This window comes from Diceros bicornis, chromosome 3 (genome assembly GCF_020826845.1).
Source record: "Diceros bicornis minor isolate mBicDic1 chromosome 3, mDicBic1.mat.cur, whole genome shotgun sequence".
NCBI lineage: Eukaryota > Metazoa > Chordata > Mammalia > Perissodactyla > Rhinocerotidae > Diceros > Diceros bicornis.
In genome coordinates, this window is record NC_080742.1 from 89,629,235 (window position 1) to 89,690,182 (window position 60,948).

The window sequence follows — 60,948 nt, forward strand, 5'->3', positions numbered from 1 at the left end:
CCAAGGAGTGACCCTCGTCCTGGTGAGGTCAGCAGCAGCCCTGTCATCACAGGCAGATCTACCTATCAAGGACCAGGGGCTCCCTGAACTCCCGCCTCTCAACCCAGAGTCTGGCACAGAGAGACGCCTCGTTCCTGTTGTGACTCTGCCATGGGTCTCAGGCTTCTCCACTGTGCGGCCCTTTGTCTCCTTGCAACAGGTGTGTCCTGATCAGAAAGGACATTTTTACCTAAAGCTATCACGTCCTCAGTTACGTGCCTTCATTTTACCCCTGTCTCCTGCTTGATTCTGTCTCTAAATTTTCCTTCTCTCTGTAGGTCACTTGAGTGCCATGGTCATCCAGAATCCGAGATACCAGGTTACGAGAAAGGGAAAACCAGTGACCCTGAGTTGTTCTCAGAATCTGAATCATGATACCATGTACTGGTACCGACAGAAGCTGAGCCAAGCACCAAAGCTGCTGTTCTACTATTATGATCAGGAATTTTACAATGAAACAGACACCTCTGACAACTTCCACCCCAGCCGGCCCAACACGTCCTTCTGTTCTCTTCACATCCGCTCACCAGGCTTGAGGGACTCAGCAGTGTATCTCTGTGCCAGCAGCATGGACACAGAGCTAAAGCGTTACCTCCCCTCTGCTCATAAACCTCTCTGTTTCCCAGATCCAAGAGCCTTCTTAGACCTCCGTCCCCTCCCTCAGCAGCATCAGGAAGTGGGTTTATGGCTCTCATTATCTCCTTTGTAGACAGAAGATGGGCATAAAACTACAAAAACCATTGACAGTTAAGCCAAGAGTAGAGAAGTGGTTACACTTACCCAACATTCAGTTTGTGGTATTTTCACAGAATCCTCTTAATCATCCGTTCTGTTCTCTTCAGTAGATAAATAGGATCTTTTTGGGGTTTTTTTGTGCTTTTTTTTTAATCTAAGTTGGAATCTTAGAAATACATTCAAGGGCAGGCCCAGGCAAGATATAGCCCCACTCTGATGAATCCTTGCCCTAAGGAGAAGAAACTGCCCTCATAGGCAAGTTGATGCGGTCTCCTAGTTTTCTCACCAAGTAGGAAGATTAGAACTGTTAAAAATTTGTGCCAAACTTGAAGACAAATGACTTGCCTGGGACATATATCATTCACAACATATTTAACTATTTTGACTGATATAAGTCTGTATGAACCTTTTAAGTGACACATTAATAGGATCCACATCAAAAGCTAGATATGGTGCTTTGGAAGATATATTAAAATTACTAGAATTTCCCCTACATTTTTAACATTAATAAAAAATATAAGCACTGTATCTTCTTTGAAACAAAATAGATTTCTATAATCTACTACAACAGTTTTCTAAAAACCAATATGCATCTTATGGTCTTTACTAGTTTGAAATATTTATGACGACTGATTGTGTAAGTGGATGCATGAGTGAATAAAAATCATCAGTGCAAGAAGCAATTGGCATCTGTGAACTATGAGAGGCCTGACTCAGAGATGAGAATGTGTCCTTCATTTAATTTCGAAGAACATGTAGATATTCCTACTCAGCAATCGTTTATTACGTCACTACATACAGTCAGCAATAAGATCACATGCTTCCAACTTTTTAATCAAGAGGCTGAGAAGTATTATCCAATATCCGACTCTGGAATTTTAAGCAAAAATCAGAGAAGTTTAAAACTGTCATCTGGGCCCCCTACCGTCTGACTACAATGTTCTCTCTTTTGCTCAGCACCCATCTACACCCCTTTCCTCAGGAATCATTACGGCTTTTGTCTTTTTATTCGTCTGCGTAGATTCCAACTTTTTTCTTTCGTAAAAGGAAGTGTTGGGGCTAGATGTCTCTGGGGCCTCTTCTCACATTTTATGGTTCCATGACACAGTCTAGAATATTGATGCATCTTGAGTGAAATGGCCAAAGAATTCAACCAGGGGGCTGATTAGACCCTCTTTAGATTATGTAAACACTCCACATCCCCCTGAATAAAGGGAGGAGGGAAATGAAGAGCATAGACTAGTCTCATTCCAGGCCCAGATAAAATGTGAGACCCAGGACTGAGTGAGTAGTTTCATTTTTTTTTATTGTGACAAGAACACTTAACATGAGATCTGCCCTCTTAAAATTTTAAGTGTAATGTTGTATACATACATGATAAAATGTTATCCAGCCAGAGAGAGAAAGAAATTCTGCAATATGCACAATATGGATGAACCTTGAGGACATTATGCTAAGCGACATAAGCCAGTCACAGAAGGACCAATGCTGCATGGTCCCACTTCTACAGGAGTGAGTGGATCCTTCCCAGGGTAGGGCTCATCCAAGCTGCAGCCTCCTCTCATCTCTCTCATTTTTGTTGAGGACTTTCATTTCCCAACAGCCAAACAGGACATCTTTTAAGAATCTCTGTGAAGATCCAGTGTCATCAGATGGATTGACATGAACCAGATATTTTCTGGAACTGACAGTTACTTTAGCAGAGCTTAATACTGATAGTGACCCCAAACGAGGGCCCCAAACCCACCTATGAGAGATGCATTATTTCAAGTCCTCCAAGAAGCAGATACCAAGCCTGGATTAGTCATGAAGGGATTTAGTAGAGAAAAAGCCTGTGAGAGAAAATGAGAAGGAGGCTGAGGAGGCCGGGCCATCAGACTGTGCTGCAGATCTGACTCCTGTAAGGAGAGAGGGAGGGAAGACAGAAGGAAAGGAAGTAACAGGGAGGAAGGAAGCAAGAAAGGAAGAAAAGTATGTCTTAGATTGTACTACAGTTCTAAGAAAATCTCAGCCATTCTGGGCGGATCCTTAAGCCAAAGTGGAGCTATGGAGCTTCTGTGCTTGTGGCCTGCCTCTCTCATGAGCAGAACCTCTGCACCTCGGCTCCAGAGCGGGGGGCAGGGACAGTGCCCACTTCTCTTAGAATGATCCGCCTGATCTCTGAGTGGGTCCCCGGGTGGAGTGGTATCCCTGGTCTTCTTGACTTGCTCCTCCCACCATGGAACATCTGCTGTATGAGCAAGCCAGAATGATGAAGATTGGGGCCTAGTATTCTTGGCCTGTTGTTTCTGGAATAGAGGGTCAACACTATGAGTGGGCATGGGCGCTGGGTGGAGGAAGGGAGCCCAGACCTCTGGGCCACACCAACAATAGCGTTTCTACAACATGGAGCTGGTGGGAATGAGAAGTGCTGGCAGTCTGCCCCTCCCCGGGGAAACTGGAGGATCCCTGTGTTCTCCACCACACCCACAAGGAGCGGAGCTTCTGTGCCCTGAGCTTGGGCTGGTGCAGGAGGGAGGGAGTCTGGCTCAAACGCCACAGACTCTCGCTGCTCTTAAGGAGATTTAGTAGATTTTCTTCAATAAGAGTTTCTCTACTTGCTGTAGGATCTTGCGAAAATTTTCGGAGGCTTTAAATGGTTGTTTCTAAATTTTCAGCAGTTATGTTTTTTCTCTGGAAAGAGGGTATTCAAAGCTCCTCATGCTGCCATTCTGGAAGTGCTTCTCATCCCAATAAAACTGTTTACGTAAACAGGTGGCCAGCCCCCAGCTGTAACTTGCCAACTCCTGCTCTAGCCTAATTTTGTCCCACCACTAAAGCATGGGCATTCTGGGGATGCTGGTGAATCTTTTCTGTGGTTCCTCTCTAGTATTTTTTGAAGTTTCATCCTCACGGATACAGATTTCTGTTGAGACAAAAATTCCTTCTTATCCCTATGAAGATTTCTGGAGTTCTTGGTATAGCTTCCTCCTCTCTGGTCATCTTCCTCACAATTTCTAGCCACCTTAGTCCCCTCTATCTTTCAACCTCTGTCTCCTCAGCTCAGGAAATTTTCCATGCTCTGTTGTTCGCTCCTCACTGTGTGTAGACATTGCCTCATTTTTTCTTGCTTTAGAAGAATCACAGTCCTGCGCTGCCTGTTTTCCAATGACTGAGTACAGTTCTTTCAGATATTCTATTTAGTTTTTTAATTGTACAGAGCAGAATTCTAAATTTAATGGATAGATTTAGCTTCTGGAAACTGCTTTAAAAAAAAGAATAGACAGGAAATAAGAAATATAATTGAAAACAATGTGAAGGAAGTTCAGGGAAGAAAATTTTCCTGGACTTTGTGTATAGTCAATTTTGTCAAATGCTTTGAAGAAATCAAGCAGCAGAGAAACAAAATAAGTCTTTGGTCTAGGAAGTATATAATTTTAATTTTTAGGAGAATATTTTCATAAGATTCTAAATATTCCCTGAAAAAGCTGAAGATGTCATCTAAAGGAGTGATTCCTCTGTGACGAAAGCAAAGGCGTCTTTGTATAAAGAGTATTGGATTCCTTGAAGTGATCACGTCACAGAGTAGCTGCTCACAGGGGATGAAAAAGCCTCAGAGAAAGCCATCTGCCTCTGTTCTTTCCCTAATTCTACCATGTGTCTGATAGTTGTCTGCTTCATGGTCCTTTGTCTCACGAATGCGGGTAAGTCCCTGTTCTGAACTTGTCAGCACCCTGCTTTAAGACTTTCATCCATGTCATCAGACTCCCTCATGGGCAAAGTCTCCAACTTTCGTCTGCTTTCTTCACAGGGGCCCTTGATGCAGAAGTCACCCAGACTCCAGGGCACCTGGTGAAAGAGAAAGGACAAACAGGAAAAATGTATTGTGTCCCCAAAGAAGGACACCGTTATGTTTTCTGGTATCAACATATCCAGGCAAAAGAGTTCAAGTTCTTGATTGCCTTCCAAAATGAAGATATTTATGGTGAAACACAGATGCCCAAGGAGAGATTTTCAGCTAAGTGTCCTCAAAACTCACCCTGTAGCCTGGAGATCCAACCTACAGAGCTGCAGGATTCAGCTGTGTATCTCTGTGCCAGCAGTGAATCCACAGTGGTCAATATTAGCTCATCTTCATGCACAAACTTCTCCTGGGCCCAGCTCAGGAAGCAGGTGGTTTAGTAGGTTGAAAGGAAATAACAGAAGCTAACTAGAGCTAGCTTGAGTTAGCCACAATCATGACATGGCTGATTTGCCAACTCATTTCTTTTTTCACCTTGTTGGTCCTATTATTCTCCCTTATTGAAAATTATCTCCTCCATTTCTTAGATCTCACAATGAGTAGAAGATTATGGATCCTGATGTCAGCCCTCTAGACACATTGAGAAGGACCAACTTGACTTTCTTTCATGTGAGATTACAAATCCAGAAAACAGAAAATATTGATCCTATTTTAGTCAAGAACATGCTCTTGTAAATCTCAACATTAGTCAAGGGTGTTGGACAACTCACCATTAGTCACTGATTTTGGAAAATTCAACATTAGCCAAAGGTGTTGTGTTATTTTGAACAACATGACAGCTGGGACCTGTCACTTTGACCTAGTGGATCAAAGATTTCAAATAGAGGAATTCTCTAATTAGGGGCCAGCACACCCAATAGGTGTCCATCACAAGTGAGGGGTGAAGAGTAATTAAAATATTTACTGGATACAAAGAACCTAAGAAAAGAGAAGGAATTAGAGAGGGGGTCAACTCCTTAGTTTTTAGAACAATGTCAGACCAAGTAAAGACTCTGGCTAATTTCTTTTTAAGGAGTAAATCCAGGTAACACAAAAAGCATGTTAAAGTATGACAACTTCAGACCCCACAAAGTCACTAATTAGTTTCTATTGAGCTGAGGGAAGAGGCAGATTAATATGTTCTCAGAGGAAAAATACTTAAAGTACAGACAATTCAAAATTGATGTGCTGACATTTGAAACACCCTCAGATATATGATCCAGATTGTAATGAGAGACAATAAATTCAACATAAATGGAAGTGAAGGTGACATTATGGCATTAACTCTGCCTTGGGCGGTCATTGCACCTACTTAGAGCAGACATAGCATTCAAAATACCTCTGCTAAAATTTGATGATCCATTCTGTTTACAAAATTGGTCATTTCTACACCACCCACTGCTCAGCTTTAGAGAAGTTTATATATTCTTTATAATCACATCTGCTCTTATTTAAATGTAAGTTGAACCCCGCTGTCTTACTCCCAGAAGTCCAAATATACTTCTTTTCTCAGGCAAAGTTTCATTCTGACCCCTTGAAAGAGAAGCTCTTGCTTTTCTCATCTATCTAAAGTCATGGATTTTTATTTCAAGTTCCTTTTCTAGCACTCAAAAATGAGTGCCCCTTAGCGTCCATTTTTGTTTCTCTTCAAGTCAAGTCTACAGTTAGTGACCCACACCTTTGCTTTCTTCACAGAGCAATCACTCTTTTGGATGCCATCTTCAGCTTTTTCATGGCGTATTTCCATTCTTATGAAATAAATCTCCTAAAGGTTAAAGTTATATACTTACTAGACCAAAGACTTATGTTTGTTTCTCTGCTGCTTGATCTCTGTGAAGCATTTGACAGTACTGACTGTACCCTAAGTCTTGAAAATTTCTCTTCCCTCAGTTTCATTCACGTGGCTTTCGATTAGGTTTCTTGTTTCCTATCTATTCTTTTTTTTGTTGAAGTTACCAGAACATATATCTATCCATTAAATATTCCTTTTCTCAGGAAAATTCCTCTTGTCTGTTTAAATTTTAACATTCTAATTTAATGCACTAAGTGCTCTTCTTTTTTGTTCATTTATCCTATTAAAAATCTCCACTCAAAAATAAATTTAAGGTCCGGCCCCGTGGCCTAATGGTTAAGTTCCACGGGCTCTACTTTGGTGGCCCATGTTTGGTTCTTGGGTGCAGACCTGCACCACTTGGTGGCAGCCATGCTGTGGTTGCAAACCATGTACAAAACAGAGGAAGATTTGCACAGATGTTACCTTAGGGCGGAACTTCCTCAAAAAAAAAAAAAAAAGAGGAAGATTAGCAACGGATGTTAGCTCAGGGTGCATCTTCCTCAGCATAAATAAATAAATAAGTGAATAAATGAATAAACAGATAAATGAATGAATGAATGAATAAATAAATAAATAAATAAATTTAAAGTGTGGCTTGAGACAACTTGCCTCAGCATCACCTGAGGTTTATGTTAAACAGGTATCTTCCTGGACAGGGTCAGAATTTCTGGAGGTGGGTTATAGGAATACATAGAATTTTTCCAAGCCCCTGGTGATTTCTGTTCATGCTAAAGTTTGAGAAGTTCTAGAGATCTTTATAACTTCAAGAGATCTTTATAAGGTTGATAAAATAGCAATTCCGGCGTAGTGCTCTACTATTTTCTTCTCACTTTTTCTTTTTCTTCTTACTCTCTCTTTTTCCTGTTTCCACTTCCTCTTACATTTTCCTTAAGAAAACTTTCCTGAGAAAGCCCATGTGGTTTTGGACATTGTTTACGTCATCCATGTGACAAAATGTACTTGAGACCAAACCTTTGGACTAAGGATCCCCCCACTTCTGTAGAAGGTGCCCCTGAGGTGGTGGGTGTTGCCAGGCACTGTGATGTCATGGCCATATCCTATCTTGTGGGCCTAAGGGAGCCCAGACCTTCCATTGCTCTTTGCTGCTGTGCATGGGAAACCATTGCCGGGAGACCCACATCCTGCATTGATCTTGCCATGGACACCGGGCTCCTCTGTTGGGGGACTCTCTGTCTCCCAAGAGCAGGTGAGATCAGTAGTGCATGAGAATTTGTGTAGAAGACGCTTTCCTGGGGCTCCCCTTCACTCTCTATAGCCTTATCTTCTCCCACAGGACACATAAACCCTATAGTCAGCCAGACCCCCAGCCACAGGATCACAGAGATGGGAAGGGGCTGATTCTGAGATGTGATCCAATTTCTGGTCGCATATTTGCTTACTGGTACCAATAGAATCTGAGGCAGGAAATGGAGTTTATGATTTCCTTCCAAAACCAAATCAGTGCAGCTGAGTCAGTGATGTCCAAGGAATGATTTTCAGCCAAAAGACCTAATGGAACGTATTCCACCCTAAGGATCCGTCTCGCAGAGCCGGAGGATGCAGCTCTGTGTCTCTGTGCCACAGAGATACGGGCACAGTGCTGCTGAGCCAGTTCCTCCTGTGCAAACTTGCTGGCTTCTCTCCTCTCTCCTGAACTCTAGGAAGACATTTGCAAAGGCTCCTTCCCTGTCTTCCTGCCTCAGAAGAAGGAAGCAGGCTGATTGTTGTGGCTCCAGCTGCAACCAGTAGAGAGCAAGACCAGAAACTCTCTCTTAAATTGTCATCATGGGCATGCTTTAGGACATAAGCTTCTAAAATTCCTAAAAAGTAATGCAGACTAGGCAGCCTGTGGATTCCGAGTTTAGAAATAAAGCCCCACTCCCCCTAAAATTTTCAAGTACGGAGACCAGATATCTGAGGTTCATGTTACTTTACCAAATGCTGAGAAATTCCTACTGATTTTACCTTGAACACAACATCCCTGCAAACTCTGTACCCCACAGAGGCAACGACTTCCTTCTTTGTGGAACAACGGAATGTTGACTACTATAGGTTTATTATCGTCCTTTTATCAGACGTCTTCATCCTCTTCAAATCTAAGGGTCCCTCCAGGGCAGAGATTAAGTAGGAATAACTGTGAGGGTATAGCAACCTCAACCTTCTTGAGAAGAAAGAAGCCAGAGAAACACTGACGAATAATCCCCATTCAGAGACTATTCCAGGAAATTGAAACCTCCAATCCAGGGGATCGTGGAGTATTACTCTATGATTTCAAACACTCAACTGCTCCCTTCTCTCTCTTGCAAGTCCCAACCCAAGGACAGTGGAATCGGAGTCAGGAAATCTGCTTCCTGATCCCAACTCTGGCTTTATTTTTTTTCTTTAGCTGTAAGATATTCACAAGTGCCTTCACCTCTCTGGGATTCAGTGTTCTTTGTTTAAAACTAGAGACTTGTACTATTTGGTCTCCAAGATTCAGCATGACTATGATTCTTCAATTCAGAATGTCTCCATTTTTCCCACACTTGTGACAACTAGGGATTGCTGTGGAAGACATGTCATGACTATCTGGCAATAACTGAGCATAACTGCATGTGTAGATAACACGGATCCAGAGGACATCTGGTTGGAAGGAACATGATAGATCATTTTTGTCTGCCTCAACATTGACACTTTCTTGAAATGTGCTCATGTCAAAGAAAATAGTATATATTTCCTGCAATCTCCCCCACTGCTGCCAGATGGCAGTAAAGGAGCATGGTAGACAGTCGACCATATAGGGCCTTCAAATGCCCTGATTCACCATGGCAGCCCTGGTTCGGGCCTGTTGTCCTGGCACAATTATTAATAGTACCCTATTTCACATATTAAAAGGTCCTTATTTGGACAATAAACTAACATGGCTGTTGCTGATCATGGCACAAACTAAAACATCTCTCTGTTAAAAGTAAATTGTTTATTAATATTGCAGTGAATTTTGTTAAAGAAAATTTATTCAGACACCTGTTAATATGATAAGACAGACTTTATTACAGGGAACTGTGCAAAGGAGTTTTGCAGTTAGGGGAGGCGGATTGGGCTCAACTTCTAATACAACAAGGAAAAGTGGGAATTTATTGCCAAGGAGCGGGGAGAAGAAGGAGGCCAGTGGATGGAGAATTACTAAGAGGGAACATCAGGGGAAAGGGGGATTCTGGCTAAACTGACCTCGCAGGATTCTTGCTGAAGGCAAGCCAGCATGGTCAGACATCACCTGGGGGATGGTGGAGGATGACAAATGTGGTCATATATCAACGGTCCTCAGATATTGAGGGTGGGGGTTTCTGGCTATCTGACTTAGCAGGATTCATGCTGAAACTGGGCTTTTGAGGACTTCCCAAGAATGAGGCCTTGATGAAAAAGATGAGAATGGATTCTTGAGGTACAGAATGGATAGAATTTGAACACTTATGTGTTGTAAGAGGTGAGGGAGATTAAAGAGATGAAGACAATCTTTAGATTTTGGGAATAACAAGATGGTCAACAAGTCCAGGGACCACAGATGAAAGAGACTATTCAACAAAGGAATTCACTTTGGGTCATTTTGAAATTGAGGTACATTTGAGGTATCCACGTGGATATCCTTGTAACTAAAAGAAACTCCCTTTCTCCTCCTTCCATGGCCAGTGTCCTCACCCCTTCCTGCCCCACACTCCAAGGCTTACACACACACAGGCACATCCACATGCCTGCACACACATGAGTGCACACACACATACATATACATACCTACTAAGACAACCACGTAAGGCACACATCAGCTTTTCTTCCCCCCACCCCGTCTGTCCTCAGCAGAGGGCAGTATCATATTTAAAAAGTAGTCTAGGGCCGGCCCCGTGGCTTAGCGGTTAAGTGTGCGCGCTCCGCTACTGGCGGCCCGGGTTCGGATCCCGGGCGCGCACCGACGCACTGCTTCTCCGGCCATGCTGAGGCCGCGTCCCACATATAGCAACTAGAAAGATGTGCAACTATGACATACAACTATCTACTGGGGCTTTGGGGGAAAAAAAAGGAGGAGGATTGGCAATAGATGTTAGCTCGCAGTCGGTCTTCCTCAGCAAAAAGAGGAGGATTAGCACGGATGTTAGCTCAGGGCTGATCTTCCTCACAAAAAAAAAAAAAGTAGTCTAATCTACTTTATTTTTATTAACAAATTTTGTTTTGTTACTGCCCCCACTTACCTAAATTTGTTATATATAATAAGAATACTGTTCTGGAGAAGTAAAAGCTAATCCATATTTCCAATTTTACTATTAAGAGGCATATAATTGCCAACTAGAGTTTCTCAGGAGCCCAGTGGATCAAAACAATAAAATGCCTAGGCATAAATTCAACAAGAGAAGTGAAAGAGTAGTACACTGAAAAGTGCAAAACATTGTTTGAAAGAAATTAAAGAAGACCTAAATAAATAGAAAGATACTACAAGATCATGGATTGAAAGTCTTAATATTGTTGAGATGGCCAAATTTCCCAAATTGATCTACAGATTCAACCAAAGCCTTATCAAAATTCCAAAATTCCAACTATGTGTCTTCTCCTAGAAATTGATGCTACAGTTCATATGGGTGTCTAAGGTACCAAAATTAGCCAAAACAATTTGAAAACGAAGAACCATGTTGGACAACTCACATTTCCTCATTTCAAAACTTACTACAAAACTACAGGAATCAGGGCGGTGTTGTACCGGAACAGGATAGACATAGAGATCAATGGACAGAACTGTGAGACCTCAAACAAACCCATACATTTATGGGGATTGATTTTAGAGAAGACTATCAACACCATTATATTGGGAAAGAACAGTCTTTTTTTGTTTTTTGTTTTTTTTTTGGTTTTTTTTGTGAGGAAGATCAGCCCTGAGCTAAAATCCATGCTAATCCTCCTCTTTTTTTTTTTGCTGAGGAAGACCAGCTCTGAGCTAACATCTATTGCTAATCCTCCTCCTTTTTTTTCCCCCAAAGCCCCAGTAGATAGTTGTCTGTCATAGTTGCACATCCTTCTAGTTGCTGTATATGGGACGCGGCCTCAGCATGGCCGGAGAAGCGGTGCGTCGGAGTGCACCCGCGATCCGAACCCGGGCCGCCAGTAGCAGAGCGCACACACTTAACCACTAAGTCACGGGGCCGGCCCCAGGAACAGTCTTTTTAACAAAACGTGCTGGAAAACCTGGACATCCATGCGCAAAAGAATGAAGCTTCATTCCTTCCTCATGTCATATACAAAAATTAACTCAAAATGGATCAAAGACCCAAATGTAAGAGCTAAAAGTATAAAATTCTTAGAAGAAAACGCAGATGTAAATCTTCATGACCATGGAATAGGCAATGATTTCTTAATATGACACCGAAAGCACAGGCAACTAAAGAAAAAACTAGATCAATTGGACTTCTTCAAATTTAAAAAATGTTTGTGCTTCAAAGGACACTTTCAAGGAGGGTAAAGAGAACCCCTAAATTGAGGCAAATATTTGCAAATCATGTATCTCACAAGAGACTTGTATCCAGATTTTATAAAAAAAAACAACTCTAGAACTTAACAATAAAAAGAAAAATAATCCAATTAAAAATGAGCAAATGATCTAAATACATATGTCTCCAAAGAAAATACACGAATGGCCAATAAATACATGAAAAGATGCTCAGCATCACTAGTCATTAGGGAAATCAAAATCAAAATCATGAGATACCATTTCACATTCACTAATAAGTAACAAAAATGACAGATGATAACAAATATTGGTGCAGACAGAAAGAAATTGAGACCCTCACGCATTGCTGGTGGGAATGGAAAATGGCACAGCCCTTAAGTAAGACAGTGGGCAGTTCTTCAAAAGCTAAACACAGCCAGTAAATTCCAATAGAGCAGAACAGTGCCATATTCTTCTTTGTATCTTCCTTTCACTATACCTGGGACAAAGTAGCCTTTCACAGAATTTTTCTTCAATGCCATAGGGTAGGAAAGAAGAACAGAAGAATGGAAGGAAGGAAGATCCTTCAAGCACAGGTATCCCATCTGTGATTAAGAGAACAATACAGATAAAATAATAGAATTAGGGGACACCAGATGAGAGGGAGAGTTCATAGTTTTTCTAATGGTTGTTCTTTGGATTACTTATATCAAGAATTCGAGTAGAATAACAAAAGATGAGAAACGTGAATTATAAGTGATAAAATAAGGTTCCCTCAAGATTCTTGAAGCTAATGCTTAGCTGAGGTGGTAGAAGAAAGAAGGAAAGTGAGTCAAATAATTTCCTGTCTCCAATCCCGGTCTCCACTTCCCTATCTCTCAATATGTGTACCCAGATATCACATCTGGTCACTACCTCCTCTCAGCGACAGGAGGAAAATGGAAAGGTGATATGAGCCAATGAAAGGAAAATAAAAGAACGAAAGAGAAGAAAAAGTGGAGATGGAAGTGGTAAAAATTAATGTTTTAGAAACTAAGGATCAATAGTGAAAACATTTCTCTCTCAACATCCCCTACGCAACACTGTGCTCAACACACGCTAAGCCAGGTTGCATGTGTGTACAACTGAGAAAAAAAAAGATGTCCCCTTCAACTGATGTCCAAGATCAGTTCTAGAGACAATCGGATCCACTGGGAATGGTGACCTCACAGGAAGACCCGCCACATGGGAGGCAGCTGTGAGGTCTGGCTCCCTGAGCTGATGCGGCAAGCACCCTTCCTGGGCCCTGCCTGTGGGCTTGCCTTCAAGCCTAACTCTGCCGTGGGCACCAGACTCCTCTGCTGGGTGATCATCTGGCTCCTGGGGGCAGTTGAGTTCTGGGCTAATGGATCAGCATCACTGGGCTTTGTCTGTGGTTCTATAGCTGTGTCTCAAATTTGCCCTGGACATCCATGTTGCCCAAAGATTTTCTGAAAGGTATTAATATTTATAGGAAAACAAAGAATTGCAAATAATTGCAAAAAAAGCAAAGTTTCTGAGAAATTTTAAGACCATTCAGGAGACTTCAAAGATATTTGAGTTCCCTTAGGTTGCGTCATTGTAAGACACTCACTTTGTCTATCATCACAACTCTGTCTCATGTGATATTTTCTTTTCTGAGGTCCCACAAATGCCAGGGTCATCCAGAACCCAAGACACCTGGTTGGGAGAGGCCAGGAGGCAACACTGAGATGCAGTCCAGTGACAGGACACAGTCCTGTTTATTGGTATCGCCAGTTCCTGGAGGAGGGTATGAAATTCATGATTTACTTCCAGAAAGAAGAAGTCATAGATGAGTCAGGAATGCCAGCGAAATGCTTTTCTACTGAATTTCCCAAAGATGCAGTCAGTGTCTTAAGGATCCAGCCGGCAGAACTGGGAGACTCAGCGGTGTTTCTTTGCCAGCTCTTGATCACCATCAATGCAGAGTCACATCCTCTCAATGCACAAACACCCTCCAGGCCCCGCCACAGAAACAGCTGTGAGCTGGGGGCGGGGACACGTTGTTTGATTAGGGAACAAATCAGCTATAAGGCATTCTTCGAGGTGAGGAGAGAAATAGGGGAGGACTGTAGAAATATCACAGAATATCCCAGCCCATGCTCAGGAACTAAGACACTGTCACCCGAAAAAGGTAAAGATTTTTAAAATTCATACTCTATTTCAAGTTCTCTATTGTGGGCTTTAAATATAGAATTTTATTTAATCAGCAAAACAATCAAGCAAAGGATATATTGCCCTCATTTTCAACATGAGAAAACATGATTCCAGGATCATTCTTCTTTCTGAAACTCAAAAAAAAAAAAAAAAGATACAGGATACAAACTCAGGTTTGGCTGGCTCAAAGGGTTGTGCTTTTTATACTATGCTGTGCTGCCTCTTTTATTCTTTCTGGAATAATCCAGGTTTTGTCCTTTGCCTAGTGCCTATGCAGGTATGTAGAGATACCGGGATTAAAAACTCCTGCTATAGGATATCCCAGAGATGGCGACAATAGAGTTAGGTAAATTAGTCTGGAATTTAGGAGACAGGTCTGCCCCCAAAAGACTATTCATTAGAAACACATCACCTGAACCTTTTGGGATCTCAGTGAATATTTTTTTTTCATTCTCATCACACAACAAATGTCAAGCATCTACAGAGATGTGTTTATCGTCATTTGCTTTGATGGAATAAACAATTTCAGAAAATCAAAAGGCAGATGAATGCAAAACATATACACTAAGGAAGTCCCTCCTCACCAGGATGGAGTATAAACCTGCACTGCTTTTTCTGCCTTTTGATTTTCTGAAATTATTTCATTGCCCTGGTCTCTCTCCTCCCTGACCTGGAGGAGGGGGTGGAGCAGAAAAACTGTGACGGGACTGAGGAGCGGAGTGAGTGGGCCTGAGGAGAAGTTGGAGAGAACATTAGAGAAAGGACGCCCAGTGACTCAGACCAGAGCAGGACCTGAGGAAGGAGGTTTAAAGGTGCACTCACTTGGCTTAAACCCCCAGGCATGTAATTGAAAGGGATCCCCTTCCAAACATACAGCTTCTGAGGGAGAAAAAATGGCAAAGAGGAAAGAAGAAGGGTCCTCTGGTAATTGGAAGGAAAACTTAAGAGTCCTGTAAAACAAAAGAGAATCACAATATAGGAGCCTCACAACCCACCACCCACCATGAAAACAACAAACAATACTTGCTAAGGTGTCTGAACTTCCTGATAATGATGTGACAGGATACTTTTAGCCTGGGTACATTGTAAAACACCTCAACAACACGAAAATGAACAAGAGGAAAGCAAAATCCGTAGAGTAGAGGGAAACCCACCAGTTTTCACTGTCTTCCCCCGAAAAACAATCACAAGTCAGAAGAATATGGAAATCTACACTCCAGACAGAATTAAATAGACTCAAGCAAGCAGCTGAAGATAGGACAACCCACTTATAACCAGAAGTTCAAACATTAACAACAGAAATGGCAAAACAGGAAGAGAAGAAAAAAAAGTGAGAGAAGGTGGTGGAATGAAAATGAGGCCTCGGCCTGAATGCAGAGGAGTATCTAGAGCCACTGAGCTCCTGGCAACAGATCTGAGTCTTGCCTTTCCATTGCTGCCACAGACAACTCTGCACAGACCCCAGGCGTCACTCTTTCCTCAGGGAGTCGAAGGGATAACAAAGGAATTCCACCTTCTGTGTGACTAGAGTGTCTGCAGTGCTCTCATAGCAATCACACATTACTATCACCAGGAAATCCAGAAGGCCAATCAGAGGAGACTCTGGCCTGTAGATGTGGTTGTGCGAGCAAACTCAGGCCAGACTAAAAGCAGAGTTTCAGGAGGGAAGCACAAGGAGGGAACAAGTGATTCAGGTCTCTGCTCTTAGTCTCCTCATCCACAAAATTAGGGAGCTGTCTCAAATATCGCCAGGATCCTTTCCAACTATCCAGTCTAGGCTTCTGACAAATTGGATGCATTAAGGCAGCGGGATATCCAGAGCTAAGATTCTTTCCTCTTTTGTCTTCCAGCAAGTGCTTGGAGCTACAAGGAGACCCCCTGCCCCCGATGGGCAACCAGGTGCTCTGCTGGGTGGTCCTTTGTCTCCTGGGAGCAGGTGAGTCCTGGGTTCAGGGAGCAAATTCCTGTCCCGAAGGTGCCAAGTTCCAGATCTAAGACTTCCCCCTGTGACAACAGCATTAGGCACACTTTTGGTCTCTTTCTCCAGAAGCTTTCTCTCTCTTCCATAGACACCATGGACGGTGGAATCACTCAGAGCCCAAAATACCTGCTCAGAGAAGAAAGACGAGATGTGACTCTGAAATGTGAACAGAATTTGGATTACGATGCCATGTACTGGTACCGACAAGACCCAGGACAAGGGTTGAGACTCATCTACTACTCACGGGTTGTGAATGATGCTCAGAAAGAAGACATATCTGAAGGCTACAGTGCCTCTCGAGAGAAGAAGGCATTCTTTCCTCTCACTGTGACATCGACCCAAAAGAATCAGACAGCCCTGTATCTCTGTGCCAGTAGTAGAGACACAGTGAAGCACAGCCACCTCCTCTCTGTGCATAAATGTGTCCCAAGCCCTGCTTCCCTCCAGGTGGCAGGGCTTTCTGAACTCAGTACCTTGATCTGCCAGCTTTCCTCCATCTCAACCAGGCCTCTAAAGCAGCTGCTGCCATCAGCACACTTTGCTGAATGGCCCGGCACTTCAGCGACCCACTGAGTTGGATTTAAACATGACATATACGCATATATCTATATCTATAACTATCTATCTAACTATATCATGGAGAGAGAGAGGGAGAGAGAAAGAAGAGGAAGGAGAAGGAGAAGAAGGAAGAAGAGAAGGAGGAGGAGGAGGAAGAGGAGGGGAGGATGGAGAGAAGAGAAGAGAGAAGAGGTTAATTTTACATCTCAGTTCTTTTTTCTATTTTACCAAATACTGTAAAACAAAAATGAACAGATAATGGTCCTTTCCTTCAGAAAAATAATAAAGTCTAGTGGGGAGAGAAATGTGTAGAAGTCAAATACTGTAATCAAATATCATATATGTGTGCCTTATCTGAGATATTAGTGGAGTACTAGGAATAACACGGCCAATTCTGTCTGGTGACATCAGGAAGGGCTTCAAAGAGAAGGCAAAATGGGTGATGAAACTCGAATGATGAGGAGGATTTCACCAGATGCACAAGAACCACCTGAGTGATACAGGCGTAGGGAGCTATGTCAGGAGAGAGTGATGAGATAATATCAGGAATAAAGGTGATCAACCCCCCTGGAATATGGCAATAAGAGAAAATTTGAAAGAATGAGTGGAGCAAAGCTGTTGAACAAAACTGAGTTTCTAGTTCTAGTGGACCTTCCTTGGACATCTGCATAGATATACCTAGTAGGCTCTGTAATTGCACTTGGCACTTAGAAGGCAGAGTCAGGCTTGAGAGAAATATTTGCTTGAATAATCAGCAGACAGGTGGTCTGTATTATTTTGCAAATGGTCTTGATGTTTTCTGTATATTATTTCTCTTTGTGGTCTGCCACCTATCAGTGGAATTAGAAGGCAAATGGTGCTAATTCTTGGGACTGTATTTGTTTACAAGTTTTTATTTGGTCACATAAGTCTGTTTCTAGAAATGAATGGCAGTCTATATTATTCAGACTAACATTCACACTGCATACAACTAAAAATACTGAATGAAATATGTTTTTAAATATTCTTGGAATCATTTAAGTACCCCACTTTGTTCTCTTGTGTGGCCCTGGGTCTCCTGGGACAAGCAAGTTCTAGAAAAATGTGGGAAATCCCTGATCATCACACACAAGCCTTGGCTACATGCATTTTATCTTCCTCATTCTGTGTTTGGCATTGGCTTTCTTCTCCCACATAATTTGTGGAAGCCTGACTCACACAGAGACCAATATACTGAGATACAGAGATGGGAAAGAGACACTAACCTCTGAATAGGATTTAAAACACTGAACTGTGCTATGATGAGCATTCCAACAGTCATCGCAACTAACACTGTCTGACAATAGTGAGGAAACAGTTGGGAATGGGATGGATCTAAGATACTTCACTTGGACTGCCCAGACCATGTTCACAGACACTTCAGGTCAATAATCTCCTGAGCCAGATGATGCAGTCATGGACTTTTGTGGCAGTCGGGGCCACAGCCCTAGAATTCTCTGCTCCCTGTGTGTAAGTCATATTCCAGAGGCAATAGGATGAGGAGAGGCTATCTGTCCAGTGAGAGAAAGGAAATTAAAGGGACAACCGGAAGAGATAGGCGGTCTTGTTCTTCTTTGTTATCTTGGGCATAACTAGAAGGAATATAGATTTCCTCTGTCTGCTGAGGAATTTATACAACAAAGCATATGGAATTTACTTAATTATAAAACATCCACTCTAAAAAATTGAACGATTTACTTTCTCAGAGTTACGAAACTATGATGTTTCATAACGGCTCCCCTTCCCAGGACCAAGCTGTAAGAAAGTTATTTTATGAAAAGAAAGTCAAAAAATTAAAATAGATAAAATATCACTAAATGTTTCCTAGGCAAGTTTTGAGGAGCCATTGTATCTATTAAGTAGGAAGAACAATTTATAGAAAAATATAATCAAAGAATGATAATATTTCTTGATACAAATCAAGATTGATTTAAAAATATACTAGAAGCGATCAATAGTAAATTAGCCAAGTCACAAAACCAATTTGCCAAATGTACACGAACTCAAGAAATATTTCAGAATTTTGAGGAAATAGACAAAATATTTGACAAAAACGCACCATCACAAACTGGAAACACTTAAATGTCCATCAACAATGCAATGGACACATAAACTGTGTTACATTTATATAATAGAATAAATTATAGTAAAAATTCAAATATTGTTTGCAAAATTATGGATGGATGAATATCATAAACGTTAACATTAAACAAAAGAAACCAGACATAAGAGTACATACTATATGAAGTTAAAATAGTGGTTACTTGGGGGCATTTTAAATTTACTTGGGAGGAAGCAAAAGGGAGGATTCTGGGGTTCTGAAAATGTCCTATATCTTGATCTTGGTGGTAGTTACATAAATGTATTCATGTGTGAATATTTGCCAAGCTGTCCACTTGAGATCTATGAAGTCTATTATGTAATTTATGTCTCACTGAAAAAGCTTAGAAAAACAACAATAGTAATAACAACAAACACCCCCAAATGTTGTGACTTAAAATAACAATGTGTTATCTCTCATGGTTCTATGGGTTGAATGGGCTTGGCTGAGTTCCCACTTAGGGTCTCTCATGTCGTCACACTCAAATAGTCACTGAGACTGGAGATATCTGAAGGCTCACCTGGACTGGACATCCAAGATGGCCTCTTTGTGCACATGCCTGATACCTCATCTGGGGTGGCTAGAACAGCTGTGGACCAGCCTGACATGTCTCTCTCTCCACACACAGCCCCTCAATGTGTTAGGTGGGTTTCTTCACAGCATGATGGCCTCAGGGTAGGTAAAATTATTACATAGTGGCTGACTTCCCCAAAAATGAATGTTCAAAAGACCCGAGTGGGATCTACAAAGCTGCCTATGACCCATCTTGGAAAATCATGCAGTGTTGTTTCTACCATACACAGACCAGTCCAGAGTCAAAAGGAAGGGACTTAACCAGAATGTGAATATTGGGAGGTGTGGTTCATTGGGGTGTCATCTTTGAAGAGTAGCTACTACAATATGATAAATTGGTACATCTGATCATATTCATCACTGCCTTGGACAAATGATAACTTCAGAGTGTAATGATAGCTGCTTTACCTGCAAAGATTTTTCTTGAGATAAACTCTAATCAACAGCTATACTAGGAAGAAGGTTCTGGGAAAGGTATTTCCTCTTTAGTTAAGTTGATACAGTAATATAAACCACAGGTATATACCTGATGGCTGGTGGTCTTCAGAAGGAGTAGAAAGGTTTTCTTCTGATCCTGGGGCTTCTAGCCATTTTATCCCATATATTACATAATATTACACCAGAAATAATGCATTGCAAGGTACATCCACTTACTCTTTGTAGGAACAGTACAGTTATAGTGAGAGGTGGTCCCAGTCTAATATGGTGTGTACCAACCATAAAAGAATATAGCCACAAGAACATGTCAGAGGGCCTTTAATCCATGTATCATTCTTATGTGTGTTGTAATATTTAATATGTAATAATTATACTTCGTATGATAAAAATCTATATCATATAGTACAAACATAATTTGATGGATCAAGTCTCAATTCCACCTTAGTTACCCACTCCTGATAAAAAGAACTAAATATTAAGTGAAAGCCCAACTGGGAGGTTGTTATAAAAGTGAAAGGAAAAATATCTTTGGAATTTTTTTTGCTTTGGAAAAAAATCTTCAGCCTCTTGAAATTGCTATGCATTTCCAAGCATGAGCCATTTAAAACAAATATTCCAGCATGTTCAAAGCAGAAATAATTCCTTAAATCTCCTAGAACCTATTTCCATTGACCAATACTTAGTTTATGACCTGTATTATGGTGAAATAATGATAAATAAATTATCCTGACAGCCTCTACTGTGCTTTACACAAAGATATATAGACTATAATAAATAGCCATATTTATTATTAAGTTCATCACTATGAGGGGAACTAGCATGAGACAGTTGTGAAATAAATTCCTCATTTAGAAGATGAGGAAGTGTCCTTTTCATCGATATGAAGAAACATGGAACTTCTAGCCTAGGATTTCTTATGTTCACCCATAGTTCTAGTGAACAACCACCATGAGTTGTCTTCATGTTGTGCCCTTGTCTCAGCCTATTGACAACCAGTGTCGTGGCTGGACCGGCCCTTGTGGTTCTTATTAGGGTTGCAAGATGCCCTCTGCAACAACCATCAGGAATCTTTGCGAAAGATAAGTTTATTACTTACAGGTTCTGGAAATTATATGGCACACCTGGGGCTACACAGCGTTGTTACAGACAGAGACAGAGCATGCACAGACCTGGTGTTCTGCTTTTATTGGGTCCCAGGATGGGAGTCTAGGGTTTCATGGGCTCACTCTCTATTGGTGAATTTAAAACTAAAAGCAAGATTTTAAGGCACTGGAAGAGAAAAAAACAAGTGACTCAAGTGGTCAATTATTGAAATCAACTAAGGTGTCTAAAACAAAGGAGCCTGGGGGTTGGTGGCATTGGGGAGGTGACCTGTCTCTTCATCTAGTTGTGTGGCTGGCAATGTATATATTGATGATAGCCATCTTTGAAGTGGATGCCTCTTTGAAGTGGACACCTCAGCAATCAAATCTTAAGTCAGGTACTTGCACGACAAAAAAGAAAAACCAACTGTCAGGGCTGCAGCCTCCTTGGTTACTTTGAGGCACAGAAGTAAAGAACTGACTACAACGCCATTTGCTACACAAACATGTACCCCTCTCCCTATATAAAGCTAAGAAACTCATCCTAGTCATTTCAATGTTGTAGGTATCAGTGTATCTTCTATAAAATTAGGAGTCAAATTATAACAATTTTGAGGCCCCTTTCAGTGATGTATGTATGGATCTTTGATAATCAGAAAGAGTAATAGAACCTGCATCATTGGAAAAGGTCACCACCAGGGGGCAGATTAGAGCTTCCTCAGGATTGTGTAAACCATCATCCCTCCCTCTGGGGTGGATAAAGGAAGAACAAAGAACATGGTCATACCTCTCTTGAGAGTGGTGTGGCGTGAGGCCAACCCCTGAAGATGCTGATGCTTCTGCTGCTTCTGGGGCCCAGTACGAGCCTTATTGTATCAGTAGCTTGGGCGAGTATGCATGGGCATTGGCATGAGTGATTTGGTAGCCAGAGATTGGGGATTTTTTATGCTGATCAAAATGAGAGGGGACATCCATGCCCTCTGGGAGTGTAAAGGGTAAGGTGAGAAGTCACCAGTCAGGGGAGATGGGGGATTATGATCCAGGGAGTCTGCTAGGGAGACTTCACAAAACAAACAGGACTCTCTGGGAGCTGGGAGGAAGGTGAGGGAGCCAGGCTGTGAGTTCTCTGCCTGTGGTCGTGTCTGACTGGTCCTGCTGGCCTCTTTCATCTCTTTGACCTCTATTTCAGCAGACTCTGGGCTTGGTACTCTCGTCTCTCAACATCCAAGCAGGGCTCTCTGTAAGAATGGAAGCTCCGTGGAGATCAAGTGCCAAGCAATGGACTTTCAGGCCCAAACTGTAGTTTGGTATCGTCAGTTGCTGAAACAGGGCCTCACACTGGTTGCAACTTCTGATCAGGGTTCCCGCCCCACATACGAACAAGGTTTTAGCAAGGACAAATTTCCCATCAGCCATCCCGACCGAACATTTTCGACTCTGACCGTGACGGGTACGCATCCCGCAGACAGCGGCCTGTACTTCTGCAGTGCTAGTGACACAGCGCTGGGCAGAGATCAGAGACCCAAACAAGAACCTTTGCAACGGCACCCTCTGCCCCACCCCACCAAACCCACAGAGCCCTGTGGAAGGAGGTTTGGAGAGAAGAAAACCACAGCTTCTCTGAGACGTCTGTGAGTGTGTGTGTAAGTGTGTTTGTGTGTGGGTGTGTGTTTGTATTCTAATTACTGTAGCTTTGTATGGCATTGGAGAAAATATTTGCAAACCACATATCTGATAAAGGGTTAATATCTAAAAATATATAAGAAATTTCTATGACCTAAGAGCAAAAAACACAAATAATCTGATTTAAAAATTGACAAAGGACATGAATAGACATTCTCCAAAGAAGACGTGCAAATGGACAACGGATCCATGAAAAGGTGCTCAACGTCACTAATCATCAGGGGAAAACAAATCAAAATGAGGTATCACCTCACACCAGTTAGGATGGCTATTATCAAAAATTGAAAAGATAAGTATTGATGAGGATGTGGAGAAATTGGAGCCTTCATACACTGTTGGTGGGAATGTAAAATGGGGCAGCTGCTATGGAAACCAGCATGGAGGTTCTTCAAACAATAAAAAATAGAACTACCATATGATCCGCAATCCCACTTCTGGGTATGTATCTGAAAGAAGTAAAATCATGATCTTGAAGACATATCTGCACTCTCGTGTTCATTGCAGCATTATTCGCAATAATCAAAAGATGGAAACAACTCCATCAACAGATAAGTGGATAAAAGAAATGTGGTATATATGTGATAGAATATTATTCAGCCTTAAAGAAGGAAATCTTGCTATTTGTGACAACTTGGATGAACCTGGAGGACACGCTAAGAGATAAGCCAGTCATAGAAAGACAAATTTTGCATGAATGCACTTATATGAAGTATCTAAAGTAGTCAGACTCATGGAAGCAAAAAGTAGAATGGTGGAGTGCCAGGGCCTATAGGGAAGAGGAAATGAGGAGTTGTTGAATTGATATAAAGTTTCAGTTATGTAAGGTGAATACTTTCTAGAGATCTGCTCTAAGACATAAGACATAGTGTCTTTGGTTAACAATACTATGTTGTGCACTTAAAAATTGGTTAAGAGGGTAGATCTCATGTTAAGTTGTCTTACCACAAAAAAACAAAAGCAAAACAAAACAAAGGGACACAAGGAAACTTTTGGAGGGGATGGATATGTCTATTACTTTGATTGTGGTGATAGTTTCACCAGTGTATGCACATCTCCAAATTCATCAAATTCTATACATTAAATATGTGAAGCTTTTTGTACATTACTTCTACCTTGCCATGAGTACCTTCTGTCTCTATGTCTCTGTTAAAGTGTCAAACCCATAGGAGAGAATATTTGTTGGATCCAGTGTCTCTGCCCTTGTATCAGTCAGGCACGGCCAGGGTGTTGCGTGAAACTGAACCCAGCAGCCACTGGTTATGACACAGAGAGACCTAATAGAGTCACAGAGCAGGTTTCTTAGAGGAAGTTGTGTTTAAGGCGACATCTTTATTGAGCTGGAGGTAACAAAATAAGTGGGCCCAGGAAAAATGAAGCAACATGCATTTAAGAAAGACGGAAGATCCAGTGCAGGCAGGAAAGAAATTGGTGAGCTTAATGAATGGAAAGATTTAGTGGTGTGGCAGAGCAAGGAGTGGGGAAGGGGACGAGTACAAGGTGAGACTGGAGAGAGGTAGGCAGATGTCAGACCATTTGTGACCTTATAAATCAAAGTATATGATATGGAATTTAACATAATATTTAATAGGAGTCATTGAGGTTTTTAAATAGAGTTTATTTTTAACACAGTTTTAGGTTCACAGCAAAATTAACTGGAAGGTACAAAGGGCTCTCATATACTCCCTGTCCTGCATTGAGGTTAAAGTATTTGACCTTTGTAGTAATCTGATTAGTGTTTGTTCTTTTACATGTGTGTGCGTGCACAAATGTGTGTTTTTTATGCCCTGGCTAGAGTGTGAAAAAATAATGGGCAATGTGGAAAGAGCTGATGCAGATACAAGAGTTAGCCAATGCAGGTACCCAGGCAGGCAATATAGTAGCTAGGATGTAATGGTGGTGAGAGAAACACAGGGAAATGAGAGAAATAAAAGATGTTTAGGAAGTAAAATCAAATGACCTGGAATTGATTAGACACAAGAGGAAATAGATAGGGAGGATTACGCTTTTTGCTAATATAACGTCCTTGCTCCTATTCCTTTTGCATGTAAAAGTCTTTCATTTTGTACAGCTCCTTGGAGCTCCTTTCTATCTGCTAGATTGGATGTTGCCCCATTTATGAATTATTGAATAAAGGCAAAACATCTTTAAAGTTTAGTCAGTTGAAGTTTTTTTTTTTTTTTAACATGTTGTCCTCTTTCAGCAACCTGTTTGCCCTCAGCCTGGCAAAGCTCTGTACCCTCAACTACAGGGGCCGAGGATGGGCTATCCCTTGTGTGGTCCCATCAGCACCCTTCCCAGTGTCTGGCTCCTGGCTGGCATCACAGTCTTGCATTTTTAATGCTGGGCACTGGTCAAGATTGGAACCACAGCCATCCAGTATTCCTCCCTCCATGTGGCAGGACAGAACGGCTCCACTGAGCTTAGACCCTGAGGGAAACAGTGTGTTGAGTGTTGTTGTCCTGTGTGACTGAGCAGAGGAAGAAGGAGATCCCTTGAAGGGGAAGTGGTCTGACACTGAGAAGGGGTCTTGGAAGGGAAGGGGATAGAGGGAGAACCTATATAATGAGGAGGGCAGCTAATAGCAAAAGAGCAGCTGTCAGAGGAATATCCCAGCCCAGTCATTCAAATCCACCTTCTATTAGAATCTGTGTAAGGCATGAAAAGGAGACAAAGAAATAGTCCCTGGAGCTGGGGGAAATATCAGGACAGTGACGGCACAGGCAAAACCACCAATCAAGGCCAAGGAGACCAGAGCCCAGTCCCCTCCCCAGGGCATCCTAGTCAGACAGGCCACCACAGACCTGACTCCACCATGGGCTGCAGGCTGCTCTGCTGTGTGGTCCTCTGTTTCCTGGGAGCAGGTGAGTCTTGACTTCAAATGGGCTGACCTTGGATTCAAGCCATTTTCCTGTGGCTGCATCAACACTCTCCTTCTGGGTTTTGTCTGAATTTTGTCCCTTTCCCCCAACAGTCCCCATGGACACTAGAATTACTCAGATACCAAAACACCCAGTCATGGGAATGAGAAATGAGAAGTCTTTGAAATGTGAACAACATCTATGTATTGGTACAGAGCTCTCAGAATCCACTGGAACTGATGTTTTTCTATGACTATAAGGAACTAGCTGAGAACAAGACTGTTCCAAGTCGCTTCTTTCCTGAATGTCCAGACAGCTCCCTCTTGTACCTTCATGTGCATACTCTGGAGCCAGAAGACTCAGCCATGTATTTCTGTGCCAGCAGCAAAGACACAGCCCTGCAAAGTCAACTTCTCCTTGTGCACAAACCTCCTGGGTCCAGCCAGGAAGCTGTGGGGCAATCAAGGCTCAGTTCAACATTTCCTGGAGGACCCTAGACAGAAATCGCAGACCATCACACTGCTGTCAGTTCACTGGGTATGGCAATGCTAGTTTCCATGCACAGATACCAACAGCCTGTGGCCTTACGTTTTCTTGAACAAGGCTGTGCTTGCACCTGAAAGTAGGATGCATATGTTCAAGTTGAAGTTGTTCCACGTATCTTCCAATCGTTTTATGCCCTTGAGAAATCTCCCCTGAGATACTTTATACTCTGGCCACAGCAGTCCTACAATCCTCCTTCCAGTAGGTACCTTTCTCTGACTTCTTCCATCCATGTTAGACCCTGGACCTTAGCCCTGATCCCAGCTCCAAATATACTCAGACCTTTTTCAAAACACCTCCTTCCCTCACCAAGTGCTATCTCTGTTCCCCTCACTGAGGACAACAGTCTCCTCACCTGGTTTGGATCACTGTTCTCTGGTTCACTCTCTCTGCTCATTCAGGGTCCCATCTCCTCATTGACTTCTCTTCCACTTGACCTGTAAGACATTCAGCCTGGATTCATTTTCCTTTAGTCTCTTTAATCCTAATTCTTGACGGTGTCACACCCTGCCTCCTGATTAGAGTCTGATGCCCTTGGGTTGTTTCTCACAATAGGCAGTAAGAAGCGACTGCCTCCTGACATTTCAGAGCAGGACTTTGTACTCAGGGCTGTCTTTGCTGAACCCCATATTTTCCCCCATTGCTCCCTATAATGGCCCTCCATCTTGCACACAACAGTCAACTTCAAGGGCTGAGCATAGCCCTGTGTCCTGGAGTGGTTGTGCACTGACACAAAGGTTTCCTCCTCTCCCCTGTAGAGGGCGCTCCAGGAAAAGTGGGTGTTGCCAGAAATGCTAAAGCCTCCATCAGATTACTGTGGGACTTTGTGAGCTCAGAAGTCCACTCCTCAGCTTCTGATGACCAGAAGCCTGACCTAGGAGAGGCCTCATTCCTGCCCTGACCCTGCCATGAATACCTGGCTCCTATGTTGAGTGATTGTTATTCTCCTGGAAGCAAGTGAATCCTTGAGGCTCATAGGAAATTTTCATCTCTGACTTACCTAAAGGCAGTTAGTTCAAATCCATGCCTTTATTCAATCTCTGGCTTCTTTCTCCTCCCACAGGGCACACAGAACCTGAAGTCAGCCAGACTCCAAGCCATCAGGTCATAGAGATGCAACAGGAAGTGATCTTGAGTTGTGACCCCATTTCTGGTCACTAATACCTATATTGGCATAGACAAATTCTGGGGCAGAAAGTAGAGTTTCTGATTTCCTTCTACAAAGAAACACTTTCAGAGAATGCTGAAATATTCAAGGATCGATTCTCAGCTGAAAGGCCTGATGGATCATTTTCCACTCTGCTTATCAGGCTCACAGAGCTGGGAGACTCAGCTATTTACCTCTGTGCCAGCAGTGTAACCACAGCCTCACAAGGGCACTTCCAGCCTGTGCACAAACCCTCATCCTTCTACCTCTTTTCCAGCTATCAGCACCACTTTCTTCCCCAAGAGAAAGAAATCTGGCTGGCTTGTTTTGTTCACCGGTCTCCAAATAGACAATTACCTGAAATTAAGTTACCAAGGTAGGATATCTTGGGTAGGAATGGCCAGTAGTCATGGAATTTGCAGAATCTTTACAGACACCACAGCAGGTGATTTTTGTTTTAGTAGCTTAAAAGAAATAATTTTAACTCATAGGATGGAGAGATGATTGAAGAGGAGGGGCTTTAGTATTTACATGAGAGTACAGCTGATCTCCAACAGTAAATCTGCAGAAGGACATGTTGCTCAGCAGAAGGGCCTAAATATCAGTGAGTCCTACCCAGTATGTAGTCAAGGCCAGAAATACCTGTTAACCCTCTTAGCCTAGGGTGATGCATTTGGGGAGTGATGTTAACACACATGAGAATAAGCTAAGAGAATCATAACCACGGAGTTTGATATTGAGATACCACTTCAAGGCGAACAGAGGTTTAGGCCAGCAGGAATTACCAGATTAAAGCAGGGAAGTGCAGGATCAGAATTCAGCAGTAAAAACAAGTAGCATCTAGAAGCAGAGCAGGATTGAATTTGGTAACCTCCACTTGACATGGGACAGCCAGATTAAACTTCTTGGGTTTTGAATAAGACACCAGTGTTCTTGAAGAGTTGGACCAGAGATCTTAGAGTGAAGACTACAAAGGAAAAGAATGGATTTCCTAAAATAAGTCAAGATGAGATCAAGCAATGAATGGGAGGAAAAAAAGATGTGAGCAGACCATATCACTTCTAAACAAATGAAATATTCATTTATTCAATAATTTTCATGGCAACACTACCATCTGCAGGATTATAGAATGACTAATTTAGTGACATGAGTTCCCACACAACTTTGCTACAGACCAAAGCCTCACATGTTATAGGTAAGGAAATGAAATAATGGGTTCATGACCACGGGATCCATTTTATTTATTTATTTATTTTTTATGTACTGCATCTCTCAGAAGCGTTTGATCTTATAAAGTGAAGAAATGACCTATTAAAAGCTTAACTAAGGTGACAACTCTAAAATAACACTTATAGGGCAGGGGTGATATTCTCTAGGATGTGGTATGCATTGAAGCAATGGCTGAAATATGGGGCTGTGTACTCAATACGTGATTCCAGAAGCCAAGGGGTAGAAGTAGGATTGGCATTCCCCTCATCATCATTCCCAGTGATCCAGTTGCAAATTTGTACTTCCTTCCCCTGTATTTTTAGGGTCTACTAGATAAGAAGTTCTGATTCCTGAGGAGAAAGAGGAGGAGGGAATGGATGCTTCCACCACAAGACATCATAAGGATTCCAATGAACATGAACTATGGCCATGTCCAGTTATTTTGGGCTCCTTTTCCTGTGAGACCAGCAGGTAAGAATGGAGGTATTGATCTTGATTATCATGAGATGATAGAGTTGCTGCTACACCATGGAAGCAGGGAAATGTTTATCTGGTATTCAGGGAACTAACTCAAGCATCCCTTGGTGCTTTAATTCCTGGTAATAGGGGGCCGGCCCCATGGCTTAGTGGTTAAGTTTGCACTCTGCTGCTGGCAGCCTGGGTTCAGATCCCGGGCGTCACCGAAGCACCACTTGTCCAGCCATGCTGAGGAGGTGTCCCACATACAGCAACTAGAAGGATGTGCAACTATGACATACAACTATCTACTGGGGTTTCAGGGAGAACAAGGGAAAAAAAAGGAGGAGGATTGGCAATAGATGTTAGCTCAGGACTGGTCTTCCTCAGCAAAAAGAGGAGAATTGGCATGGATGTTAGCTCAGGGCTGATCTTCCTCACAATAAATAAATAAATAAATAAATAAATAAACAAACAAATAAATAAATAAATAAATCCTGGTGATAGTGACAATTTTTCAATTGCAGCTATCGTGGCCTGACAAAGTAAAGGCACCTAGGGGCTCAAAATCCTCTGGGATGAAGGTTGGGGTCACCCTCACCAAACAAACAACTTAGGCCACTGAAGTGCTGAACAAAGGTGGAGGAAATCTAGAATTTGTGCTGAAGGGAGATGACAAACATTAGTTATGACGTTGGGTACAGTAACAGCAAATCTGGAGCCCTAGTCCTCCTGTATTTCTACAGACTGAGCTACCCCCTTGAGGACCTGATAATTTGTATTTAAGGAAACAATTCTAGGAGTGGACTGTACCAAATGCCTCTTATGTATTGCTCCAAATCCACTTGATCCCGCCTCAATTCCAGCCACAGCTATTTCATGAAGTTATTCCACGTAGACATTGACACACTCCATACTGATTACACCTCATCTTAAATACGGACCATGTGTGTAGCTTCCTTCCCAGAGTACTCTGTTGCTGTGGCATGAGACACATGAGTGGTCTGAAAGTTGTGCACACACAACTCAGAAGTGTCAGGGAGTTAATGATCCACGGGGAAATCCTCAATCCTTGGGGAATGAGAACTAATAGATAAAGCTTTTGTTTGTCTCAAGCTCCCTAGAAAGTTTTAGATTGATGGCCAGATACTTCTCTATAATGATGGTCCAATTAATACATTTTCTTCTGTATTTTCTATCCTTTTTGTTTCTCAACATGATTTGGTCTAGGTATTTCCATCTGACTTATCTTCCAGGTTCCTTGCCCTGTTCAGCTGTATCTATTCTGCTTTTAACCCATATTGAAATCTTAACTGTAGGTATTTTGTATATTTTGGCTCAGAATTTCATTTAAATATTTAGTATAGTTTTCAGTTGTCTGGTAAAATCCTCCATTTGTCATCTACTTTTTTGAATATATTAATAATAGTTATTTTAAAGTCAGTGTCCAATAATTCTAATTGCTGAATCCCATTGGGGCTGTTTCTTTAGTCTTTTTTCTTTCTTTTCTTGGTTTTTGGCCATGTGGCCTAGTTTCTTCACACACTAGATAATTTATGTTTGAATGCTGAGTGTTGTCTATGAAAAATCTTAGACATAATTTAAGGCTCTGAATGGTTTATCTTCTTATAGAGAAGGATCTTTTTTGTTTATGCTGGGAAATGGTGGCAGGGACAGGTCATCTTAATCTAGGCGAAAAGTGAGCTGGATTGAAGCTGAGCTTCAGTCTTTTTAATGGCTGTTCATTTTTGCTCCTACTGTGTAGTCATTTATGTTTCAAACTAAATGTCTGGAGTAGTTTCAATAGCATTATTCAAGTGTCACTTATATAACATAATATTTACCCTTTTCAAGTGTACAACAATGATCCAGTTCTAAAATATTTCCATCTCCCAAAATGTCCCTTTGTGCTTATTTTCAATCAATTCCTGCTCCTACCTCCAGTCTCAAGGCCTAGCATCTTCAACAGAATCCTTTCCTATTCAGTCGTCACTGATCACAAATGTTGTTCCCCAGGCCAGTAAGACGATGTGAGATCCTTCAAGTTTCTCACCCTCTCCGTGTCCTCTTTCTTCTCAGCTTCTTAACCGCTGATATCAAATGAGCAATAACTCTAAAGTAAAAATAATTTCTCAGATTTATCCTTTCTCTTCGGAATATTGAATCCTTACATCCTGACTGCATCAGTAGCACCCCTGCCTTTAAATATATAACTTTTATATTTGAATAAGCTTTTCTAGTTGTTTTTAGTGTGAGTGTTGTTCTGCAGCAATTCAATCTACTAACTTTGAAAGCCAGTTTTTATATTTTATAAAGGTGGGATACACTTGAGTATGTCTTTTTCACCTTTATTGAAATATACTTACTATGCAAAAATTGCACATATTTACTGTATACATTTTGATAAGTTTGGACATATGCATTCACACTGATAGCATCCCCACAATCAAGGTGGTAAACATATCCATCACCCCCAAAAGATTTCTGGATTCCCCTTGCTTTTGCATGTGTGGTGAGAACACTTATCCTGAGATCTAGCCTCTTAAGAAGTTATTAAGTGCAACACCTTACTATTAACTATAGGCACTCTGTTGTACAGCAGATCTCCAGAACTTATTCATCTTGTGTAACTGTAACTATAACCATTGAGTTTGTATTTGGGGTGGAAGTAGACTGAAGAGAGGAGAGTGGAGCCTCCTGTCACTTGTTTAGTAACCCCTTGTTAATCCCACTGCTTAAACTTTTCTCTTTAAATCTTTGGCTTTATAGGTCTCTGGGATATCTTCCCTGAATTCCTACATGAGGGAACAGGCCCTCCCCAGACCCTTCCAAAATGCAGGGCTAGTGAATTTCTGTCATTTTAAATCTTTATTCTATCAACATTTATCAATGGGGGCTCAAACTAGCATTGTGGTGGACATTTCTATTCTGAATGGAGTTTTCCTATGTATCACATGAAGTTTTGAACCTCACTAATAATTGTGATAATCAAAACACCCCACACATTCAGGAATGTACCCAAAAGATATGGCATACACAAGCTCTGGCTGAGAACAACTAAAACACTTCATATACTTCATTCTTTGCAGAATCTGTGTATGACTTTTCCACCCCAAAATTGTTAACAATCAGAGAGAGACTACTCAATGGTCATATTTCAGCCTCTGTCCCTGGGCTGAATATTTCTGGGTTTCAGGATCTCCTGGTAGTGCCTATGGAACCCATAGCGTACTTCTTGGCATGAGCCATAGACCGCACGCCTTGCCCGACAAAACAGGCTGAGTGGGAGAAAGAGTCCTGGTCAGTCTTGGGTTTGCTCTCAGACTAAGGCTCTTCTTCTCCTGTGAAAGTTGCTTCTAAGGCTGAGGGTTCTTTCAGAGACAATGATATCAATATTCCAACATCCTCAGGTGGGCCCCTTTCTTCCTGATGACCTGAAGCCTGAGCTTGGAGGTCCCCATTTCTGCCCTGCCCATGCTATGGGCCCAGGTCCTCAGCTGTGTGTCTTTTGAGGAATCAGTCTCAGATGGGAGGGCCAGGGGCTCCTTAGAACCTTCTCACTGTCTGTCCCTATCTCAGAGACCTCTACCATCCTGCTGTCCTTGGTCCAAGGCAAGAGAACTGAGTCCTGGCACCACTGACGCTTTGGCCACAAGGAGGAACTGTGACTCTATGGGATTCAGGGAGCTCTGAGGGAGGGTTGAGAAAACTCCCAGGATGGGAGAGGGTTAAGAGAAAGTCTGAGTTTGTTTACCACACAGGAGAATGTGGTTTGCAGAGGCTGTGAGTCAGTGCTGAAATGTGAGGGATTAACATAGATTATTTGCTCTGTGTTGATCTGAAGGTGATGCTGTCCCCGGAAAGAGCCTGGACCGCCAGACTTGTTGCAGGTGAGCCTGCATGGGATTAGAAAGGAGAGAGATTTGAGGCGTGGAAGGTAGGAGCCCACAGGCAGGTGCAGGTGGAGGACCCCTTCCTGAGAGGAACAGGGGAGAGGCTCTGGGACTGGGCCTCTGCCTCAGCTCACCCAGTGCAGTGGAGCAGAGCACTGCTGTGATGTGACCTCGTGGGGCTCAGGTAATGAGCCTAACTGGCAAGGGCTTCCTTGGGGATCTTGCAGAGATAGTAATAACCCAGGGACATCTACCTACCAGGCCAAAGGAGACCTAGAGCCCCATCCCCTCACTCCAGAGTATCAGGGAGTTAAGCTAGAATGGGTTTTATTCTTGTCCCTCTGCTGGTGTCCTCTGAGTTCTTGGGGCAGGAGAGTTCTGAGCAATGATAGGGAAACCCTCTTCTGGGTTTGATGAAAGAATTCTAGGAAAATATCAGCAACAGACTTCTGTCTGGACTCTATCTCCAAATTTTATCTCTGTCTCCAATGACCCATGGAAGCTAGAATTGTCCAGTCACAAAAACACTTGATATCAAAACATCTAGAGAGAGAAAAGACAGACATCAGAATGCAGATCTGAAACATGACTTTTCATTTTGTTTTCACCAGAGGCTCCTGTTTCACAATTAGAAAATAAAAAAAAAAAAGTTTGGAATTTTCTATGCTTCTTGGAAATCCAAGAATGCCGCAAAATTACATTTTATTTAAGTTCTGGTTGTCTGCAGCAGGAGGAAGCTTCAGAATATCAATATATTTTACAATATGATTTGAAGTGAAAGTCTAGCTTGACAAGGAGTTTACCATGAAAATTGTTAGCCACTCAGTGAAGGTTAATTTTGTAGTTCATCTTAGACTGGATCAGAGGAACCTACTAAAAATAGTCATCTCTATGCTCGAATCTAAATTTCTTAACTTTCTGTGTTATGAACCACTTTCAAAATATGTTGAAGTTACAAACAGAAAATGCGGGAATACAGACGTATAAGCTTAATATTGAATGTTCTACATGACTAACTTTAACTAAGCGCTTGGGAATTCAGGGTCCCCTAGACTGTCCCCACTCCCACCCCCACAAAACATCCACAGCTTCTTCCTAAGAACATAAATAAGGCGACATAGAATCATTTTTGAACTTAAATAATGCCTGTGCATCACGGTATTGTATTAAATTTTTTGTTAGTGTTTTTTATGTTACTTTCAGATGACTTAAAGATTAAACATTTAGGATCCATATAATAAAATGAATAATAAATGCAAATATTTTAAGTGGACAGATGAGACTTCAATAGCTAAACGGTCAAAGAGCATGAACTGATCATTTGTAAAGCTGGAGGACAAATGACCTGTTGCAGAATGCCCCACCTGGTTTTGATCTAGATTTCCACATGCAACATCCATGGCTGATGGATCACCTGCAGGCGTATGATTGCAAGAGTTGATGTGAATGTTGACTTTTGTATGTTTTTCAGAAATAAAGGGGATTTTTTTCCAAAGTCAGAGCCACCAGTGACTAGCAGCCTGCTGAGCAGAATGGAAGGCAGATCATGGCCCTTGTCGCCTCGCAGACCTGAGAAACCAATTTTATGCACTAGTACCAGCGAAGAGAGACAGAATCTGATGAAACTGAGATCTTCATGGAAGTCTGTGCTCAGGTAACTAAATTGACAGAATTGGGCACAAGAGATTTTCCTTCCATCCCATTCTGCCAGTGCACACACCCTGGGTTCCCCTGCGCTGAATTCCTAGGGAGCCGGTGGAGGGAGGCAGCTCTGCTAGGCGGATTTCTGTTCTTGCTGAAGTCACACGAAGCAGAGGCAGTGATGGAGGTTTTCTTTGAGGAAAATTTCATTTTAGAACATATCAACACACCTGCCTTTTCCCACTAATACCCAAACTTTGGGTAATTGTCCTAATAAAAGAAGGAGTTTAAATCTTGGACAGCCAAAAATATGACCAATGTCCAAAATACACATTCTCATATCATGCAGCCTGTTTCCCCTTTGTTCTAGTTCTTCTCCAGGCTTCTCCCACTGGTCCTGTGACTCTCCAAGTTTCTGTGGGTGAAGTCATATTTATGCTAAAATTACTGCATTTTTCTTCCCTCCTTTACTTTCCTGCTGCAACTGACCTCTGGCGCTTCCCAGGCATCCCAGCCTCAGCCTCTGTTCTTCTGTAGAGGCTGCCCCTTCTCCAATTCAGCCCCACCTGTCAGAAAAGAAGGTGTGAAGAATCCATTTCTTTGTTCCCTTCTATCCTTTGAAAAATTCTTGATAGACAATGAAAAAATCTTGTTTTCTAATTCTCCTGTGAGAAATATAAAACAGCCAGAACCAACATTACCTCATGCGAGGCAAGTGTCTTCATACCAGTTTCATCTCAGTCTCTCTGGATGATGTGCCCCTGATTTTTCAAGAACATTTGCATAACCAATAAAGTAAATAATTCATGTGAAATATACTTCTTAAAAGTGGTTATTCTTTATAGGCTCAAATATAATCACTATTATATGTAGCTTCATGTCTGTTTTGTTTTTTACTATTTCCTTCTTTCCTTCTTTTCTTCCCTTCTTCCTCCCTTCTTCCTTCCTCTCTTCATCCTTCCTTCCTCCTTCCCAACTTCCTTCCTTCTTCCCTCCTTCCCTTCCTTCTTTGAAAAGCTTGCCATGTAAGCTGTGTGGTACAATGAGGTAGGTACTTGGGACACTGGATACATAAAACCCACTAGCTCTGTAAAAGTCTAAGAGTGCCCTTGGTTAGGATCACACAATTTTAAAACGGGCAGAGACTTGGAAATTATTTATTTCAGCACACTGTTTTATAGATGAGGAAATGGGAAGCCCTATAAAGGGCAGCGTTTAACTGTGTTAATACTGACTATATTCCTAAGCTTTATATATCATGTATTTTATATTTCTGGTCTAGGGTAATCTGTGAATTTTTTTTTGCTCCTATCAGAATATAAGCATCATGAGAGCGAGAATATTGTCTTACTCATGCTTTGCACTCAGTGACTGCAAACAATAAAGCATGCTAGAAGTTCTAGGAAGGAAGGTAATTGTCTCTGTTTTGTCACTACTGCATCCCCATTGCTTGTTCTGTGTTCAGTAAAACGAATCACCTGGGGCTTTCTATGAAGGGTTTTCACCAGTAGTGGACAGTTGATGTTGCCACACATTGTGTGTGTGTGTGTGTGTGTGTCTGTGTGCATGCATGTGCAGGAATGCACACACATGTGGCTCTCTAGTGTTAGTCATGGTCCTTGCTGACTTGGATTTACTATGGGCCGAGGCACAGCACACAAGAGCACTGAAATCTGAGAACTGCCCTGTTCTGTCCACCAGGAGGAGCTGTGGCCCTACCAAAACCCTGAGGCTGGTGGAGGAGGGGGAAGGACTCCCTGAAGGAATAAAGGGAACCTTGTTTCTCAGTGGGACAATTCACCAATGTCTGTAGACACTTTTGGTTGTCACAACTAGGGACGGAGAATGTTATTGGCATGTAGTGCATAGAGAGCAGGGATGCTGCTAAACATCCTACAGCCCCCCCAAAGGTAGACAATAATACAGGCTTGTATGTCAATAGGGCGAAGGCTGAGAAACCCTGGGCTAGGCATTGAGCTGTAAATTTTGTATCAAAAGGGAAGGTGACCTGTAGACAATTCAAGGGCAGTAAAATCATCCACTTAGACTTTCCCCAACGGCCTTGCTATGATTCACCCCTACAACCTCTTTGCTGTCACATGTGACTTCATATTCCCTAGGAGCCTCCTATCCCCACAGGAGAACATCACAGGGAGCAGGGCTGCAGTTTATCCCCTCAGGGGCTCATCATGCTCCTAGCTAACATCAGTTCATGCAATTTAAATGGTCTGCAGCTGGTTCTCAGAGGCGACCTCACAGCAATCCTTTGCCTACAAATGAAATGGTCAGGGGGCCACTGAGCACAAACCACATTCAAGGGAGCCAGGATATATGTGGGATTGCCCTGCATTATCCTGAAGGAGAAGCAGAAGATGCAGAGAAGTGACTCTGAGAGAGGAGCCCAAAGGGAGGATGGGGGGAGGTGGCCAGAACCTGTGGGAGGGAAAGCAGAAGGAGGTAGCTGCTGGCACAAGAATGACCCTCAGAGAAACATCTTTGAGGCAATATTTCCACATCACTGAACTCATACCAAGAAATTCCAAACAGGTCTTTGAAAGGAACAAGTTCAACCCATGAAAAAGGAGGAGAAAGCAGCAGATTAGAGGAGAGCCTGCCAATGGGGAAATCCTTCTAGGCTGTGACATCACAGGCCAAGCACCTGTCAGGGCCCTGGAGCACTGCAGCCTGGTCTTCTTTCCACCCAAGACCACAATCCTGGGCTAGGGCTTGGCCTGGCTGGCGCTGACTCCACATGGGCTCCAGGCTCCTCTGCTGTGTGGCCCTCTGCCTCCTGGGAGCAGGTGAGTCCTGGGCCCTGGTGCACAATCCCACTTTGAGTCTCTAAGCCTGTTCATCACACCTCCAGCAACAGGGTACCTCCTGGGACTTGACTGAATTCTGCTTCTTTCCTTCTCAGGACCCTTGGACACAGCAGTTTCCCAGACTCCAAAATACCTCGTCACGTGGGTGGGAAACAAGATGTCCCTAAAATGTGAACAAAACCTAGGCCATGATGCTATGTACTGGTATAAGCAGGACTCCAAGCAATCGCTGAAGATCATGTTTACCTACAATTACAAGGAACTCATTGTAAACGAAACAGTTCCAAGTCGTTTCTCCCCTGAATCTCCTGACAAAGCTCATTTAAACCTTCATGTTGACTCCCTGGAGCCTGGTGACTCTGCTGTGTATTTCTGTGCCAGCAGCCAAGACACAGCCCTGCAAAGTCACTGCCTCCCTGTGCACAAACCCCCTGGCCCAGCCTGGAAGCTATGGGGACAACGTGTTCACCTGGCCCCAAGGCTCTGTTCACCCCTGACTGGAGTTTCAGTCTATAGCACAGCCTGTCAGTACACCCAGTGGGGCAGTTCTAAGTTTTATGCATATGGAAGCCTTACAGAATTCTACTCATCAGCTGGAGCAGGGGTTCACGGTAAATTCACTAAAGTACTCGGGGCTCCACAAACAAGCAAGGGCTCTGTCCCATGCACTGAAGATCTTAACTGATGGAAGAAGCCATTCCTTGCCTTTCTCAGCTGCACATATTGGTACATAGTGTACCTATCATTATGATCGAAAACACACTATTCACTGAAAATATTCGTTGAGCAAAAGCATAAAGGAAGATGAGGTGAAGAAAAAAATTTTAAGACCAAACAGAGATCCAGATTATCAATGAGTTCACTGTTTATAGAAAACTATTTATAGAAGCACGAAAGTCCATGGGGACAGGTAAACTAGAAAGAGGGGATGTGGGAGAAGCATCAGTCAAGGGAACATGTGCATTGTAGACTCTCTGCCTTCAAGAAGGATGACCAGGATGATTCTTCCCAACTCTGACTGAGGATCATCTTTGAAGCCTCCTGGAGAACAGGCAGTAGCCAGGTGAGGGAGGATATTATGACACATGGAAGGGACTTTGCTTGCAAATCTCTAGGCAGTAGCTAGCCATCAGTCCTACCTTAAGTGAGATAACATCATCAAATTCCCATTTTTTTTTACAATATCACCGGTAGCAGTCTAGATCAGAGGGTGATAGATTTTGGGTGGGATTACAACTAGGATACTACTAAAGTATTTTCCATGAAAGGTTAGAAAAGGGTCTATGTGGGGCACTGTGGATGGTGTAGAGCACAGGCTCTGGGTTCTGTCGTGTTCTTCTAAAGAGTGTGAAGTTGATTCTAGCTGGTTTGAATGTCGGATTTGCTGGGATCTGTTTCAGTTGTGCCCTCCCTCTTAGGGACCCCCCAGCATGTGGTCATTGTTACTAGGGTATAGCCTTTCGGGGTGTCAGTGGGAATCAAAGCACCATCTCCAGTGTCTCTCACTCTAACTGGGTCTGACTGTCAGTGTCTTCCAGCCGAGTGTCTGCTGAAATCTCCGCTCAGCTCTTCACCCTTCCAGACCCTGTTCTCTGCTCACCTTCTGGAGTCCTACCCTGTGCATAGGCATTAGGAATTGGCCAAGGAAAAAGAAAATTTCCTTACACGTATTCTTGGGCTTCTTCTTCACTAGTCTATATCCCAAATCCCAGCTCTCTTGGAACAAGTTATGTCTTTTCTATTTACCTTCGAGCAACATTTGCTATTACTATGTCATATACACAATGTTTATATGAATTTACTTACATGTTTACCTTTCCACTTCCTCACTATTCCTTCTTGCAAATCAGACTGTCCTTAGATTATTTTCCTTTTTCAGGCACATTTCTCGTTCAGATAACTTAAACTCACCTCTCTCCAACCTCTTGTTTCTGGAAATGCTTATGTTTGCTATTGTTCTGAGAGCAACCAAGCCTTTCATTTTCACTCATTGTTTGAGGTTTCAGTTTAAGTTCTGTTGTTTTTTGTAGTCCTTGGAATTTTGCTCACTCATTGGGAGCCAAACAATGCAATAAAATTTTATTTATTTACATTTTGGCTGTTTTATTGTAGAAGGGCCAGTCAGAGTCTCCTCTGGCTCCAGTGGATATCTGTCAAAATAATTTTAATAGTAAGAATGCTAGCCTTTTACTAGGGTTATTTTCAGGTTCTTGTCTAAGAATAGAATATCTCCAACTGTGGTGGATTGAATGTCCAACACATATGAAACCTGTTCAGGGGGAGAACATCCAACCCCTTTGCTTAAATTCTAACCCATATACCTTTACATTTTTTGTTTTATGGGCCATATTGAAAATATGATAAAATTTATTACACTAAAAGCATATTTTCCTCCTGACCCAACATGTCCCTGGGATAAAAAAAAATTTTCATTATCAACTCTTGACTTAAAGCATAGGTAACTGCCCTCCTTACCCCAGGCACAGGTTTATATAGATTTTTGTAATTCCAATTTGTTATTAAATATCTAGTATAACACTACATAAATGGTAAAAATCATTGATCATTTCATTTTTGTGTTTATTAATATCTCCTAGTTTTCTAGAATGAAAGATCAATAGTGGCATAACAGTATGTTTTGAGAAAACAGATGCAATTCCAATAACTAAATGAGCAAACAAGCATAAACAGGTAGTTTACATAGTGAAGCAGAAATGATTCATGGTAGGTCATCCTAGCTGGTCCCAAATTGGAAAGCCCTCTGTAGAAGTGAGGGGCCTGGTTTGGTTTCTAACAATTTAGAAATGGACAGGGCTTTGGTGATCATTTCATGTCAGTTCTCCTGCTGTAACAGTTGAGGAAATAGTGTCACCTATATGACGTCTTTTAAATACTGAAATACTAAATACATTTCTTAAACTTCATATAGGACACATTTTATTCTCTAGCATCGTCTGTGACTAGGTTAATTGCCCCACCACTAGAGAATTCTGTGGCTGAACATGTTGACATTTTATGGTTGCTCTGAGCTGTGGCTTACCGACAATTTGTTGAACAAATCAAGCTGGCTTATTAGCTCCACAGGGGCTGTGATAACGTCTGTTTTGCTCCTGACTAAGAATCCAGACATACCAATCTCTGTTGAGCAAAAGTTGAATGTCCTAGGTGTGTGGACAAGTGGTTTGTGGCCAACTCTGCATGTTGATTCAGATGCTTCTTTCCTCTTCACACTTCCCTAGAGTTTCATGCCCATCACTGCTGCCCCCAGTCTGTGGACTGAGGGATAGGTCTGGATTGCTGACCTTGGGCTGGTAAGAGGCCTGCAATCTGGGAGATGTGCTGCTTTGACCACAAGGAGGAGCTGTGGCTCTACTGAAACCTTTGAAGCTAGGAGGAGAGGAGGGGGTTGGGAGTGAGTGAGACATGGGAGAGGAAGGAAGTGAGGGCACTGGGGCTCCATCTTTATATTAGTTGGGAGCATCAGCTGTAGGCATCTCAAAGATGGTAAACTAAAATCATTTCAAATTGATTTCCCTTTGTCTTGTATCAGATGGTTTCTGTTTGTTAAAAAACAAGACAATAGGCCCAAAATAGAGTCACTTCTGCTAAGCCTTATGTCACCAAACCAAGACTGGATTACAGTTTTGGCTGTCCTAGAAATGGAATCTAAAACCAGTTAATAGAGAATCACCAGATCAGCACTAGTGAGGTAATCTGCCTGATACACCCCTGTGTCCCCTAAAGGAAATTTACCTTGCTAAACCAACCTGCATTTTGCTAGTGTAACTTCCTTGTTCCTGCTAGCTTTTGCTTATGAACTTCTTTCATTTTGTACAGCTCCTCAGAGCCCCTTTTTCTATGCTAGACTGGATTGAATAAAGCCAATAAAGTTCTTAAAATTTACACAGTTGAATTTTCTTTTTTACCATGTTGTCCTTTTTCAGCAACTTGTTTGCTATCAGTCCATACTGATACCCCATACCCTCAACTTCAGGGGCAGAGGATGGCTTATCCCTTGTGTGGTCCCCTCAGCACCCTTCCCAGTGGCTGGCTCATGTCTGGTATCACAGTTGTGCATTTCTAATGATGGGCACTGGTCCAGACTGGGACCACAACCATCCAGTCTTCTCCCTCCAGCAACTTGGCACAGGGGCTCCAGGGAGCTTAGACCCTGAGGGAAACAGTGTGTTGATTGATGTTGTCCTGTGTGACTGAGCAGAGGAGGAAGGAGAAGGCTTGAAAGGGAAATGGTCTGTCACTAAGAAAGAGTATTGGAAGGGAGGGGGATAGAGAGAGAACTAATATAATGAAGAGGACAGCTAATAGCAACAGAACTGTTGTCAGAGGGATATCCCTTCCCAGTCATTCAAGTCCACCTTCTATCAGAATCTGTATAAGATGTGAAAAGGGGAGGAAGAAATAGTCCCTGGGGCTGAGGAAACTGTCAGGACAACAATGTCACAGGCAAAACCACCAATCAAGGCCAAGGAGACCAGAGCTTAGCCCTGCTGTCCAGGGCGACCTAATCAGACAGGCCACCACAGCCCTGACTCCACCATGGGTTTCAGGCTGCTCTGCTGTGTGGCCCTCTGTCTCCTGGGACCAGGTGAGTCTTGAGTTCAAATGGGCGGCCCTTGGACTTCAAGGTATTTTTCTGTGGTTACAGAAACATTCTTCCTTCTGTGCTTTGTCTGACTTGTGTCCCTTTCCCCGAACAGTCCCCATGGACACTGGAATTACTCAGACACCAAAATACCTTGTCATGGGAATAAGAAATAAGAAGTCTCTAAAATGTGAACATCATCTGGGACATAATTCTATGTATTGGTATAAACAGAGCTAGGAGAAGCCACTGGAACTCATGTTTGTCTACGACTATAAGAAACTTGTTGACAACAAGACTGTTCCAAATCTCTTCTTACCTGAATGTCCAGACAGTTCCCTCTTCTACCTTCACGTGGACACCCTGGAGCCAGAAGACTCCCCCGTGTATTTCTGTGCCAGCAGCAAAGACACAGCCATGCAGAGTCACCTTTTCCCTGTGCACAAATCTCCTGGGTGCAGCCAAGAAGCTGTGGGGGCAACCAAGGCTCAGTTCAACATTTCCTAAAGGGCCCTAGATAGAAATCTTTGACCATAATACTGCTGTCATTTCACTGGGTATGGCAATGCTCATTTCCACGCCAAGATGCCCACAGACTCTGGCCTGGCTTTCTCTTAAGAAGTCTGTCCCTGCAGCTGAAAGACATGTTCTTCCAAGTTTCCTGCAATTGGCTCGTGCCTCTGGGAAATCTTCCATGAGACACTTTACACTCTGGCCACAGCAGTCCTACAATCCTCCTTCCAGTAGGTACCTTTCTCTGACTTCTCCTTCTCTCCAAGTTAGACCCTGGACCTCAGCCCTGATCCCAGCTCCAAACACTCTCAGATCTTTTTCAAAACACCTCCTCCCCTCATCGAGTGCTCTGTCTGTTGCTCCCATTGAGGACGATAATCCCCTCACCTGGTTTGTGTCACTGTTCTCTGGTTCACTCTCTCTGTTCCTTCAGGGTCCCAGCTCTTCAATGGCTTCTCTTCCACTTGAGATATCACACTTTCAGGCTTGATTCTTTTTCATCTGTTTCTTTAATCCTAATTCTTCAGGTCTTCACATCCTGCCTTATCATCAGAGTCTGATGCCCTTGGATCGTTGCTGACAACAGTCAGTGACAAGTGACGGCTTCCTGACATTTCAGAGCAGCACTTTGTACTAAGGACCATCTTTGCTGAACTCTATGTCTTCCCACATTGCTCCTGTACTGGTCCTAGGTTCTGCACACACCAGCAGACCCCAAAGGCTGAGCAGAGCCCTGTGTCCTGGGGTGAGTCTTCACTGACAGACAGGCTCCCTCCTCTCCCACGTAGAGGGGCCTCCAGGAGAATGGAGACTCCTAACACATTTCAAACTACGATACAGCTGCCAACTCAACAGATGTGGCAACTCTCTCTTCTGTTCACATCTTTAGAATGTGAGTTTTCTTTTACCGGAGTGTGACTTTGCCCTGTTAACTGTTTTAAAGATAAACACATCTGGGTCTAGGATTTTTTTAATGGCTTTTTTATCATGAAATAAACAAGCCTGCTGTAAAGTGGATCATTTGATTTAAGGTTTCACAGGATCCTCTAAACAAAAACCTGTTCCCCCACAAGTCACACCCTACAGAGGACTAGGGGACAAGAACACAGCCCTGTGAGGAGGTGTGCTGCCTGGGACTCTCCAGGTCCCACAGTCTCTGAGCTTTTCTTTTTAGGAACCTAGGAGCCCCTGCTGTTACAACTGTTACCACCCATGGTCAGACAGCACTGAATTTTGAGGGATCAGAGGAGGGACTTCCAGGCAAGCATCCATGGGCTGGAGCCAGCTGCAAAGGCCAGTAGGAGACCCAGCCTGTAGGAAACAGGTTTGAGAAATATGTGTCTCTCTACCTTCACCAAAGTTATTATTCCTTAATCTGGCTTGTCTGTTCTCTGACTTCTCTCTTTTCCACTTAAGGCTAGACCCTGAGCCCTAGCCCTGATCAAAGCTCCAAATCTACAGACACTTGCTCTGAACCCCACAGGCAGCCAACAGGTCCCTGCTCCCAATGGTTCAAAGCCAGCGCAGACGGGGTTCGGTACTTACTTTCTCATCCACTGTCCTTCCTTTGCACTGAAATGTCCTTTTAGGATTCAGGTCTCAGCTCCTCACTGGATTTTGTCTCTACTCTGACACTTGTACGGTTATTTTCGTTTTTCCATTGGTCTCTTTATTCCCAATGTTTAAATCATGAGGCTCAAAACTATTAATCACAGAGTCAATACCTCTGGATTGTGACTCTGAATTGGTGTTTAGAAAGGGGAGTGTGTCCTGCTGTCTGTTCAAGTCTTCATACAAAGACTACCTGTCCTGAAGCCCGTTTTCTCCAAGGGTCCCTCTTGGGGATGTAGTATTTCACTCAGGGCCTGTGGGCCTGCATGCTCTAAGAAACATGGGGGCCTGAACCTGGGGGCATCATGTTTCTACATGGGCACTAAGGCTTCGAACTCTCTCCTGTGGGGGTGCTCCTGGGTCTGTGGATGCTGCCTGAGACTGTGAGCCACAGAGTCTCCTCCCTTGGACTGCTAAGGACCAGATGCCCCACTGGGAGATGCTCAGCCCAGCCCCGACCCTGCCGTGGACAGCAGGCTCTTCTGCTGGTGATCTTTGGTCTCCTGGGAGTCGGGGAGTCCTGGGAGTGCTTGGGGAATTCTCATCTTGTTCCCTTTACCTAAGGCCAGTTCTAAACATTGCCCCATTATCTTCTGGCCTCTGTCTCCTCCCACAGGACACAATGGAACCTGGAGTCAGCCACACTCCTAACCACTATTTCACAGAGATGGGTCAGGGTGTAGCTCTGAAGTGTGACCCCATTTCTAGTCATTTGTACTTCCCTTGGTAGCGACAGACCCCGGAAAAGGTAGTGGAGTTTCTGATTTCCATCCATAACAAGTTTCCTTCAGAGAAGGCAGACTTTTTGAAAGATCGATTCTCAGCTGAGATGCCTGAGGGATCGTACTTCACTCTGAAGATCCAGCCTGCACAGCTGGGAGACTCAGCAGTGTACCTCTGTGCCTGCAGCTTAGCCACAGCATTGCAAAGGTGCTTCTTACTTTTGCACAAACTTCTCTGCTTCTCTGCTCTCCCCAGGCTCTCAGCAGCCCTTGCGTGCCTGAGAGGGGTGAGAGTTGTGTGGTTTTGGCTGCAGCTCTTCCCAGTAGCAGAGTTTGAAGTTTAACTTTAATTTTCGGAATAGGAAATATTGCACAGGGATATCTGGGCCTGTGGTATTCGGGAAAGGTTCTCAGGAACTACAGAATGTGGCTGTGGACACCAAGGATGGAACAAATGTAGCCAATGAGTGACCAGGGGAGCCTAGAGAGGAACTTTGTATCCTCTTCTGGTCTCTATTTTTGTTATTTTCTATTTAGCAAAATATGCCTTCCATCTTTGACTGGAGACTGGCTTACTGGAGAGGAGAGGAGGGACAGGCATGAGGATACTCAGGATCTTCAACAGGGAACTTTTCAGAAGGTGAGGAAACTCAACACCAGAGCTTGGGAAAGGAATATTCTGGAATAGTAGATGGCAGAGGCAGGAACACCTCAGGATTCTGTTATCCAGGACAAAGATATTCTTTGGGGAACAATTGTTGCTCATGTGAGAGTGAGCTGATGCTCTTGGAGTGCAGCTGTAATGCCAACAGAGATGCAGGCCAAGAAGAGGGTGACCACAGCAGGACAGATTGGGCCAGAGCAGATGCCCACAGAGCATCACATGGCAGCAAGGAGTGAACTGTTCAATCTCAGCACAATGTGTGGAAACAGGACTGACTTCTCAGAAGGTGAGACCTTAGGGCTCTTGAACAGGTGGCTGGAGAGATGGTTAGGGACTGCTTCGCAAGGGAGATACAAGATTTCCTACTTCAATAGTCCCCCTTATCCATGGTTTTGCTTTCCACAGTTTCACTTACCCACGATCAACTGCAGTCCAAAAATATCCAATGGAAAATTCCAGAAATAAACAATTCATAAGGTTTAAATTGTCACTGTTTTGAGTAGTGTGATGAAACCAGGGCCATTTCCCTCTATCTTGCCCAGAATATGATTCATCCCTTTGTCCAGTGTGTCCATGCTGTATAGGCTACTGCCCATTAGCCACCTAATAGCCATCTGGGTTATCATATTGTTGCAGTATCGAGTTCAACATAGGGTTGGGTACTATCCGCGGTTTCAGACATCCACTGGGGTTCTTGGAACCTACGTCCCATGGATAAGGGGGAACTTCTGTAATAAGGCAGGTAAACCTCAAGTATTCAATTGGAAAAATAAATTGGTATTGGTGTCGTAGGCTAGTTGAACATATATTGGTTATACACCTATTTATTCATTCATTCATTCTTTAGACAGAAGATACCTTACCCCAGGACATGGAAAACAGGGTTAGTGCACCGCAGGGACCCCGTGGGTCTCAGAGGAAGAATGAATCACAGAATCATGTATGATGCAAGGATCAGCCTACCTGAGTCCAAGAACTCTCCTTCATGCCATGAAATCGCCAACTCCTCTAGAAAGGGTGTGCTGGGGCCACTAAGACAGAATCACCATAGAGAAAACATGCAAAAATAGGAGGAGGTGTATATTCTTGTATTTTTAGGGAGACCATATGATTTATCATTCAAAGTGGGACACCTTGGGGAGTGAAGGGTGCTGATAATAATTACACTGGGACAACAAACAAAAAGCGGAACATGTGTTTACTCCACCTGTGTCTCATACATGGGATTCATCTGGGAGTCCTGAGCAGGAAGAAGCTTCAGTCTTGGGGAAAACAGCTGTAGGGGATGAGAGAAATGGCTGCTAAGAGCTGTGGCAACAGCGGCTCATGAAGTTTTGCAGGGGGATTTCCCTGACAGAGTGGCCCTGAGTGAAAGATCATCATCCCGTCTGCCTGGAGGAACCATTAAGGGCTGACTGAGCACACAGGCAGAGCCTTGCACTGATGGTTACATATGCAGAGAACAGGGTACTGGGGACAGTATATGGTGTTAAGCGTTCCCCTGTCTTCCCAATCCTACCCCTGGAAGCAGCAGAAGAGGCCAGTTTCCCAGGCAGCTGGGAAGAAAGGCAAGTGTCTGAGGCAACAGGCAGATGGTGACATTCATGAGTGGATCCCTGCGGGGTTCAGCCTAAGGCAGGAGGTGCTTCAGGAGCAATAAACATCCCGGGGCTTCCTAGAATCACATAGGGAATCAAGCCCTGGGGCCAGGCTGGATGTCCTGGTAGTGCTGAGGTGTCAGGGCTCAGAATGAGCACATTTTGGATATCCATGAATATGTGAGCTTCTTTTGTGACTACGGTGTAGGGAGCTCTGTGAACATCTGATAATATGTATATTTCACAAGTAATTTTAGAAAGAACCCTGTTTGGAACAATGTTATAAAACATTAATGGTTCTTGATTCTGGATAGTGGATTACATTTTTTATTACAGGCAGTGAAAATCAAAATATTAAAAGTTAATTATATGCATTTTGTCACATGGATGCGCTCAAGGAGCACCGCTCTAATCAAGATGTAGAACATGTCATCACCCCTTGTGTGTTATGTTCCCTTCTAGTCAATCCCCACCCCTCAAGGTAACCACTGTTCTAATATCTATTATAAGAGATTAGATTTGCTTGTTCTTGACTCTCATATAAATAGAATTATACACTTTGTTATGACCAGCATCTGAAAGTTAACATACAGCTTTTGTTGTTCACCCTTATGGTTATGTGTATTAGTAATTCATTCCTATTTATTCTATGTATTTTTTTTGTTGCATGACCCTACCACAATTTGAATATCCACTCACATGTTGATGGACACTTAGGTTGTTTCTAGATTTTAGCTGTTATAAATAAAGCTGCAATAAGAGCATTCAGGTACAAGACTCTTGTGTGAACATCCACTTATATTTCTCTTGGGTAAATACCCAGGAGTGGGATTGCTGGGTTGTATGGTAAGTACTTATTTTACTTTAGAAAACGTGGCCACTCTGTTTTCCTAAGTGGTGATACCATTTCGCCTTCTCACCAGCAATGTGAGTTCCAGTTGCTTCAGTTGTTTGTGCTGGAAAAAAGGTAGAATGAGAGGAAGGGAAGTCAATATGGTCATTCAAAGAAATTGGGAATGTACTACACTCAGCTGGGAAACACCACACAGGAAACATGGAGGGCTCCAGGCAGACGAGGATAAGACTCCCAGGAAATCACTGGAAACCTTCCCGACCCAGTTGACAATGTAAACACTTCCAGTTAATTAAGAGGAGGCACTGTGGTTCCACTGGGAGACAATAGGCTGTGGGGAGGAGCAGAAAGAGCTGTGGGTTATAGGCAGAGGGAGTTAGAAAGGCTTTGTCATTACAGCAGGCAGACTGATCACTGACCTTTGAGCCACTGCAAGAACACTGTGTAGCTCTCAGTAAGGAGTGGGAAGACCCTCAGAACTGGAAAGAAAAGTAGACAGTGAGGGAGTTCGAAGGAACATACTAGATACCCAGGGGCAAGTGTAATAATAACCTCAAAGGAAGATCAGAGAACATAGGGTGTGAGCCTATTCCCCAAATCCATAGATCATGGCCCTATCTTAGAAAAAATAAAGAAAGGGAGAATGATTGATTTGGAGTCAAATAAGAGGGGATTCTGGGCTTGGAGAACCTGCTGGAGTATTGACATCCCAGAAAGACCTGGCTGTTGACTACTGAAGAGGCTCAGAGTGCCAGCTCTTACCTAAAAAGACCAGAGCCTTGGGGTGGGGGATTTCGTATCACTCCCTCATCTGCCATGGGTCCCAGTCTTCTCTGTTTTGTGGGCTTTGTCTCTTGGGAGCAGGTGAGTCCAGGAAACAGAAGAGAAACTCCTGATAATGGACTTTCCAAATCCAGATCCTTGACATTTTCTCCATTTGGACAACTGTTTGCTTCCTTATCTCTATCTTAGCTTACACATCCTTCTCTAACAGAACCCATGGATGCTCAAGTCAAACAGATACCAAGATCCTTATCATAGAGACGGAAAAGAAGCTGATCTTTGAATGTTCTTAGAAAATGAACCATTTTACTATGTACTGGTATCTACAAGACCCAAGACTGGGCTTAGGCTGCTCCATTAGTCAAGTAGTGCTGAACTCATAGTCAAAGGAGATGTGCTTGAAGGGCTTGTGTTTCAAAAAGAGATGGAGAATTTCCCCCTTGACTGTGGAGTCAACCAACACCATCCAGACGTGTCTGTACTTCTGTGTCAGTTTGTGATTCCATGGGACTGCACGGTCACAGTCACTCAGCTCAGAAAGATCAAGGTGGCCCCTCCCTCATGAAGCCCCTTCACTAACCAAAAGGAAGCACAGAAGACCTTCCCAGCTGCCCCCACTCCCCACAGTGAAAATATTTAGATTGAGAGTGAGCAATCCAGAGCACTGAGGACCTCAGTCTGAGTAGAAATCAACTGAGAATGGCTGAACACGTCTCTATCAATTTGACTGGACTGACTCCATTTTCCCCCTTCTACCTCCTCTCTGTTGATATTCCAATAATATCTCTGGTCCTTGAAGAGAATTCCCGGAATTTTACTCCCTGCAAAATGATAATGGTGATTTATGTGTAAAATAGACCATGGCGTCTACTTAGAGTCTTCCCACAGACCTCGATTTCTGCTTCTCTCTCCTTTCTTTTCCCCCTCATCGCCTTCTTACTAAGATATATCTTCCTCGTATTAGATCTCCTGCTCCAAGTCCTTTTGATACTGATTTTCCTAATTTAAAAAATTAGATTGATAATATCCTCTTTAAAAAGTTCTTTTTTTAAGGAACAAAATATTTTGTTTAAAAACAAAAATGTTCCTGGAAATAGTAAAGTTATTATATATGCGAGTGATGGCTAGCCTCCAATATGGCTAATGATCCTTGCCTCTTGGTATTCATGTCTTTGTGGAGTGCCTTCCCACAGTGAATCGGGACTGGTTTTTGAGATCCACAGAACACAACCAAAGTGATAGTGTGTTACTTCTGGGCTAAATCATAACAGACTTGTAGCTTCCATCCTGATATCTTAGACGACTTGCTCTGAGAGAAGGAAGATGCCGTATCATGAGAATACTCAAGTAAGTACAAATTTAGACAGCCTTTGACATGACCCTCTCCAACTCCAAAAGTCAAAGTAGATCTTTAAGCCTTCCTTGGACATAGTGAAATCTAGGAGAGTGAATAGGAAGAGAAGGGATGCCTAAAGAAGAGAGAAGATTCATTCCAGGGAGTGGTGAGACTTTGGGGGAGACTTTTTTGGAAGAGAGATGGGAGCAGCTGGAGGAGATAAAGGGTGTAAAGAAATTTTTGTATGTTGTGCCATATAACTCCTCCTTCCACATCCAAAATGAATAATTCATTAAAAATGTTCAAGGGTTCTCAAAGTTTTAAAGTCATATTTCTATTTCTGTTTGATCTATCATTATGCTCTGATGGGTTTTAAAGCAGAGACAAAATTTTATTAAGATACATACATAAAATACCTGATGCCTAGTATATTTCCTGCCAACGTGGCCAAAAAATAAATTATCACTAATATTATTATTTGCATTAGGTGGAAACAGCAGTTCTGCATGAGGATTATAGCATCTCACATACCCTACATCATAAGACCAGAATCCTGGCCTGTAAAGCTCTGCCCAATCCTGTCCCAGGCTCCAGACTGCTATGCTCAGAGACACTTTCTATCTGGCAGCAGGTGAGTTCTGGGCACAGAGGATTCGAGAAACTAGAAATCTTTCTCTTTTCTCTATATCATCTAGCTTCTCTGGGCCTCTGTCTCCAGCTTCTAGGTCTTCTCTCAGACTCCACAATTGCTAATATCACTTAGGTCTTAAGACACCTGTTCACCAAAAGAGAAATGATGCCATTAACGTGTGACCTGGATCTGAGACTCAAGTACCTATGCTGCATCCATGAGAGCTGGGGGAGGAACAAAAACTGCTTCTCTACTTTAGAGTCGTCCACAGCTGAAAATGCCCCTCTAGTAGATGCTAAGCAAGTTAAACTTAACCCTTCACCCTGAGTTGGGGAATTTACCCTTCTACTGTTGTGCAGTAACAGGTACATAGCTATGGTCACCCCTTGTCTAGGCACAAGCTTCTGTCTATTGTCAACTCTTACTCCTGGGAATCTTGTTTCAGGTCCCGCCTGGGTTCCCACTTATGTTCCACATGAGGTTAGGACAGTAGTTTCTGGAAATCAACATGCTAATCTCCTTTTAATTTTAAAAACCAAGTGTCTGCCCCAGCTACAATAAATTTTGCTCTGGTTCTGCTCTTATGTCTCTAACTTGTCTCTTTTTAGCATCTTTTGCTGACTCCTTTACTTCTAGATGGACTTAAATGTGAGTTTCCGTTAGGGATTCCTATTCAATTCATTTCATTTTTCATTTCCATTGTTTTGCTTGAATGGCGTTTTACCCTCCTCAGGCTTTATTCGCATAGAGTGATTTTCAGTGGTCTAATTCCCGTTCAGGTTTCTCTTTGAGTTCCAGAACTTCCTATCAGCTTTCCAGGTGGATATCTTCATCTGGATAAGCAATGGACACACACAAACTCAGCATGTACAAAGTGGAATTAATCATATTCCCCACCACACTACACCCACTACATTCCAATTAGAGAGATTTCCATCACTAGTACTGTGTAATCTATTCACTCATTTGATAAATATTTTAATCACTTATTGGATAACAAGTAATTTTAAAAGACATTTAGGAATCATGATTTAGGCCCTCAAAGAGTCGACTTAAAGAGATTGATAAGTAAATTTTCTGAGTACACATTAAAGTTCTTAGTTGGTATCCTTGTGTCAAGGGGGTAAGACAATCTCATTGTTTCTCAAGTATTGCAAGCTCCCATTGGGCTTATAACATACACACAACACAGAGGGAGAGACAAGTGTTCTAATAATTGAAGGATATAATAGTCTTCATTTTCCAATGCCAAGTCAGACCCTGTAAATAAAACAGTTTGTTGGAGAAACTTGATATCTTTCACTTTTCCTTTCTCAAGTGCCCTTTCTTCACCATCCATGAGAGCATGGTGACCACTGACTACCTGCAAATTCATGTAGACTTATAGTCTATGTGTTCATTTTAAAAGAATCCCTTGTCGAATTTCAGTTGGATCTCTTTACCTTCTGTGGAACCACTTTCCAGGTGCCACTTGTCTCCAAGACATAATCCTACTCACCTCTTCCTTCCTTACAGACTCTAGTGATGCCAAGACTAGAATTCTGCTTTTCTAATGTCAAGTCTGACAAGGGGAAATATTGTCTAGTCTTCAAGTACAGTGGTTCCTCAGTGAGTGAATTTTACAGATGAAAACTACTTGCCAAAATTTTGGAGACCAATGTTTTGGCTAACTTGAGATTTAAAAAGTAATATGCTTAAAACAAACAACAACAACAGTAAAATAAAAGAGAACTTCACTATATATTCCCATTAATTTCAAAAATTCAGCAGCATCATACCCATTAGCATGGATAATATTGAAGTAAAAAAACAGAAAATAGCAAGTATTGGCGAGGCTGTGGAGATATCGGAACACTTTTGCATTGCTGATAGGAATATAAAATAGTGGAGCCACTGTGGAAAATGATGTATCAATCCCTCAAAAAATTAACCATAGAATTATCATATAATCCAGCAATTCCACTTCTGGATATACACTGAAAAGAAGTGAAAGCAGGGATTTGAACAGATATTAGCACACCGATGTTCATAGCAGCATTATTTACAGTAGCCAAAAGGTGGAAACAACCCATCCAATCAACAGATAAATGAATAAAGAAAATTGATATGTACACACATATATATAATGGCATATTATTCAACCTTAAAAAGGAATCAAATTCTGACACATGCTACAATATGGATGAACCCTGAAGACATTATAGTAAGTGAAATAAGCCAGACCCTAAAGGACAAATATTGTATGATTCCACTTAGATGAGGTATCTAGAGTGGTCAAATTCATACAGACAGAAAACAGAATGGTAGCTACCAGGGATTGGGGCAGGGGAGAGAATGGGGAATTAGTGTTTAATAGATACAGAGTTTCAGTTTGGGAAGATGAAAAAGTTCTGGAGAGAGAGAGTGGCAATGGTAGCACAACAATATGAATGTAGTCAATGCCACTATATTGTAGACTTAAAAATGGTGAGTTTTGTGTTATATATATTTTGTCATTATAATAAAATTAAAGAACAATTTAAAGTAAAATTTAGAAAAGATAATCCTTGAATAAAGATGAGTTCCACTCAAGAAAGAAGAATTGGTTAACTGTAATTTTGAATGCAGAAAAAGTAAGGTTTAGTGTCTTAATAGCTTGCATCCAATTTCTTAGAGAGGAAAGTATTATTGATGGGAATATTTTAAACTAGGGGCTGGATATGGAAGGTTAACCCCAAGGACATTGTTCTAGATAATACAGGTAGAAGAATTTGAGATTCTGGGAAGTCTTGTGAGGGGGTATAATGACCAAGGATGGGAGGGAAATGGTGACAAACTGTGGTCTGCATCATATATTCCTTTGCAGCAGTCCCCAAATCTTCATCAGACTCTACCAAACTCGCTAATACTTGATGTGCATAATATTTTGAGGAAATCAAAGAAAGTCCTAGCTTTATGGCTAGGTGATGTCACAGGGTTTGAGAATACCAGGAGAATACCAACGTCCATAGGAATGATCAGAAATCTCTGGAAAGCTTTTGGGATTTTATACGTTTGGGAAATTATAAGCTCTAGGAAATTTCACCCAGTGTTTAAAGCAGACAGAGGTTCACAGATCTTATCTGGATTCTAAATTCATTAGCTGAAATCTTGATTTTATGAAAACGGGAAAAAAAATCCCCTGATGATAGGAGTCATTATTTTAGGAAAATAATAATATATATTAGTTCTTATTGGACAAAAACTCAACGTTTACATGAAGCATTGGCTTCTCTTAAGAGAATCAGATAACGTGAACATTCTTCCCCATAATGAAACACTAGGAGATGCAGATGTAAAATATGCTAGGGATGCTACTGTGAAGATCTCCAGCACATTGACCCTATACATTTTTATGGGTTAGATATCTTATAATTTCTTGTTTATATTGCATATCTTCACCTAGTATATTTAGCACGCACGTTTCAAATTCTTGGTTCATCTGGTTCAATAATGCACTTTCTGGGGATATATATTGTCCATTTGGTTATCTTTCTTTTGGAGTCCTTTAGTGATGTCATTTCCTCTGCTACTGATTAGTGTCATAAAAATGCAGATAAATTGTCTCTAGGCAGAGGAGTCAGCAAGAGCAAAGCTTAAAGGATTTCCACTACCTTGTTTTCTCACTGCAGTCTTGAGCTCACCATTCATCTTACTCATATTCCAGCCCTAAATAGCTTCAGTCTTTCTAGAAGACTGTCATGGTTTTTGGTTAGTCTCTAGTATTCATATTTGCTTCTTGCCCTATCAGGCTGCCCTGGGGAAGAAGCTAACAAATGATGCTAGTTTGAAATTTTAGAGAGATCCAGAAGCCAGTGCTCTCATATCTTACACATCTTTATAATATCAGCTGGGGTCCTCTTGCCTGAAATATACTGGCTATTTATCATGGGGTCCCGGGCATCTCTGAAGCGATCTTAGATATTCTGTTAATTTTTTTATAGAAAAGGAATGATGGGCAATCCAACAAATTTATCTAATTGAATTAAAAAAATGCCAGATATTCCTCTTAAAGCAGAGAAATATACTTTCCTTGGTGTGATTTATTATGATAGTTTACGTTTCTATGATTTTATGTAGAAACTTCTCCTTATCTACCATCAGAAACGCCATTAGACACATCAGCTGCTATTATAAAAGATTTTAATGAGTTAGGTATACAGAAAATTCATAAAAAAGTACTCAGTTACAGAACATTGCCATCTGGACTTGAGATAATTTCATCTAGTTTATATCCATGGAGATTCACTAAGGGTGGAATTTTCGTCTCTGGGCAGCATCTTCTAAGAAGTGCTGGTCACTGACCAGAGCTCATTGGCACAATGAGTGACCGTCAATGTCAGATGCAGCTGGGTCAGGGAATCCCTTCTCAGTGGAATCTGATGGGGTTGCTGCCTTTGGAATTTGAAAGTCAAGAAATAGATTACATTAGAATATCTATATCTACTCTATATAATGCACTATTTAAAATTTAATAACAATTAAGTCAAATGTAAACATTTAAACAAATTTAGATTGGAAGTAAACTAGTCAGAAGCAGCAAATGGAAGATGCTGGTTCTGGAATTGAGTCCTTCTCAGATTTTATTTTCCCAAGTCCTTCTGTTTATTTTGTTATCCTACGTTAATCCAGACTGGCCTCTCCAGTGTAGAGGGTTAGACTATTTTATTTCCTACTTGGGTGTTAAAGAAAAACTTAGAGAAATATAATCATCGATCTACACACGTGTTTATTTACATACGGGGAAAAGGCATTATATTATGATCAATGAACAGAGGCAAACAGAGGATTTCTAAAGAGAAAGGATACAAGAGAAAGAAACAAACTCTCCAGCAGTCTGGGAGCAGTGAGTATTATTTTCTTTATTTGGGGGTAAGCTGATTAGGGGGCTCCTTTCACAGAGCCTTGACTGAAGTCTGCCTTGAGCAAGCTGTCTGGGGTCATCAAAGAAAAAGCAACTTCAGTTAATTGTAATCATCCAATAATCTTGGGAGACCATCTGCAGGAATAGAGACAGGCTGTCTCTGTGTAACCTCTGCAGGGTTCCTTCAGCACCCTCACCTCACCTGGGCCAGGTTTACGCCATCTCCTTCATCATCAGAATCTTCTCAAAGACAAAATATTTCCTCTATGACCACCTTTTTTTCCTCTTACAATGAAAAATCCCAAGTCAGTAGGGCTGGGGTTCTGCGTGTGTGTGTGTTTTGTCCCTCTAGGAAATAAAACAAAACAACGGTGCAACAGGCACCGGTGCAATAGTTCCTAATTTAAACACATCTCAGGACTCCTGCATCACAGCAAGGATAAAATCTCAGTTACCGCCCCATAGGCCACGTGGGGGCGCTGTGGAACTGCCGAGCTCCAAAAGTTTCTGGGACCAGGAGGGTTAAGAAACATCCTTGTTTGGTATTTTGATCCCCTAGAAGGCTTAATAGTATAGACACTAATTCCCAGATGTGCTGCCCTGACCGGGAGCCATGAACTTCAGCTATGCAATGATGAGAAATTCTCTCTGATTTTGCGAGGGAAAGTGAAGAGTGTAGAGCTGGGAGGAGGCAGCCTGCCTGTCTCAGGTAGGGACAGGTGGGGACACCTGCCTCAAAGGAAAAGCAAAGGAGCTGTGGGGATGGGCATGCTGCCTAAACCCAGCCTAGACTAGACCAGCCCAGTCCAGCCCCACCTGCATGCAAGAAGCTTTGCAGGACAAAGCAGGGTTCCTGGATAAGCTGAGCTAGGGACCTAGCAAAGGACGCCAGGCTCATGGTAACCAGCAGAGACAATGACATCAGAGCCATGACATCACAATCTAACTTCCAATCAGAGAATGGATCCCCAGAACTTCATCTCTTGGGGGACCAGAATTCTAAGCAGGGAGATACCAACCCAGTTCTGCTCCACCTGCCATGGGCTCCAGGCTCCTATGCTGTGTGGCACTTTGTCTCCTGGGAGCAGGTACGTCCTTGGTACAGGTGGGACATCTCCATCTTAAGCCTGACAGCACCTGAATCCAAGGCACCATCAGCCTCCCTCCCGTGTTCCTTCTTCAACCCCTGTCTTCTTCCCTCACAGGCCCAGTGGATTCTGGAGTCACCCAAACACCAAGACACCTGATTAAAGCAAGAAGACAGCAAGTGACAATGAGATGTTCCCCTAGTTCTGGGCACGCTTGTGTATTTTGGTACCAACAGACCCTCGACCAGAGCCCACAGTTCCTCTTTCAGTATTACGAGGGGGAAGAGAATGGTAAAGGAAACATCTCGGATCGATTCTCAGGGCAACAGTTTAGTAACTACAGCTCTGAGCTGAACGTGAGCATCTTGGAGCTGGCGGACTCGGCCCTGTATCTCTGTGCCAGCAGCGTGGCACAGCCCTGCAGAGTCACCAACGTTCTGTGCACAAAGCTCCCTGCCCCAACGCGGAGCAACCTCAGAGCTGACAGAACTGTGAGAACCTTGGGTCTGCAGTGGGAAAGAGAAATGACTCAGGGCCCTGGAAAGTGCAACCTTGGGCTCCTCTGCCACCCAGGGACATGAGACAGCAGAGGACAAGAAGATCTGTTCAGAGGATGGTGCTGCAGAAAGAGGCTCACTCCAAAATCACCTTCCTTGCCTGGCCCTCTAGGCTACAGGGTAGAGGGAGATTTTGTAATTTAACAGCTGGCACTGTCTTTTTTTATGAGGGAGAGTTTTTTGGGGGGATCAAAATTGTTTGATAAACTTGTAGCCTAGAAGATAGAATCACAGGGATTAGCTTTATACAATTTAGGAAGAAGAAACAGATTTGGGGAAAGTCTAGGAGGGAAAATATAATTAAAGATGGTTGAAAATAGAAATAGAGCTGCAAGATAATTAAAAAAACAACAACAAACTATGTTATTTGTAACATGAGCTCTTTTCTCCCCTCCTCCCGAAGTCTTCAATACCCAGACAACATACAGCAAGGCCTTAGAGCACCAGCGTCAGCCGGCGGCCGCTCCCAGCTGAGGACATCACCACGCAGATGCTGAGATGTTGGTGAGAACCCTGGAGTTGATGCTCACTCCTCCCTTCTTGACTCCTCACCCCAATCCTCCCTCCTCGGGCACAGTCAAGTGCCTCCCAAACACAGACGAGGGCACGCCTTCCCTGACTGTAACAGTCAGAGGCTCTCCAATTTCCCCCAGATCAATTCTGCTTCCCTGGAGCAGCTCTGACACTTCACCACCCAGGTTCAGTCACCTTCAGAGCCTCGCTTCTTGGCCGTCTCGGGATGTGTCTGCTCTGTGACCACACAGCTCTTCACCACATTCCTACAACACTGATGCCCTTTAAATCCTCTACATCTGCTCTTCTGTTCCCATGGCCTGGAAGACCCTTCCCTTCACCCCAAACACAGCCAGATACTATTCAAGGACTGGCTCAGACGTGCCTTCCTCTTTGCTTCTCACCCTGACATACCACAGGGCTATACTATTGATTAGTCTGCTCAAGTATCACAACGAAATATCACAGACAATGTGGCTTAAACAACAGACATTTATTTTCTCACGGTTTTGGAGACTAGAAGTCCAATATCAAGGTGATAGGGTCAGTTTCTGGTGAAAACTCTATTCCTGGTTTGCAGACAGGTGCCTTCTGGCTGTGTCCTCATATAATCTCTCTGTGTTCACAAGGAGAGAAAGAAAGAGCTCCGTGTTGCTTCCTCTTCTTATAAGGACACCAGTCCTATGGGATTAGAGTCCCACCCCTATTATGTCATTTAACCTTAATTACGATCCCAAAGGCCGAATCTTCACATACAATCACATTGTGGGTTAGGACTTCACACATGAATTTTTGGGGGACACAATTCCCTCCATAACTATATTGCTCTCTTTCCTTTACTTTCATTGGAAAAGTCAGGTATATAATTGATACTCCGACAATTGTGAAACAAATAAATTAATACCCACTGATATAGAGCCATGGAACATCATTATTCACTATTTTTCCTTCACAACATTCTCCTCTCACCTGAGCTATAATGGGTATTCATTGTGGAATGTCTTGGCTTTCCATACAACTTCTGCAATATTCTGAGCAATTTGTGTTTTCATAGCCAATACTGATGACCAGTCCTGTAAAGGATCCTAATTTTTCAAAAGCTGAAATATGCTAATGTTCTTTTGGAATGGAGAAAATTGTGTTACAGTACTACTCATCCAGTCTCACGATCCTGTAAGAATTTTCATCACCGGCCACCACATCTTTAGAGACATGTCTTGCCATCATCAAGGGTGTTTCTCAGAACTGACCTGTAAAACTGATAAAGAAAAATTGTTGTGCTTGGTAATAAAACTTTGAAATCCTTGTGAATTAAAGGATAATTGTGTGTGTGTGTTTCCTTGTGAAGATACACAAAATAGAAAGTTTCTCTCTGGGTGGAATTTATTAAGAGGCATTGAGTCACTGAGTGGAACTAATAGGTCCTTCTGGTTGGTGATAGTAAATGTCAGGCACAACTGGATCGACCTTAACTACGGCTACAGGGTTGTTTATTTCATGAATTTATAAGTTCATAAATAAATATGTAAAATATATAAACCCTCTTTATAAAATGTACTATCTAAAATTTGGTGATAATTAATTTAAATACAAAATCTGGATATATGGATCTGATTAATCAGGAGGAGCTATGGAATATAGTGTTTCCAGGCTGGATCAACTTGATATCATCAGACTGTTTATTTTTATGGCCTGTATTATTTTGGCTTGTTTCTTCCATTTTAGCATACTAATTGCAATGGTGCAGCAATTATTTCCTCCTTCATCAAAATCTCGGTTCAGACACTCTTTTGCCTCCAAAGAGTAAGGACGGATATGAGATCACCCCTAAATCAACCAGGCTGGGAAGCAGTAGTATGGGTGCGGGGGGGGGGTAGGGTTTGAGGGCTGCATGGATGGGGGTTGGGAGGAATTTCTATTCCCGATTTAGACAGAAGGTGGGAATCCATGAGACTGTGAACCTTCAGCCAGTTGGTGGCACTGTGGACTCACAGTACTTACTGCAAGGCCCCCTGGGAGGGTGAGAGTGGCCCAGGAGAGGACAGTTAAGGGAATTCTGGTACATGTCTGCCTCAGGGAGGGGGTTTGAGTTCACTGAGTTCACTGGTCCGGAACACATGGAGCTAACAGGCTCTCACTGCCCAGGGAAGTGGAGACCCGCCTTGAACCTCAGTGGGCACCAAGGAGGCCACCTCCTGAGCCTGCACAGGAAGTGGAGGGTGAAGGGGTGGGGGCGGCAAGGGCTGGGTAATCGGTGTCAGGTAGGGCCAGGCAGAGGGACATCAGGTATGTTGTGGGCTATGAGAAAGGCACTCAATTCACACCCATCCTTTGTTGAGGGGCTATGCAGGACATGAATGGCGCCTAGTGCGGCAGACCCAGGGTCTTGCCAAGGAGGACAGTGGGCTGAGGGTGGTCAGCTGAGAGAGTAACAACAGAGCAATGATGTCAGAGCAGTGACATCACAGGCGAATGCTCCTGTCAGGGAAACGGGAGGTCAGAACTGTAGACCACTCACCCCAGGAGACTCTGCCCCTGAGCTAGGAGATGTCTTGGGTTCCTGATGCTGCCATGGGCTCTAGGCTTCTCTGCTGCGTGGCTCTTTGTCTCCTGGAAGCAGGTGAGTCCTGGGCACAGTGTGAAAGCCTATCCTTTGCTTTTGCCATGCCTAAAATACCAGCCTGCCAGTGATGGCTGCAGCAGGAGGCTTCCCCTGTGCTCTGCCCCCAGCCACTTTCTGTCTCCTCCCCAACAGGCCCAGCAGATTCTAGAGTCACCCAAACACTAAGACACCTGATCAAAGCAACAAGACAGCAAGTGACAATGAGATGTTCCCCTATCTCTACACATCTCTCTGTGTACTGGTACCAACAGACCCTGGGCCAGGGCCCCAAGTTCCTCCTTCAGTACTACAATGGGGAAGAGAGAGAAAAAGGAGCCATCCGGGTTCAATTCTCAGGGCGACAGTTCCATGACCGAAGCTCTGAGCTGAACGTGAGCATCTTGGAGCTGACAGACTCGGCCCTGTATCTCTGTGCCAGCAGCTCGGCACAGCCCCGCATGATCAGCAGCCTCCAGCACAAAAACATTCCCGCCCCAGCTCAGGAAGTGACAGCGAGGGTGGCAGCTGCCAGCCAGACAGACTCAGGCCCTCATGTATCAGACAGGCCTTTCCCAGACGTTCTACCTGCTGCTTCTGTATGTGATGTGTTTTATGCTCACAGAAATCATGAAAAATAAGTATTATTTTCCCCGTTTATATATGTGAGGAGAAGTAACTTTCCCGGGTCTCACATTTCATAACTGGCAGAACAAGGAATCACACTCACGTCTGTTCCTCAACACTTGTGGTCGCCCACTCTAGGGCTGTCCCCTCATCTTGCTTTCCTTTTTTAGGTGCAGATTAGCAGGGCAGGGAAGGTCATGTACCATATTTGATTATCATGACCTCTTTCCTGACAACTTCAAGGAACATATGACTTCAAGGCAAAGAATATCCATTGATCCTTTTTTTTTCTTTTTTAATTTTTTGTTTATTGCAGTAACATTGGTTTACAACATTGTAAAAATTTCAGGTGTAC

General features: G+C 42.8%; 2 pseudogenes and 4 gene segments (V, D, J or C); all 6 read left to right on the forward strand.

Annotated features, from left to right (window-relative positions):
- The first annotated feature begins 13,917 nt into the window (after window positions 1-13,917).
- LOC131400203 (T cell receptor beta variable 19-like) lies at window positions 13,918-16,564 on the forward strand. The segment is given in 3 exon segments: window positions 13,918-13,987; window positions 15,861-15,946; window positions 16,080-16,564. Coding segments are annotated over 2 exon segments (534 nt in total).
- An 8,536-nt stretch (window positions 16,565-25,100) lies between these two features.
- On the forward strand, window positions 25,101-25,799 carry LOC131400208 (T cell receptor beta variable 4-2-like; annotated as a pseudogene).
- Window positions 25,800-36,709: 10,910 nt separating this feature from the next.
- Window positions 36,710-37,698, forward strand: LOC131400213 (T cell receptor beta variable 3-1-like). The segment is given in 2 exon segments: window positions 36,710-36,992; window positions 37,109-37,698. Coding segments are annotated over 2 exon segments (639 nt in total).
- Window positions 37,699-37,913: 215 nt separating this feature from the next.
- On the forward strand, window positions 37,914-42,123 carry LOC131400220 (T cell receptor beta variable 4-2-like; annotated as a pseudogene).
- Window positions 42,124-56,221: 14,098 nt separating this feature from the next.
- LOC131400226 (T cell receptor beta variable 5-5-like) lies at window positions 56,222-56,878 on the forward strand. The segment is given in 2 exon segments: window positions 56,222-56,297; window positions 56,415-56,878. Coding segments are annotated over 2 exon segments (513 nt in total).
- Window positions 56,879-59,938: 3,060 nt separating this feature from the next.
- Window positions 59,939-60,607, forward strand: LOC131400234 (T cell receptor beta variable 9-like). The segment is given in 2 exon segments: window positions 59,939-59,987; window positions 60,123-60,607. Coding segments are annotated over 2 exon segments (534 nt in total).
- The last annotated feature ends 341 nt before the right edge of the window (window positions 60,608-60,948 follow it).